General features: G+C 36.1%; 2 protein-coding genes and 1 long non-coding RNA gene across 10 annotated transcripts in view; 1 reads left to right on the top strand and 2 right to left on the bottom strand.

Moving 5' to 3' along the window:
* The window catches only part of LOC108190486 (uncharacterized), a 5,633-nt gene extending 1,953 nt beyond the window's left edge, over positions 1–3,680 (bottom strand). Inside the window, exons 1-6 of one of the 2 annotated variants that reach the window (XR_001799728.4) lie at positions 3,571–3,680; positions 2,606–2,639; positions 2,372–2,507; positions 2,066–2,180; positions 1,837–1,973; positions 1–1,385 (exon numbers count right to left, since the gene is read on the bottom strand). The exon at positions 1–1,385 is cut by the window's left edge and continues 871 nt beyond it. This is a non-coding gene — a long non-coding RNA (uncharacterized lncRNA). The remainder of the gene's footprint in view (positions 1,386–1,836; positions 1,974–2,065; positions 2,181–2,371; positions 2,508–2,605; positions 2,640–3,570) is intronic. The other variant, XR_002457083.3, reaches the window with a different exon arrangement.
* A 16,259-nt stretch (positions 3,681–19,939) lies between these two features.
* rab11fip4b (RAB11 family interacting protein 4 (class II) b) lies at positions 19,940–40,613 on the bottom strand. Of its 6 annotated transcripts, XM_073952449.1 has the most exons (14): positions 40,344–40,613; positions 35,670–35,862; positions 35,313–35,501; positions 28,101–28,229; positions 27,164–27,257; positions 26,219–26,254; positions 24,101–24,200; positions 23,389–23,492; positions 23,103–23,243; positions 22,731–22,812; positions 22,256–22,393; positions 21,657–21,815; positions 20,801–20,944; positions 19,995–20,256 (listed from the first exon to the last, which is right to left on the bottom strand). In XM_073952449.1, exons 5-14 carry the CDS (start codon positions 27,253–27,255, stop codon positions 20,140–20,142), a joined length of 1,113 nt encoding a protein of 370 aa, XP_073808550.1. In that variant the 5' UTR covers positions 27,256–27,257; positions 28,101–28,229; positions 35,313–35,501; positions 35,670–35,862; positions 40,344–40,613; the 3' UTR covers positions 19,995–20,139.
* Positions 40,614–58,729: 18,116 nt separating this feature from the next.
* trim25 (tripartite motif containing 25) lies at positions 58,730–71,217 on the top strand. 2 transcript variants are annotated; one of them, NM_200175.1, is given in 11 exon segments: positions 58,737–59,381; positions 65,045–65,140; positions 65,288–65,521; positions 65,814–65,982; positions 66,083–66,109; positions 66,249–66,311; positions 66,399–66,461; positions 66,559–66,588; positions 66,835–66,933; positions 69,278–69,334; positions 69,416–71,009. In NM_200175.1, coding segments are annotated over 11 exon segments (1,965 nt in total). In that variant the 5' UTR covers positions 58,737–58,787; the 3' UTR covers positions 69,949–71,009.
* Positions 71,218–72,089: the final 872 nt, after the last annotated feature.

Here is a 72,089-nt window from a genome sequence, read left to right as displayed (position 1 = left end):
AAAGTAGTCTGGTGCGCTTTTTTATTTGGGGTGGTCTTTGACAATAGGATATGAGGTCAATGTGATGTCAAAGATTGAATGATTGACAGGTGAATGAACCAATGAACAGAACCTAAGGACGTGAAAGACAAGTAGGAGAACAGTATGAGGGGGAAAAACACAAAACAACACACTGTAAAAAACGCAGGGTTCACTCTTAAAAGAAACGGTTCTATATAGAACCAAAAATGGTTCTATCAAGCGCTTCATATATGGAACCCCAAAAAGGTTATGAATAGAACCATTTAAGGGTTCATTAAATAGAACCCCAAATGGTTCTTTGAATTTAAGTTACATGGTTCTATATAGAACCCATTTTAGGGGTTCTCTATTTATTATTGAATTAATGTTATTTATTATTGAATAAAAAATAAAACCAATGCAGAAAATTCAAATTGTTTAAATTTATTCAATTTACTTCACAAAATAAGTTTTAGATAATATTTAAAATTGCACCTCTGCGTACTTTGTATAAGATCTACCTCTAAACATTTTACATTTTTACTATTTAGTTAGTAAACATAATTATCAGCTTAATGGCATTCAACAATCTAGTTCTAATGATTTCACTTAATAATAAACATTTGTAAGCTTGCTTACTGATTGAACAAACGCAAAACTAAACTTTCAAACATCTCTAAAATGATGAAAAATGTATTACAATGCAGATAGAAACAATACACAAACATCCATTAAATAACACTACAATTTCAACAAGTTGACGGTACATGTATGTATTGGTCAGGGCAACATCCATTTTTATACATAATTTTCAAAACAGTTATTGAACAAAGACCTTAATCGCACGCAAAACTTTGCAAAATTATTAGACAAAACACTGAGAACAGCCATTCCACAACCTGTAGCATGTCCATGTTTGCCGGCCTCTCATAACGTAAATAGTTTTGTCCATGGGTGGCACAGTGGCTCACTGGTTAAAACTGTCTCATCACAGCAAGAAGGTCACTGGTTCGAGTCCTGACTGGGTCAGTTGGTGTTTCTGTGTGAAGTTTGAAAGTTCTCCCAGTGTTTGTTTGAGTTTCCTCTGGGTGCTCCAGTTGCCCCCACAGTCCAAAGGCATGCGTACGGTATTGGTGAATTGGCCACAGTGAGTGAAGAGTAATTGTTAATTCATTCTACTGTGGTGCCTCTGATAAATGAGGGAGCAGAAGGATAGTGAGCGAGGATAGTGAAGCCTTGACGCAATCAGGAGAGCTGTTAGGACCTTTGGATTTCTGTAAAACAATATTTCAATGCTGAGTACTTCCTTCTTTCCTTCCCTTCTATTGGGCCATTTCTTTTAAAGATGTTTCTGTGTTCTTCACTAAGTCCTGATATGCAGTATCCTAAATTAAAACATTTTGTTTACTTTGTGTAAGTTTCCAAGTGACACATTTTCAGCAATACAAGTACTTTAAAGTCATCAAAAATACAGAAATACAGTGTAGACAGCTGTAATATATTTTCTATTTAATCTGCATCTCATTTGTTACAGAATTTAATGAAATTGACATTTCTGAGTGACCTCAATTCAGTATGAACATTAAATAAAACAATAAAATTAGAATAAGAACAAAACAAAATAATTGTTTATCAAATAACATACATCATATTTGGCAACTACTTTTATCCAAAGGGACTTAGATTGTGTTTAATCTATACATTTATTAATATGTGAGACCTGGAACACATTTGGCATTGCTAATGCATTGCTTTACCAAATGAGCTTTAAAATGTCATATACACAGATTTTTCATATCTATTTGGCACACAATGTAACAGTGTTTGGTTACTTACAAGCTGTGGCACTCCAAGAAGAAGAAACTGCTCCATTAGTTTCGCAGACCCCTCCATAATCTGTACTCTGGAAAATAGTGTTTCATTTGGTTCTTGACTTATTCGTAAACGGTGTCGCATTCTAGGTCCATCACAATCTGAGGTAGAAAGACAGCATTTGTAGAGTGTGTAAATATAAATTTAAATCACAGAATTAATCTTGACATAAAATGTATTGAAATGAACTTACCTTGTGTTAGGTCCCTCAGAGTCCAGTTCACTTCCTTTTGATCCCATCATTATGAGTTTACCACTGAAATCCTTTCATTTTTACATTTGTTTTGAAGACATTGCAACAAGAAATCCTGTAGGCAAATTTACACCTTTCAATACATATTTCTTCTCTGCAGGACTTTTTATTAAGCAACGACCTTAATATTCTCACTGTATTAAAACAGCAGTAGTAATAGAATATTTTTTGTGATAAATATATTTTTTTCAGTACACAACAACCAACAAGTCTGAATTATGCATGTTATAAAATACAATACTTTACCAGGTGTGCTTGAAGATGATGTCAAACAATTATGGATGTGACGTGTTTTTCTTTAAGCTGGGATCCTTCTTCTTCAAAGCTACTTGTGTGCAGCAGATCAAATTTGGAAACTTAATATGGGTCCCATGACACTTTTCTGTAATGATAAATACAATCTTGAAGTCTTTTATAATATTTATTTCAATTTACTGACCACAATACATTTTGTTTGGATTTTAAAACAATAATACATACCAAGCAAGTTGTATGATGCAGTTCAGTTTCCAGGCTGTTTGAAGAAAAATAAAATATACATTAAAACATTTATTTTAAACTTATTTTGCACTATATGTATATATATATATATGTATATATATATATATATATATATATATATATATATATATRTRTATATATATATATATATATATATATATATATATATATATATATATATATATATATATATATATAATTTCACAATACATTTAGTCTCCATTTTTGTGTCTTTTATAAATAAGACCTGATCTTTCATCTATGGATTGTTAAAATATGTTTGGCTTTTTAAAGGTTTCAATAATATTCAGGGACGACCTGGCCATAGGGAGAACTTGCCACCGTGACAGGCCTCCCGCGCGTGCACAGACTCGGGCACGAATCTGCCTGTGTGGGCACGAGCGGTGCACTGCTATCTTGCGGTTTTATGCAGACTAGCGGGAACGTCTCAAAAGCGGGCAGTAATGTCCACTACTTTGCAGAGTTTAGCTCAATCACTGATAAAACACACACGAACCAAGCTAAAAGTGAGCGTTTGTTCAAGGTTGGAGCTAAAAACAACACGAAAAACACGATGAAATCGGCTCAAATCTAGTTAATTTTAAAATAACATGCACATGCTTCATTCACGCTCTCTCGAAGCTCGCCTTCAAATAACACAGCTGTGTACTGTTATCGGTAATTTAATTAGTAGTACTGACAAACAAGTATAGCGATATTGTAACTTATTTCAAATAAAAAGCAGAACAAATTCAACTTAACAGATTTCTGAACCGAAGGGTGACGACCGAGGTCATCACAAGCACAGTGTTTATCCATATTAACGCTAAAGTTAACCCCATTCAGTCTGTATCACCATTTAACACGAGGGATTTTCTATCAAATAGAAACCTTACTTCATAATACAAAATATTTCACTATATATATTAAATGTACTAAGAGACCTGAATGATGAAGCTGAAATAGTGGACTTCTCCTTTCGAAAAAATTAACCTTCACTCTCGAGGCTCTTCACCACTGGTCGATGACGATGTCCTTGTCAATGAATGACGTCACCAGAGGGCTTTTTTATGATTATTAGTTTCAAATAAATTATTAAACCATAACAACATGTTACTGCACAGTCTAAATAAATTGGTTATTTATTTCACAAAATAATTTGTCAAAAATGTTAAACACAAACTAGGCCTATAAGTTATATGCTATTGTACAAACCTGCATAAAACAATCCCATCATAATGTACACTGATTAAGTTTTTGACCACAGCATTCATTTTATTAGGTTTTGACTCAAAAAGCTTTGTCTCTCTGTGTTATAACTTATAATTATTTTAGAATCCTTACTACATAATTATGTTATGATTCAAAAATTATAGAACCATTTTAATCAAAAAGGTTCTTTGCAGTCCGAGGGTTCTAAATGGAACCATTTTTTGGGTAAAAGGTTCCACTGGCCAAGTATAGAACCCCAAGGTTCCATATAGAACCTCAAGGAACCTTTTTTTAAGAGTATTCCACACAATTGATTGTCTCAAAACACAAATCAATTAAGTTAACTTAACACTTTACAAATTTATGTGGATTGAACATTGAAAAAATAAGTGGTAATGAAATCTCAAAATTGTGTTGTTTCAGCTCATTTTTAAATAAGTAGTTTTATCAAGCAAAAAAGAAAAAGAAAAATAAATAATAATAAAAATAATATATATATATATATATATATATATATATATATATATATATATATATATATATATATATATATATATATATATATATATTAAGGATGGAGCCGAACCCGAATACGGTATTCGGAAAGGCACGAATAGCGTGTTTTTACGAATACTTAATTCGAACAAATACTTGAAAAATTATTTGTATTCGGGAGCAAGAAAAACACTACATCAAAAAGCAGCGTTTCCTCATGAGACCACAGTGCATGCCCGCGTGAGTGAGAGTGAGAGAGAGAGAGAGAGAGAGAGAGAGAGAGAAAGAGACGCTCAGGCCCCGTTTACACTAGTGCGTTTTAGTTTGAAAACGCATAAGTTTTGCTACGGTTACGCCATCCGTCCACACTACGCCGGAGTTCTCGAGCGCCGAAAACGGAGCTTTTTGAAAACGCTGGAAAGGCCGTTTTCATTCTAAAACGCTGCTGCTCCGTCTCAGTGTGGATGGGGAAAGACGGAGACATCTGAAAACGGAGGCGGGGCTGCAAACGTTCGCCTATCTGATTGGGGCTTTTCCTCAATATTAAGTAGCCCACACACAGTTCAGTCTCGCATCCTCTTCTTGTAAGTTAAGACTTCGCAAGATTGATCAAGGCTGCAGTCTCCCCCTTTTCAGTTTGATATGGAAAACATACGGGGACACGGGTAAATCTTCAAAGGGAACAGTGTACTTTATAACTTCATTCACATCACCTTGGCTATGTAGTTTCACTTTCTCAACAATAAAATGTAAACATGATTTAAGGAACTGCCTATTTTCTTTTTAATATTAGCAACTTAACAGACAGCAGAAATGTTGAGGCGTCGTGCTGCATATATGAGCGTCATCTTCACTGTGTGGATATTTATAACAAAACGGAGCCTATAACAACTGCCTCCTTTCAATTTCAGTGAAAATACGAAACACACCCTCTCTTTTGCTGAATATCAGTTTTAATAATCGATAATTATAAAAGTATAACATACAATAAGTTTATACATTGTAGGAAATAAAGGCAAGCGATCAGTCAATGTACCTGGATTAATCATTAACTTATCTTTGCGCTTAACCAAAACATGTTACCCGTGAACAAGTAACTTAATAGATTCCAATGACCAAAGTCAGGGAATTTGCCTATGTCGTTAGATAAAGACAACAACATGAATGAAATATCACGTTTAGCAAATATAGTGAGATTAGATCCAGCGGGAGATGTGTGATGAGCAGTCCGACAAGCAGAGCTCTCATCTGGGTAGAAATGCTGGAGCGCTTGCCCGAGTGTCTGTGTGGTCACGTGATGTGCGTTTTCAGCGTTTTGGTGTGGACGGAGAGCTGTTCAGAAACGCTGGGTAAAACGCGAGTGTGGACGCGGATCGTTTTCATTCTACAACGCCGTTTTAAAACTAAAACGCACTAGTGTAAACGGGGCCTCAGTCAGAAGTCGGAGGGCGCTTCTCCACAGCAACAGACAGAAGGCTCGGCTGAGCGAAAAAAATACTTCACTGCATCATTATTTTTGTTAAATAGATTTTTGTACCTTAATTGGGTTCCAAAGGCAGTTTATAAACTTGTAGCGGAGTTGAAGCGGAGTTTGATCGGACGTCTGCAACCGGGTGCTCTGTTTACGCAACGTTAGCTCTGTTAGCGCGGTAATTTAGACAATAGACTGTTGACAGAGTAACGTTAACGTTTGTTTATAAAGGTTAAAACGATGCTTTTGCAGTTGTGTCGAATAATATGCACCTATGGGAGTTATATGGTTCATCTACATTACTGTCTTTTGCAGACAGCAAGATATATGCTATAGGCTAGTTAACCTTAGCATAGCTTCCCGTCACTTTTTATTAACTTAAAACTCCTCAAATACATTTTGGCACTATGAAAAAATGAGACTGCTGCTGAGCCATTTCTTGGTCCTCCACCAGTCAAAAGAAAAAAAAAACCTTCAGGTTCTGTGTGGAAGCATTTTACAGTCAGTGGTGCTGCAGATAAAACAAAGTGATACTGTATAATGTGTGCAAAAGTGAAATCAGCAGAGGCAGAGATATTAAACATCTGTTAACATCTTCTATCCATAATCATTAATTAATTTCTTTTCGGCTAAATCCCTTTATCAATCTGGGGTTGCCACAGTGGAATGAACCACCAATTTTTTCAGCATATGTTTTACGCAGTGGCTGCCCTTCCAGCTGCTACCCAGCACTGGGAAACATCCATACACTCTCTTTCACACACATACAATAGGGACAATTTAGATTACCCAATTCACCTGTATTGCATGTGTTTGGACTGTGGTGGAAACCGGAGCACCCGGAGGAAACCCACGCCAACATGGGGAGAACCCAGTCGGGGCTCGAACCAGCAACCTTCTTGCTGTCAGGCGACAGTGCTACTCACTGTGCCACCGCGCAACCTTCTATGTAATGTATTATCACATGCACTAAAGCATCCTCTCCTGATACTGTCTGTGAACCCCCCACAAGCATCAATCCCCTCAATCAGCCCAGCTATGTTCTGCTAAATCCTCCACTAGCACCAAACCATCAACAAAGCCACATTCTGCCCCAGCAAGTCAGTTTCAAACATAAAAAAAAAAAACTTTGTGTCTGTTTTGTGGCAGGCAGATGACAATAGCAGGGCTGTATCTTTTAGTATTATATAGAATACTTTTGTTCTGCCAGATCTCCCAGGCAGGGTTTTATTTAGATTTATTTAGCTAATTTTAGTTTTTGGAATTCTGTGCATTGGAAAGAAGTTCTTTCAGAAGAAGAACAGTTTTTTGAAGTGATATTTGTTTTTATTCCGTCTATTCAGTGTCAAGAACGGTGGTGGTGGGGTTCATAATATTCACAATGGTATTTTATTAGTTGTTGGTTTAACCATGGATGAGATAATGGCTTCTATGTTATTTTCTTTTCAATGACATTTCTTATCACATGTTCAAAAACAACAACCAATATTGCATATCTATAATTTATATAATGGGTATAATTAAACAATACTTTCACTATAACGTAAATAAGAATTGTAATAGAAAAAATATATATTTTTGCGCCATTTTGAATTTTACTCGAATACAAATACAAATACAAATACAAATACTTTTCCCCCCTCAACAAATATAAATACAAATACAAATACCGGCTGCTCCGCACATCCGTAATATATATATATATATATATATATATATATATATATATATATATATATATATATATATATATATATATATATATATATATATATATATTAGTGCAGAAGGAGTGACCTTGAAATGTGTTGTCCTTGACTCTGGGTCAAATCCTGCTGCTATATCTGCTGTGGAAAGTAGGCCAAAAACATTTGCTTTTGATCTAACTGGACAGCACAAAAGAGATTACGTAAGAAGGCAGTGGAATAGAGCATGGTATCATACAATATAGAAAGTAACTGCCTGTCAGTGACGGGTGTAATTACCCCAATTCCAGAAAAGTTGGGATGATTTGTAAATTTTAATAAAAACAAGAACACACGTTTAAGGATCCAAAATATCAGACCCTGAGAACTGTTAAGGAATTTCATGAGACAAGATGCAATGCTTTAATGCACTTTCTAATCTGAGAAGTGATGAAGAAACCAGCTGTTCAACTGTTCTATTCAAATCACTGTTGAGTGTTGACAATGCAGACACAGGCTGGAGAAACAGAGCTACACTACAGCAGGGGGTAATGCGAGAAAGTCATCCTTCTCCTTCCACCACTAGCCCCCCTTCTTGACCCTTATGTCACCTTCTAATTAGAGCACATTTCACATAAAATGTTCAAGGTTTTAATATGGTGTATCTTGCAGCACTATATTCATGTTTTGTATCATTTTAAATGTCTCTGTGTGATTGGTAAAGTGGTCTTAATTTTACAGTAATATTTCACTGGTATATGTTGATTAGGTTTTTGACTTTTATAAGATCTTGATAAGATGCTCTCCCTCCTCAGAGATGGTTAAGTCCTCAAATTCACCAGGCCAGGGTTTCTGTGACACTTCTATTGTCTTAAATTCATGGCTGTTTGTTTTGACTTGAGTATATAAGGTAAGATGTGCTATGGGTCGGGGGGGAGATCTTGTAAAAAGACACGCCATTGCAGCATCTCTGAGACTTATGCTGCAATGTATTTCTCTGGTCAGGTATGCATCTCTAACTCTTTGATTTATCTTTGATTAATGGATGTTGTATTGTTACAGTCTCATCTCTGAATTGGCTTCCTGATGATTTATTATGTAATTGGCAGAATACAATTTTACCTGACAAATAAAATGTTAAGTTTTGATTAATTCTGGATTTTTGTAAATTCCTTGTATCCAGTAGATTATGAGGAGTCTTCATAACCTTTATAGTATGGCATAAATTGAATTGATTAATACGCACATTTGATTATACGTAGCCATAGAGAGCCTATAACATGTAGACCTTTTAATCATTTAATCACTGGAAGTAGCAAGTTGTATGGGCTTGGCTAAGGATCTGTTTTTTTTAAGACTAGGTAAGCATTAATGCGACCAGCTTATTCAAATATAGTTAATCCTGCATCCTCTGACTATTTTCAGAGTGTCGACATATTGTCCGTAAGAAGAAGCGCAAACCTGGGGCGTGAAACTGTGAGCGATGTTGGTCCCTAATGAACGTACAATTTAGAATATCGGACCTCAGAAAATATCAAAACTCTAAATTAAATCATAAATGATGAATGTGATCCGTTTTTACAATTAGAAATATAATCTAAATTTTAGGATCATTTAAATTGGAGTCAGATTGAATTCGGAGCTAAAAAACTAAAATAAATAAATTCTAATAAATAATAAAATTATTTTCAGGTAACGCTTTCTTTTACAACCCGCAAAGTACCGCGTAAGTACAGTGAAATAACAGTGTACTTTTCTGTACGTACTGTGTAAGTATAATGAACGTATGTGTAGGTATAAGGGAACAAACCGTAATGCTTGGGAAATAAGTGGGTAACAACCAGATGTTCATCATGAAAATTACCGTGTAAGTACAGTGAAATAACGGTGTACTTTTCTGTACGTATAGTGTAAGTATAATTAACGTTTACTTAAGTATAAGGGAACAAACTGTAAAGCTTGGGTAATAAGGGGGTAACAACCAGATACTCAGCATGAAAAGTACCGTGTAAGTACAGTGAAATAACGTTGTACTTTTCTTTAAATTGCAAAAGAACAAACCATAATATATGCGCAATAGGGGAGTAACAATAAGATATTCATCACGCAAAGAACCGCGTAAGTATATTACGTTAACGATGTACTTTTATTCAAGTATTGTATACATATATAAAGAATTATGCAAGGATGGTGACAACCTATTGCTATCTGCAAATGTACTTTACATGTACCTGCGTGAGTACATTAGTGCTTGGGTTTTATATGGGGTGTTTAATGAATAAAAGGTTTACAACCTGTGAAATTATGAACCCTTATTGTATACTGTATGCAGGGCCGGAGTGGGACTCTTTTTCAGCCCTGGAGTTTCAAGCCTCAGACCGGCCCACCTCAGTTCACGACTGACTATATTAAAATAAGGTCATTTCCAATTCAGTTTCTAATTACACTATCCCGTCTTTTTTTGAGAAAACCGGTGCTTTAGAACTTTAAATGTTCAACAACCCTAAAAGTATTATATGTCTTAACAATAAAAATGAAAAAAAAAAAAAATTTAACATACACAGTCGAGGATCAAACCCAGGTCGGCGGCGTCGTTATCTAACATGCTAACCACTGGACCACACCAGCTGTATAGACCATCTATCATCATTAACCTGCAGGCTGGTTATATATAAAAAGAGCAGAGCTGCGGTAAAATAATGAATAAGATGACTGTGGTCAAGTAAATAAATAAATTATTTTAAAAAGTGTGACTGCTGAGAGCAACAGATTCTGGAGCTAGGGACACCGGCCCTCGCGGCCAAAAACGGACCGGCCCACCGGGAATTCTCCCGGTCCTCCCGATTAGCCAATCCGAGCCTGACTGTATGTATTTTAAATCTGCAATTCAATAGAAAATATATTTCCATACACTACTTACCTTATGTTTACTCGTCGATCTCACCAAAGCCATCAATGTCTCCATAACTCACTCACTATCAACAAATAACTTTGCATGATATAGGCCTACCGTCAGGGTTCAATGAAGATTAAAACAGGCTCGCATCTTTACTGCTGTTTGCACAGGGGGGCTAACTGTTGCATTTCAGTAAATGTATAGCTGATGCTTTATAGAAAAATGTAGTAATTTGGTCTTCAATCAATAAAAACTGCTGCTGTAGTTTACTCTGTTCTTAGTGTTCAAGTATACACTAGTGTGTTAAAGTTCAGCTTCTTCCCTCTTTGTTCCCTGTAGTTAAAGGGTGAATACAGTATTTGTTCCCTCCTTGTTCCCTGTACTTAAAGGGTAAATACCACATTTGAGGGTTGTAAATTAAAGTGAAGCATTGTTCCTCCCTTGTTACCCCCTTGTTCCCTGTACTTACAGGGTAAATACCACATTTGAGGGTTGTAAATTAAAGTGCAGCATTGTTCCTCCCTTGTTACCCCCTTGTTCCCTGTACTTAAAGGGTAAATACCACATTTGAGGGTTGTAAATTAAAGTGAAGCATTGTTCCTCCCTTGTTACCCCCTTGTTCCCTGTACTTAAAGGGTAAATACCACATTTGAGGGTTGTACATTAAAGTGAAGCATTGTTCCTCCCTTGTTACCCCCTTGTTCCCTGTACTTACAGGGTAAATACCACATTTGAGGGTTGTACATTAAAGTGAAGCATTGTTCCTCCCTTGTTACCCCCTTGTTCCCTGTACTTACAGGGTAAATACCACATTTGAAGGTTGTAAATTAAATTGAAGCATTGTTCCTCCCTTGTTACCTGTAGTGAAGGGGTAAATACAACATTTGTTCCCCCTTGTTCCCTTTAGTTTACAATGTAAAATCTTGAAGGCAGTAAAATAAATATACAAACACACAATATATTTCTTCTTTACTTTTTAACCTTTATTTTAATAATTAAGCATTTTAAAACACTTCATCTTAATCAAACATTGTCTTGTCTATCATTACCTATACTAATTCATTTTCTCTTCGGCTTTGTCCTTTTGTTAATCTGGGGTCGCCACAGTGGAATGAACCACCAACTTATCCAGCATATGTTTTACGCAGTGGATGCCCTTCCAGCAGCAACCCATCTCTGGGAAACATCCATACACACCCATTCACACTCATACACTACGGACAATTTAGTCTACCCAATTCACCTGTACCGTATGTCTTTGGACTGTGAGGGAAACCGGAGCACCCGGAGGAAATCCATGCGAACGCAGGGAAAACTCTACGCAGAAACGCCAACTGACCCAGCTGAGGCTCGAACCAGCAACCTTCTTGCTGTAAGGAAACAGCACTACCTACTGTGCCACTGTGTTGCCACCCAGCTGCAACCCATCACTGGAAAACATCCATACACACTCATTTACACACATACACTACGGGCAATTTTAGCTTACCCAATGTCACCACATATTTTTGGACTTGTGGGAGCACCCGAAGGAAACCCACGCTAACATGGGGAGAACATGCAAACTCCACACAGAAATGCCAACTAACCCAGCCGAGGCTCGAACCAGCGACCTTCTTGCTGTGAGGCGATTGTGCTACCCACTGCGCCTGCCTATACTCAAACAGCAAAATAACACATATTTTCCTTCCCCCTTTTTTTCTGGCATCTCTTGCTTGGCTTCCTCTTCTGCTCTTCTCAGCTTCCACTGAGGACTCTGATGGTGAGTGGCTGATGAAATCCCATGGGTCTTGCTGCTCTGCATTTATATAAAATATATGAACAGACATAAAGGCTTTTAGTAAGCTATAGACATGTTTATTTTGCTGTTTAATGTGTGTGTGGTGGTTGTCCAACAATTCCACACACTAAACATTTACAGATACCATACATTACTATCAAACAAAAGTACTTTCATCAGATCATATGGGAGACAAAATCAAGGCTACCCCTTCCGTAGTAAATCTAAAAGCTAAATTGAGTAACTGGTTCAGGTGTATTAAATAGGGGTTGAAACTAAAATATGCAGAACACCGGCCCTCCAGGACTGAGTTTGGACACCCCGTCTCTAAATCGAGCTCTGGTACATTCTGTTTCCACTGACCATTCTTGAGCTGTTTCAGCAGCGTAATTGGAGTTCACCTGTGGTAAATTCAGTTGATTGGACATGATTTGAAAAGGCATACACCTGTCTATATAAGGTCCCAGCGTTGACAGTGCATGTCAAAACCCAAACCGAGTATTATCTTGAGGCACAAGGCTGGGGAAGGTTACAGAAAAATTTCTGCTGCCCTGAAAGTGAGAGGGTGCTCGCTGCAGAGCCATTTGAGGAGAGGTGAGCATTCAGAGAGGGGGAGCATGAGCTGTCGCTCCTCCTCCTGTAAGCTGTTTTAATGCGTACACCAACCCCACCCCTAACCCTACCCCCAGTGACATCACTCGTAGAAGAAGTGCAAAAAAGGTGGAGCTCAAGCTTAAGCTCCCCCTCTCTGGAGCTCACCTCTCCTCAAATGGCTCTGCAGCGAGCACCACTTGCTGAAAGTTCCAATGAGCACAGTGGCCTCCATCATCCGTAAGTGGAAGATGTTTGGAACCACCAGGACTCTTTCTAGAGTTGGCCGGCCATCTAAGCTAAGTGGTCGGGGGAGAAGAGCCTTGTCAGGGAGTTGATCAATAACCTGATGGTCATTATTTTGTGAATAAAGGAGAACCTTACAGAAAGACAACCATCTGTGCAGCAATCCACCAATCAGGCCTGTATGGTAGAGTGGCCAGACAGAAGTCATTATCCACCCGGAATTTGCCAAAAACAAAAAGACTCTCAGACCATAAGAAACAAAATTCTATGGTCTGATGAGACTAAAATTTAACACTTTAGAGTGAATGCCAGGCGTTACGTTTAGAAAAAACAGGCACCCCTCATAACCAGGCTATTACCATCCCTACAGTGAAGCATGGCTGTGGCAGCATCATGCTGTGGGGATGTTTTTGGCAGCTGGAACTGTAAGACTAGTCAGGATAAAAGGAAAGATGACTGCTGCTATGAACAAAGACATCCTGAATGAAAACCTGCTTCAGAGTGCTCTTGACCTCAGACTGGGGTCACGGTTCATCTTCCAGCAGGACAATGACCCAAAGCACACCACCAAAATATCAATGGAGTGGCTTCAAAACAACTCTGTGAATGTCCTTGAGTGACCCAGCCAGAGCCCAGATCTAAATACTATTGAACATCTATGGAAAAAGCTAAAAAAAAAAATCGCTTCCCCTCCAACCTGATAAAGCTTGAGAGGTACTGCAAAAAGGAATGGCCAAAAATTTTAAAAGACAGGTGTGCCAAGCTTGTGGCATCTTATTCAAAAAGACTTGAGGCTGTAATTGCTGCTAAAGGTGCATCAACAAAGTATTAAGCAAAGGCTGTGAATACTTATGTACATGTACATTTTCAGGTTTTTAAAAATATTTTTTGGAAAAAGAGAGGCGCTATGAATACTTTCCAGGTACAGTGTACATGCACAACTTACTGTATATGAAGTATGCTGATATGATAAATGAAAAAAAACATATGTTGTCAAACATATTGGGTGCATTTGTTTTTAAATCTGACTTCAGTGCCTCACCAGCCTCAAACCTCACTGCCTGCACTGGTCAGAAGGCTCACCTAGGCTAAAGACTGGACTGCTGCTGAGTGCTCCAAAGTTATGTTCTCTAATCAAAAAACATTTTGCATTTCCTTTGGAAATCAGGGTCTCAGAGTCTGGAGGAAGGTGGGCCGCACAATCCAAATTGGTGGAGATTCAGTGTAAAGTTTTTACAGTCAGTGATATACAGTATAGCACAGGGATGGGCAAACTTGATCCCTGAGGGCCAGTGTCCCTGCAGAGTTTTGTTCCAACACTAGTCAAACACACCTGAACGAACTAATCAGTGTTTTCAAGATCACTTAAACTCTATAATGAGGTCTGTTTGAATAGGGTTGGAGCTAAACTATGCAGGACACTGGCCCTCCAGGATCAAGTTTGCCCACACCTGGTATAGCAGGGTGTTTTAGAGCACTTCAGAATTTTTGTTGCTGACCAATTATTTGGAGATGCAGATTTAATTTTCCAACAGGACTTGGCATCTCCACAGTTTCAAAGCTACCAGTTTCTGGTTTAAGTACCATTGTGTCCCTGTTCTTAATTGGCCAGCAAACTTCTCACCCTAATCCCATAAAAAAAATCTATGGGGTATTATGAGTAGGAAGATACAGACCCAACAATGCAGAAGAGAAGGTTACTATCAGAGCAACCTGGGCTCTCACCTGAGCAGTGCTACAGACTGACTCCATGCCAAACCTCATTGCTGCAGTAATTCAGGCAAAAGGAACCCCAACTAAGTACTGAGTATTGTATGCATGCTCATACTTTTCATGTTCATACTTTTCAGTTGTGTGTGTGCATGTTTGTGTGTGTGTGTGTAAAGACATTCATATGTGAAAACATTAATAGTGTTTTTTTATGTATGTACAATAATGCCCATAATGCCAAGACAATTTTATCTATACATTATTTTGGATTTCTATTATTCAAATATACCAAAACATGTATGTTTGTCCCTAAATAGACACTTCAATGAAAAAGACATAAAAGTAGTACAGAGTCAGATCTTGATTTCTGAATTGTATTCCCTATTAACCCTCTTCTGTGACTTTTCACTCTATATCCAGTCAATAGGGAGATGAGTAGTCAATGGGCTGAGCCAGACATCTATCTGGTGCTGTAATAGACACTGATGGAGACAACTTGCCTGTAGATTTCAAACACGACTAAAGGGTTCAATTTTCTTGATCAGGTGTGTTGAATTAAAGTTGTAACTAAACTGTTCAGAGCTGCAGCCCTCCAGAAAAGTTTGACACCCCTTAGCCATACCAATATAGGATTCTTATTTCTCCTGACAAAAATGATCCATTTATAATATTTCAAACAACATTTAATCATCTGAAACGTGTACCATCATGACTGCAAAACGCTGTTAAAAGCCCTCTGTTAAAAGCTTCACAAACGAACAACATTGCACCACTGCATAGTCCATTTGAGTTAGGAAATAACACTACTGTACCAATAAGCATGCTTTTACCCTTGCCAGACATTTCAAAATATCACAGCCCTGCCATAATGTTTCAAATATTAAAGTCTCTGTAAACTTTTGCCTACAAAGCCAGCTGCACTAAAAGTGTCATTTGTCAAAAACTCTGTAGAACACCTTTCTGAATATTGTAGAAATTCAAACTAACTTGTTACTCACTATCTGATCTTAAAAGTCTTAGTGGATTGAATTTGAGGTAATAAAGTTGTTCCAACTGGCAGTTAAATCTCAGAACGATTGTTTGCACCGCCAACTTATCCAGCATATGTTTTATACAGCGGATGCCCTTCCAGTCACAACCCAACAATGGGAAACACCCACACACTCTTGCATTCACACACATACACTACAGGCAATTTTGCAGATTTTTTAATCATTTTAAATAATGAATGGATTAATGAATATTTAGTAATTTAATGAAAAGAAAGAAACTTATCAAAGAGAGCAGTGAACTGAAATGTTGTAATCCCAGATAATGTGACATTTAAGTTCTTTAAGTGACTTCAAAAACCACATTTGTTCAAAAACACATTTTAAACAAATTATTAACATTTAGACATCTGAGAGCAGCCTGAAAAAAGGCAGAGAACAAAAAGTCAATGTGATGATGTATAACACAGCGTTTCCCAACCCTGTTCCTAGAGGCACACCAACAGAACATATTTTGGATGTCTCCCTTATCTGACCCATTAAGAGTTTCTTCTTTTGTTTCGATGAGCTGATTCAGGTGTGTTTGATTAGGAAGAGGTTGAAAATGTGTACTGTTGGTGTGATTTTAGGAACAGGGTTGGGAAACACTGGTTTAACAAACACCACTTTAATTTACACAGAACAATGATAAAGCGCATCACATTACCTCGATGCAATGACTTAGAACATTTTCAAAGTTGAGACAGACAACTTTGAAAATATCATATGTATGATTTTTTTTTTATTAATCTTATTAAAGACAAATCTATCAAGAGTAATATCTGGCAGGATCAAGCTTTTTTGAAAATTGAGCAAACAGAGCCACCTAGTGGAAACTCGTGTAAAACGACTGCACAAATCAATGCAATTTTTTAAATTATCAATTAATGTGTTATAATTGTACAAAAGAACACAACTCCTTTTGACGTCCTGTTATAGCAGCTTAACATTATAATGCATTACGTTATAGGTATACAATCAAATTCAAAACCTCACTTTAACAGAGATTAAAAATATACTTGGATTTGCAAAATGAACTATAGCTGCAATTATGAAAGCGCTGCATTTACATATCAACATATCAATAATTAATTAACATAAATGCAGACAGCTCACTAAAAACAACAAAACTAGTTAAAACAACATTAGCCTGAACTCAGCAGATTTTAAAGGAAATCAATTCAAATTTATTCTCTAAATGCATTAATCTTCAGCATCTGCAAACTGCTCATCAACTATTGCATAAACACAGCGGACCCATTTTACAGGCTGAATGTGGTGGACTGCTGGGCTGTAGTGTCCCTGGACAGAGCTTGGGTCATTCTGGATGTTACAGTGGCAAATCTCCTTTATGTCCGTCATCAAAACATCTCTAGAATCTGTTGAAGAAAACAACTATGAAAATCACAGTTTAAATAGTTTCTTGCAAACCATTTTTTAAATAAAAAATCATTCACTTCAGTAAATGAAATTACCATAAGGAGGCTGTTTCTGCATTTCTATGGATTGTGAAATCTCTTCTAACTCCTTTTCCCAGTCCTCCTCCTGAACAGGACGCTGTGGTTGTACCGTGTGGTTCACTGTCCGACGAAAGGTTTTCTTTCCCTTTTTTTGCCTCCACTTGTTTGGGTGCATTTCTTCTTTTTTATTCACTTTAAAGTTGAGGCAAAAAGTCACAGTTATGTTCTTCTCCAAAGTGCTGTAGTATTTAAATGTATGAGTCAGCAACACGTAACATTCCATTCTCCATTCAGTGTTGGATATATAACTCAGCTTCATGATTGCATTTGTGAACATAGAGCCAAGTGCCAAAATTTTTAAACACAGCAATTTAGCTTTTAAGATTGTTTTCATTCGTTTCATTAACATTTTTGTTTTTCCCATATTAATATGTATTAGTTGTCCTCAACTTGCCAAGATATTTTTAAAATCACATATTTGTGACAGAAATTAATCTTGTCCCAAACAACCAAATGCAGCGCCGTGATAAACTAGTTCTGTATATCATGCTAACATTATGTCTAATTTGCATTTATCAACACGCGCGTTTATGAATGAACTACACACTACTGAGAGAGACTTACGGGTTTGACTTTTGTTCCAGTCAAACTACAGATGTTAATTGACTCCAAGACGATGGCTCTGTTGCGAGCAGCTACCCTGCTACCTGTTTTCACTCTGGTAAAATTACACTACAATGTAACTGAGGATGAGGATTCAGCGAACTGAACATAAAACTAATAAGGTGACTAGCGCCCTCTGGTGGCAAAGCCAAACATGATGGGCTGGAAGAAAACACGAGGTCACGAGGATTATTACAAAGACGCTAAATTAAGGTGGCTTGCTAAACACTCATTGTAACGTTACCATCCTAATTATCACTTGCAAATTAAGCTGATTGCAATATTACATGTAGTCAACTCAAGAAATCACACTCACGCTTCCATTTTCTCAGTGTCAGGTCAGGTGTTGCCCTGTGCTGTCTACGTTGAACTTTAATCAATTATACAGTCGATACTAAATTAAGAGAAACTGCAAGAACAATGAAAGGAATTTCGGCCGAACGTTACATTTTGAAATGCTCGACCCATTGTGAGTGTCAAAAGGCTTGGTTGTTGTTAGTTTGTTTTAATGTGTATTATCATGTTTCCTCTTGCCATACCCCACCGAGAGGTTCTGGTAAAATTCACATTTTGTATTTGGTTGTTTTGCTAACAGCAAGTAACTGTGTAATTACAACTTTTAAAATATTAATGTGCTTTTGGAAACTGTACTAAAATGCTTTTTAGCATGGATGTTTGATTAGCTACAAAGTACTCTGACAAGTATATTTAGTCGATTATTGTTTTCCCTATTCATTTTAGAAGAATCATTTCATCATGGTGTGTAGGAATAATGTTTTAGCATTATAAGGGGGAAAAATACACAATGTTTAGGTCCTGGTTTGTCGTACATACAAACAGTAATGTGTTAAATTAACATGGCCATATTAATACTTCAAATACCTTGCAGCCGGCCGGCGTCTCTGTTCTTCATTGTTGAAAAAGTGGTGGCGCGCAAACAAGTAGGCAGTGTAACTGTTAGCGCTCTCTGCTGGTGAACAATACTCCACTCACTACCCGATTTTGTTCTTGTTGCATCCCTTAAGTTACCTCTTTCTTACCATTATGTGAATTTAAATTTAAAAACGTGTGTGTGTGTGTGTGTGTGTGTGTGTATATATATATATATATATATATATATATATATATATATATAAAACGAATAAGCTAATTAAAATCTTAAATAAGTGTATTAAAATATATTTTGAAGTCAAAGAATTCAGACTCAAGTATTCAGAAAAAAGCCTTTATTATTATTATTATTATTATGAAATTGATGGAAGAATTGATCCCTTATTCAACAAGGACCTAGTGAAAATTAAAGATCAATGTGCTGTCTTTTTTTTTTGTTTGTTTTTTTTCCCCAAATTTCATAGTTTGTTGTAGACTGGCATTATCTGATGTGCATGTTTATTTATTTTTCCTAAATTACTCAAGATCTGCATAATAAACAAAATCATGTGTATGTTGCATCTACAATAATTAACTGTACTTCAGTTAGGAAGAACAAGTCCCTTTAAGGCCATTATGAAAACAATTCAGCGGATAAACAGACAAGTGCATTATTAGTATTATTATTAAGCCTGTAAATAACCTGAAATACTACTTATTTGGTACATTCACAATGACAGTTCACATTCAGTCTTCCGCTTTTTAAAGGCCAGATAATATCAGAATAAACATCTCAACATTGCATTGCAAACATAACAATGGGCACTCATTGCATTGCTCTAAAACAGATTCTTTTACCACAGGCAGTGTTATCAAGTACCAGTTTCGATCACCTATCAGATCGTATTTTTCTCTAATTTCCTTTACTTCACATATCATAAAATAGGAAGATGGTCAAAAATACTTCTCTCACCAAAATAACTGCATGTTCACTTATAAAAACCTCTTTCATTTCTTCATACACAGCAACTCTGAAAGTCATATGGTTCTTTCTTTGTTATGTAGTCTCATTACATCCCAGTGCAAACATAGCTAACAATGATTCATACAACACAAACATACTCGATGAGCACCCAGTGCTAAAACAGTCACATGTAAGTTGGTGCAATTGATTAACCATAATGTTATTTGAGTGAAATCCCTCTTGAGCAGCAAAAATGCCCCTTAAAAGTGCTTGAAATATTTCATCACTGTATATACATTTTCTTTCATTTGTGTAATGTGGAAAAGGTGCACAAACACCATCACGTTGTAGTTACTGTGCAATCAGAGGCATTGGAGATCATTTCCTTCCTTGGGAGGAGCTCTAAGTCCATGGCTGCTTTTAAACAGTTCATAACACACGTTTAGTTTTTAATTTCCAGAATAGATGGATTGTGGTCCAAAATTGACAAAATGATCTTGTCCATGTATTGCCTGAGACGGAGGTTTATCTCCTCTTGTTGCTTGAGGGCTTCCAATAACTGCGAGAAAGGAAAAAGTTTTAGAATTATATTGGAGTTGTTTAGACAGACTCAGAACATGTCAATGCATTTTGAGCTTCCAATTAAACCTCAACACAAATTGGAAAAAAAAAAAGTTAGGAGTATTGAGAATTGTTGATGAGGCAAAGATTGTGTGTACTAATTTCGGTCCTATCCATATGCAAATCTGGCTTAAGAAAAAGTCATGGAAACACTGGCCATCCTGCTTTCTTTCTCCATTGGCATTTCTTTATAGAAATAAATTCATTAAAGCTGGGAAGACACAGCAAGTAAAATGACATTTTATTTATTTTTTGACTATTCCTTTGAGTTACTCACAAAGGTCTCTCATTTTTTAGGGCAATATGATCTTTTTCAGAGACTATTCCAGAAAACAACAGACAGATATAGTCTTTTATTTACAGGTGCGCATTCAAGTATCGTAACTATTAACCAATATCTTTTAGCATGATCCAATTTCATCAGTAGATCAAAGTCATGTTCTCTATCCCCTTTACAGAACAAAGTCCTTTACTTCCCTTACCTGGTCACGGGATGCATGATCAATCTCCATAGCCAGAGACTGTGCTTTTGTTTGTGTGGCAAACAGGTTCTTGGCCTCATGGAGACTCAGACTGAGAAGTTGACCATTTAGATCTTCATTCTGTTCCCTCAGTTTCTGGTTGTCCTGTCAAAAGAAAGCATGAGAAGAGATTTACCCTAAAAAGATGGGCTATAACAGTTAACCTGCTTTCTTTTATGTTGCGACCTACTTGTAACTGAAAGAAGAAAATTTGGTTAGATAGAAAGCATATGATGGACAGATGAATGCATTTGGGCTTGAGATTATTTGCTTGATGTAAATTGCTGCTAAACCATTATTTATTTATTTATTTTCCCAATAATGCAACAGCTCCATTTAGAACCTCTGATTTACTTGTGTAATCTTCTACTTTTCAGAGGAAGATGGAACTACAAAATCTGTAACCTACAAAAAGTGTGGCTATGTTGGATGGGAAGACAAATCTAAAAACATACTTCTCACATATAAACAAATTAGTAGTTCAAATGAGGGTATTAAATCTGCACATGAGTTACAGTCACGAGTCCTGTCTTAGCAGACAAAAGCTGCTGGAGGTCAAAGGACATGTTCCAGGAAATGCGTCTCTGTATGTACGCAAAGAAATATGAATAAGAACGGTTTTTATCACTTTTTAGTTAGATTACATCCAGATTTAAGGGGTTAAAAAGTAACCATTGATTATACACAAATAGAAATAAAACAAAGTTAAAAAAAAGTGTTAGTTGCATAATTGCAAAAGAACATATGAAATTGAACACATGACTATGCAAGTTAAATAAAAAAATGTCTAGAAACTCTGCTTGTCCATCTCTCTCACCTGTTTGAGTCTCCTGACCTCCTGTTCCAACTCACTCTCACGTGTTCGGCTGCTGTATTCAGATAGACTAATGGAAGATCTGCGACCACGTCCAGCTCGTTCTGCCTCCAGCTTGTATAACTGAAGGTGCTCCAGCTCTCGCCGAAGATCCTCGATGAGCTGAACAAAGCAAAAGGATCCAAAAATACACTTTTGAAACCACTAAATACCAGAATAATGTTTTTAGGGACAGGTAGAAAAACACATTCAAGTAATTGATATCTAAATTAATAATATTGTGTTTGTGTAACTTCTTTTGTGTAATATTATGTTTGTGCAACTGTGCTTTTACTTTTATGTTAGTACATTTAAACGATCCAGAATTCAGTTTTTTTTTTAAATATGCACTCAAGCCTGAAGACAACTAAAGCCTGGCGCTCTTATTCTAAACTTGAATACTTTTAGATATCTTGCTAAATATTGTGATTGTGCTCACCAAATCTGGGGCTTTACAATCAATTAACTAAAGAACTATAATAAACACACTTGTCATTACTAGGTTTGCATGATTATTTCATATATAGAGATTTTTTATGTCACATTTTAGCACATGGGCTTACTTCCTGCATGGTATCTCTTTCCCTTTGAAATTCCTGTCTATTCTGCCGTAGCTTGTCCATCATCTTCTTGTACAGGTCCATCTCATCCTTCAACCGCAGGCTTGTGTCCTCCAGCTTATCAGTCATCCGCTGCTTCTCCTTCATATTTCCAAACATATTTCATACAATTTAAATGACTGTTTTTGCTATTTTTACCCTACTTATTACTGCGAAGTGCAAGCAGTTTGGATAATAGTCTATAAAGCACAATTTAAAATCAATATTTGGGAAACAGAAAATTAAGTCAAATATTCTTCAGATTCTAACCAACATGTAAATATTTTTGTATTCTCTTTTGTAACACCCCCATTGCGTTACAAGAATTATAAGAATTCATACAGCCTCATTTTTAACTAATTAAACCAACATCAAAATGGTCAATTTCCTCCACCTCAAAGAATGAAAAAAAAAAAAAAAAAAAAAAAAAAACTCCAACCTCATCCAGTTTCTCGGTCTGAGATTTTAGTCTGTTCATATTCATTGCCATCTTTCCATTTTCGTCCTCTAGTTGATGTAATCTACCAATGGGGAAAAAAAAAAGGGGGGGGGGGGACTACTGTTATCACACAAGTGCAAACTACTAATGGTCTCATCAATAATGTACTGCTATTACTGTGTATCTAACACCCTTGAGAAAGACCCCTCTGTGTATGTTTCATAATAAAAGTACCCCAACACTGAAAGTAGTACTGTATTCACAGCATGACACAAGTAACATAATTAACATTGTTCATTTAGAAGTAGTGTTGGTCACAGCATCAGCAATACAAACATCAGTTTGTGCTGGAGTGTTGTTAATGTGATGTACCGGTTTCTGAGCAGCTCTATCTGAGTGTTTTTGTCTTTCTCCAGTCGAATGTAGGCATCTCTGTGTCTCCTAAGCTCATCTTCCATGATTTTCTCTGCTCTGGTCTCCTGGTCTTTAAGCTGCTCCTCCAGCTCATGGATCCTGATGAAAAACAGTCCTGATTGTTCATTAGTAGTTCAGTTGTTCAGTAGTTTTGGGGCAACTCTAATAAAAGGTTTTGAGTCACTTCAAATGTTGAGTACCGTGTATATGTTTTAAAATGTGTGCAGAGAGGGTACGCGATTACCTGTGGACCAACTGGATATTTTCCTGTTTCAGCTTGGTTTTTACATCCCCGCTCATCAGAATCTCATTTTCCAGCTCTGTCACTTTCTTGTCCAAGTAACTTACCTGTTTGGTAACAGTTATAAATTATACAAAATGATAAGCAACCACTTTCTCATCAGCACTGAATTAGTAGCTTTTCCTGAAACAACAAGTGTTACAAGTGTTTATGTGCAAAACTTTAGTGATCCTGATCCTTAGCAGAAGCACTTTTCACACAGCCCATGGTTTAACAATGTGCAGCAGCAATGAAACATCAACAATATTTCATGACAGTCTAGAATTATCTATTGTATTAAATATGTTTTGTATTGAATTATGAGGTTGCTACAACATTGTAAATGTAAATGTAATGAAACCCTATGCATACATCTATGCACGGAGATTGTATTTTTAATTCTTTTAAAATTATTTAAAAAAATTCAAAAACAGTTATGAGTACAAGAAATCCACATCTCCACGTATTTAGCTGTAACTTGTGCTTATGTATTTATTGTTATAGTGGTATCATTTTAGACATCAAATGTAGAGTTTCTATTAAATTTTCTATGAATACATTTAATACACAACAAATTTTTAAATGCTCTGAAATATTTTAACATACTTGTAAAATATATATTTCAGCAAATTATACATATTTCAGCATGTCTCTGCATGTTATGAATGGACCTTACCTTCTCTGTAATGTCTAGATCACTGGAGTCAGTGCTATCATGAAACAAATCTTCTGTGCTGCCATTACTACTGCTGATGTTACTATTGTGAAGCAGCTTCCTGTTGGACCCACATTAACGCATGAACACAAAACAAGACAGGAATAACTTAATCATTAATATCATGCTTCCCAATAAGACATTGCAAGGTGGTTACATTTCATTTTATTCTACACCGCACCAGTTCATTTTGTGCACCCTCAGTATTTACATCCCATCCTGCCAGCTATATTTTGCAAGAGGAACTTCCCACTTACCTCTCTGCTCCCTCCTATGGCTGGATTAAACTACACTGCAGCATTAATTCCAGCCAACTATGCTACCCATGCTGCACCCCTGTAGCAGACCACCTTTTTGTTCTTTCCAACACATATGCTTTAGGAGCACTGCAGTGATGAGGGAGAGAAAGAACTTGCCAGTAGAGGCATCGTGGTGCAGTGTCTGAAACAGTCCACCCACCCACACAGAGCCAAACAGTAAGACACATGCGCAGACACAGACACTATGCTCTTGTCCCACTTGAATTAATTTCTGAGAACCACAGAGGGAGACGGGGATGGTTTTTATTTATTGTTTTTACTTTGTTCATGCTAGTTCATTCTAAACAGATATACTGTGAAAAATAAATACTTTGGAATTCAGCGGTTACAGCTTTACAGCATTCTAAAAATGTGTTTTGTGTTTAACAGAACAAAAAACAAAAAAAAAAAACCTCAAACTGGTTTGAAACAAGTCAAGAGTGAATTAATGCCAGGATTTTCATCTATAGGTGAAAATTGTCTTTAAAAGGAAAATGGCCTCACTTTTTACAGTACTCTCTCATGCCAAACATTTAAGTTGTTTTTTTCTGTTAAACACAAAATAATATATATTTTGAAGAAAGTTAAAAATCTGTAAAAATTGACTTCCATAGTAGGAAAAACAAATACTACAGAAGTCAGTGGTTACAGACATCCAGCTTTCTTTAAAATATTTTCTTCTGTCTTCAATAGGTGAATTCCTTACCCATCATCCCTGTACATTAAATTAGCTCTATAACTGTCTTTTCACTCCACCTTCTCCTGGTGTGTGGTGAGCGCACTGTGGCTGCCATGGCAGCATTAAAGTGAATGCTGCACACCTATGCCAGTGTGGAGAGACCCTTTTACACGATTGTAAAGTACTTTGGGTGTATGGCCATACAAAATAAATGCATATTACAGGGTCAACTATCGCATTAATTATAAAGGTACAAGTATGTGCTGTGTCTGCCACATGACTCTACCTGTTCACATGATTGGAGCATGTGTTATATATTATAACACCCACCCCCTTTCTGCCCTAATCTTAAAGGCATGCAGATATAAATTCATGTGACATGTCTGCCTTATTTACACTTTATTTCTCCAAATCTTGTTAAAGCAGTGAATTGAATGAACGAAAGCATTATGAATGAATGAAAATACATTAAACAAATTACACACATCCAGCTCTGTCAGTGGCTCTGCTTTCTTTATCTCTATTCACAGTTCAGCATCTTTTCACTGTGATTTATAGCTGGATATAATAAATGATTTCCAAATGGACATGAATGTTTTTTAGTGCTTAGCTTATCATAGCTCATGATTCATCTTCTGTGCATTTAATTATTTTTAATCAATCATGGGATCTTGACCTCTGATAATCCTTTAACCTTGGAAATTAAACTCTGAAGTTTACAGTGAGTTTTATTGACCATTTTTGTTGTTTAAATGTATATTGTCTAAGTAGGTTATGCAAACTACTGTACAGATCATAATAATGCACTGCCAGTACTGATCTAGAGTACTTACATAAATGCAATTATTTGTAGCTATGTGTTTCTATTCCATTGTAAGATTTTGTTCATCTAGAACTGTTGTCTAAACTAAAATGAGAAAAATGACCATCGAGAAATTACAGATTCATAAAACAAATTACAAAAGCACAGAAGATGATCAGTTGAAGCAGTAAAAGGCATTTGAAAGCTGGCACAATTTGACAAACTAGCATAGTAATGATTAACACAGTAACATAGACTACACAAACAAACACTGAGCAGAGAAATATGGAGTGACCTACCTTCCAAATGCAGTACTGGAGATCTTTCTGTTTGGACTGGAAAACAAACAAGAGAAAGCCAAATAAATGGTCACGCTGATTAAACCCAAGTCTGTCTGATTCACAAATAAGAATTAACAGAGTTAATAATAACTTTAATAACACCATTGAATTGCATCTGTTAATGCAGGCAAAAAATGTACATGCATCAAGAAACTAATATAAACTTTAGGGCTGCACAATATATCGTATGAGCAGCGATATCACAATGTGTGTATTTGCAATAGTCACATCACAGGACTAGATTATTTATTAAAGGTTAAAAGGTATTATTAAATATTACTATTAGAATGATTTAAACAGTAATGACCATGCCATTTTACATTTGATTGTTCAATTTCTGATGACTGTCCAGAAAACCATAAAGCAATGTTTATTTATTTATCTTTTATTTTTGCCCTGTTGTGTTTATATGCTTGTAGCTTATTGTATTTTCTGCAGCCGCACTGCATAGAAAAAGACTTGATCATCCCTGTCAATCTAAATGAACAATTTATTTCCAAATAGAGCTAATCAAATTATCTGATGAAATGATATTCATATTGCAATATATGTCACAATGTCAGATTTTTCCAATATCATGCAGCCCTAATATACATTAGTGTAATGTACTGTCCAATCAAACTCTTTTTATCAAAAAAATTGTAGACGCACAACTTTCGCTGCTAACGTACACAAACGCACACAGAGTAATTGCTGACACCACCTTTTCCAGCAAGTAACAGAACAAGGCATTTCTTTAAGCAGTCTGCTGACAGTGCATTTAGCTTTCATTCCTCCATTCTATTCCACAGATCATCCTTTCATTTTTCTCCTTCCTCCTCTTCTACCTCCTGTCTGACTTTCCTGAGGCTAAGATTTGTCAGGTTAATTAAATATGTGAACATAAAGTAAAAGTAAACTCACTGAATCTTGGAAACCAGCAGGGGTGAAGAAAAGAAAGAAGAAGATCTGGTTGAATCTCCTGATTCTCTACAAATAATCAGTATCCAAAGCATGCCTGTTTGTTCATGTGCGGATGTAGATGCAGACAGATGCGGAGAAAGAGAAATGACGTAGAAAGATGCAGAAACAGAGACATGACAAATTAAAGACTGCATAGAGACAGATTAGCATAGGGATGTGTGTGTAGCTCACTTCCAGATCTCTAATAAGGCTAATAAAAAATAAATAATGAAGTAAGTAAATAAATAAATAATAGGTTCTAAAGTCGTGGGCTGAATTATCTAGGGAAAAGGGAGCAAATTGTTAGAGGTACAGAGAGACTGCAGCAAGATCTCAGAGTCCCTCTACTTTAGAGGTGTTAACAGTGTCTCATCCTCACATTAACTCTTTGAGGAACACCTTAAAGAACAAATAATTTAAATGAATCCAAGTGTGCCTCTGATGTGGATTCCAGCAGAATAAGGTGTATTTCCCAGCTCTATGAGGTCACTCATTTTACATGACTGAAGAGAAACTAGAAAAGTCTTTTTGAATATGAACTTAAAGCAGCAACAACAGCATTCAACTAAAAAGCACATTTTAACACAATATAAACTGGCCCAATGTGCTGTATTTGTCCACTTAAAAATGTCCAGTAATAGAGCAGATCTCGGAAGATATGGGGAGACTTTTCCAAGGCTTGTGGCCAACCACAGAAACAGCCACATCACCTTTTGATTTCAAATGACACCAACATGGAACAAAACCAGGTGACCCTAGATCAGTACAGAAAGTGCCCTAGCTCAGAGATTTAACTTGGTGCACAACCAATGCCTTATACACAACATTTGACAAACCACTCTAGATGCAAAATAATTTTACAACTCTATATTTCATAAGAGATTAACTGTATCAGTACCTGCTGGTTTTGAGATTTTTCAGCCTGTTCTCCAGGTCACTGAGCAGACTGACCCTTTTACAACACTGAGAGCAAAACACCTCCATTTGGTCATCCACATTGTGGATCTTTCGAGGAGTTTGACCAGCACTGGTTGATGGAAGGAAGGAAAGAAAGAAAAAAGTAAGAGATAAAAAAAGGTCAAACATATGGCATATCAAATGTGCATTTTTTAAAAACATTTAGTAAAAATATAAGCAATTGTAAGAAACACACCAAGAAATAGTTTCTACAAACTAAAACTAGAAGCAAGAACCCCTTTACAGTGAATTTTGAACAAATCTACTCATCACAGAAGCGTCAGGCAGATTCTCAGCAGTTAGTTTTGCCTATTATTTTAGCACATTTTAACTAGAGCTTCTAAATGAAATTTAGATATGTTCACAATCAATTTAAGCACTTACAATAGATGCAGCCACTATTATGCATGACCAATATCCTTGTGAGTTAGTTGTATTAAGTAGTAGTAACTTGTAAAGCTCCACAAACATCCACATTTAAGCAAAGAAAAAATAAAAAAATAAAAACATTTCTCTTCTGGGATATAATTTGAATACAGAATAGATTAGTGTTCCATTAATTTAAACTTTGCACAAGCATCTATTTTATTTATACAGTGCATCCGGAAAGTATTCATGGCGCTTCACTTTTTTTTTACAGCTCTATTACAAAATGGATTAAATTCATTTATTTCCTACAATTTTACACACAATACCCCAGAATGACAATGTGAAAAAAAAGTTTTTTTGAAATAGTTGCAAATTTATGAAAAATAAAAAACCTGAAAAATCACATGTACAGAAGCATTCACAGCCTTTGCCGTAAAGCTGTAAATTGAGATCAGGTACATTCTGTTTCCACTGATCACTCCTGAAATGTTCACCTGTGGTAAATTCAGTTGATTAGACATAATTTGAAAAGGCATACACCTGTCTATATAAGGTCCCAGGGTTGACAAGATTGCCTCGAGGTACAAGGGTGGAGAATATTACAGAAAAATTTCTGCTGCTCTAAAAGTTCCAATGAGCATAGTGGCCTCCATCATCCATAAGTGCAAGATGTTTGGAACCACCAGGACTCTTCCTACAGCTGGCCTGCCATCTAAGCTGAGTGGGAGAAGGACCTTAGTCAGGGAGGTAATCAATAACCTGATGGTCACACTGTCTGAGCTCCAGCGTTTTTTTGTGTAGAGAGGAGAACCTGTAGAGAAGGACAACCATCTGTGCAGCAATCCACCAATCAGGCCTGTAGGGTAGAGTGGCCAGACGGAAGCCACTCCCCGCCCAGAATTTTAGATAATAAGAAACAAAAATCTCTGTTTTTTTTTTTTTTTTTAAATTGAACTCTTTGGGGTGAATGCCAGGCATTACATTTGGAGAAAACCAGTCACCGCTCATCACCAGGCTAATACCATCCCTACAGTAGAGCATGGGGGGGGGGCAGCATCATGCTGTGGGGATGTTTTTCAGTAAGACTAGTCAGGATAGAGGGAAAGTTGAATGCAGCAACGTACAGAGACACCCTAAATGAAAACCTGCTTCAGAGTGCTCTTAAACTCAGACTGGGGCGATGGTTCATTTAGCCAGAGCCCAGACATAAATCCTATTGAACATCTCTGAAGAGATCTGAAAACGGCTGTACATCGTCACTTCCTATCCAACCTGAAAGAGCTTGAGAGGTACTGCAATGAGGAATGGGCAAAATCTCCCAAAGACAAGTGTGCCAAGCCTGCGGCATCATAATGAAAAAGACTTGAGGCTGTAATTGCTGCCAAAGGTGCATCAACAAAGTATTGAGGCTGTGAATACTTATTGTCACCTTAGAACAAAGATATTGAGCTTCAAAGTTCTTGCATTCCATAAAGCAAGCAATATGTGTTTAACATTTCTGTTTTATACATAAACATGACAGAGACCCTAAATATACTCTACATGTAAATTATCAAAGATCTCTTACATTTGCAAAATGGAGTAAAAAAAAAACATGGTAAATGCAGATGGACCCTTCTAATTCTGAAATGTTGTTTTCCACTTGAAATAATCTGGCAGATCATTTATTGAAGCATTATTTTTAAAGAAATACAATCCAAAAAATTATAAGTGTTGTAACAATATGTTAATGCTCGAGAAAGTTACACTTTTGCTTTCTATAACATTTATTTAATGTTTTAGGATGAATATTTTTCTTGTTCAAATTAAGCATACAAGGCTGTGCTAAATACTTTGTCCAGTGCAGATGTTAATTTTATGTGATTAATATGGTAATATTTATTGAATTTTATGGTTTATGTGAATGATTGAATTATATTTATTGATGTGCCATGAATTATTATAAGTATTTGCCCTTAAATGTTTAATATCACATTTAAAGACATAAAAAAAGACAATGAGCAAATGAGTTTAATGAACACTGAAAATTTTTTCACTGACTATATTTACAAAAATAAAATTTAATAAAAAAATATTAAATACATTTAATAAAAAAAAAACGTATTATTCGTTTTTTTTATCAACAATGTAAAATTTAACATTTCATCTCAATGTCATAAAATGCTTCTAAATCATCAGATTTACACACATCCCAATTTTGTGTGGTGCAGCATTATTTAGTTGACTGTGATTTTGTCTTTCTGGTCTTTCCCCAGTCAATGGAGCAATCCGGCAAAATGACAAAGAAGCTAATCCTGACTGATCTTTGTACGCGCATTAAAATGCTAATTGGTTCGCAGAAAGCACTTCATAGAGCCAATCTACAGTTTGACTTTGTAAATAAATTGTTTTTTTAAATAAAAAGTCTTAAAATGTAAACACCTTTATAAAAAACATCAGATAATGTAAATAATTTGTCATTTAATAAGAATATGTGAATAACTCAATTGACAAAAATGTCAAATAGAACCTTATAATTCTAACGTGACGTTATGTAGATTTGATTTTTCAGGTTTTTATTTTTAATAAATTGGCAACAATTTAAAAAAAATATTTTTTACATCGTCATTATGGGGTATTGTGTGTAGAATTGAGGAAATCAATTAATTTAATCCATTTTGGAATAAGGCTGTAACATAAACAAATGTGGAAAAAGTGAGGTACTATGAATTCTTTCCGGGTGCACTGTATGTTAAATAAAAATAAGACAAATTAACTGACCAGACAGCAAAAGCAAAATGTTTTCATTTAAAAAAAATTAATTAATACGACAAGATGGTGGTGTTGGGAAAAGGTTAACATTTGAAAAACGTAAACTGCATTTTTACAAAATAAATGAAAAATGTGTACTCTGTGCTATGTAAAAGGTGCAGCAGGTGATTGTCTTCAAAAGCATTTTTTGTTGTGCTGGTTGAAAGTCTCTTCATAGTCCAATAGTAATGATTACAGTAAATGATCTAAACGTGTGTATATGTATTTTTATATTCGGGGTAAGGCATAAAACTAAAAAATGTTCATCTAATAAAATATTGTCGGACCGACATCACTCATAATTCCAATTAGCAGCTCAAACTGTTTGTCAGCAAATGTAGAGTCGGACTTCTGCGCATCTGTTCATTCGCGCGTGCCTGTCTGCATAAGTGCCGCGCGGTCACGAGACATACACAGACCGGGAGATATCAAATGCTGAATTGAAACTTTTAAAAACCTGACTCAATATTGGAGTTACTTTAGCACGATGGAGGAAGGACAACACCATGGCTAAAGTATTACTGTTAATGTCAAAATACAGGTAATATTCTGTTTTAAACTATTTTAGTCTGGCTAAGCTTATGTTAGGTTGTTTTCTATTATGAATGACTTAAGGTGCTTTCACACCTGCCATATTTAGTTCGATTGAATCGCACTAGAGTTCGTTTCCCCTTTTGGTACGGTTCGTTTGGGTAGGTGAGAATGCAGCAATCATACTCGAGTGCGCACCAAAAGCGGACCAAATAAGTGACCGAGACTTGCTTGAAGAGGTGGTCTCGGTACGCTTTCAAACGAACCCTGGAGCGGTTTGTTTGTGGTGAGAATATGATCCGTACTAAAACAGGTCCAACCGCAAAAAGTACTGCGCGTTTTGGACTAATTTAGCTGCCGTAAACCGATGCGCTGTGCATTATGGGATATGGAGGAAAAATATTTGTTGACACCGCATTACCAACAAAGAGAGAGAGAGAGAGAGAGAGAGAGGGGAAAACATTACCTGATGGATCGTTGGTAATATTTCCGCAAGATGACCTTGTCGCAGTTTAGCTAAATTAATTCACGTCCTATCCTGAAGTGACAAGCAATACATTAAACACTGTTTTCCAGCCACGGCCGCGCTTCATTTTCAAAATGTATAGTTTGTCTAAAGCAGGGCCACAATCAGCCAGCGCAGTCATCCCTCCAGAGTAAAAGGTTTTGTTTACCTGCGGGAGTTCACTGGCATTTTCCCGCACGTGTATTCTGACCAATCAATAAGCAGTTTAGGTAATATGTTCAACAACATCTGGCCAATGAGAGATGTGGATTTTGTCAGATGACTGCATTTTGGTTCGTTTCAACTGGTTCGGACCAAAGCCAGCAGTGTGGTGTGAAAACGACCCAAAGACGGCAGAAGATGCAACAATGTAACTAGGGATGCTCATTTCGGTTAATTTTGCTAACCGACAACCGCCGCTCATTAATCGGTTATTAACGGTTAACTGGTCAGATTACTATTAATTTTATATTAAAAAAATTGACCTGACTATTTTGTGTCCGACAAATTAAATATTGCATTTTAAAATACTGATTTATTTTTGTATGCTAGCATATTAATATTAATAACATAACAACAGAGCATTTTCACGCACCTGTAGTGTTAAGCACAGAAGAACAGAATAAACTAAATAAAATTAATAAATTAAATAGGACTGCCCTTAATTATTTTCCACTTAAATAATTAATTTATATTACAAATCGAAAACACTGACTGATTATTTTTAATAACCGGCATAGGCTGCTTTTTTCCAATAATATTTTTGTCTTCCGTCAAATAAAATAGCAGACTTCCTCAAATCGCTCGCTCCACGGAAAATATGCATTTATTTAATGCCCCGCTGTTATTATTATAATCACAAAACCTTTACATTTTTAATAGAAATCATTATTTTAAAGAATATGTCCTGATATATGGTTTCCTTTCTCTGCCTCGCGGTTAAAGTGCGCGCGCTGCGTGATGAAAAGACAACAACAACGCGCGCATATGTTGACTTTTTGTAAACAGTTGTGTTGTTTAAATATGATATTGCATTAATGTGCATACATGCTTTATAAGCTGTAAAATAAACGGTAAAGCCTATATGTTGCATTTATGATGCAGATCCAGGTCAACATCAACACTTTTTTGGCATCAACACGTCTGTTTCAAACAGCAATATTCTTCTTCCATATTTGCTTCTTTGGCAAATGTGTCTGTAGCCATGGGTTATACGTTATCGTCCCGCAAAGTTAAGTATGTCTTGCAGTAAAACAAGTGGCCGACCACAGCTAATGTGCTTTTTTTCATTCCAAAAATGTGAGGCGCACCTCACTGCCTTTATGTTGACAAGGAAAAAAGAAGAGAAGAAGCGCGGTCCTCTTATGAAACGACTGAATCAGCTGGGTATCGATTGTGCATAAGTGTTGCTGTCTGTGCTGTTACAATTGTAATATTTAATACTATTGTGATATTCTCGATTTGTACATTCATACAGCTCTGGATAACTTAAAACATTGATTAGACCTTCAGAGCGGCATTAATGCGTCCTGAAGTAAAGCGAAACGGCTATAAACTCCAGCAAGATAGTGTGATTATATACAGAATCATACTTTATCTATAAATAAAGTATAACTATAGAAACTGTGTTCATCTTAACTGAAAGCTTCTGCGTGTTTGCTGGTCTCATGCATCGCGCACCTGTCAGTCAGTCAGCACTTAACCCCAAAGGATTAAACAGACAGCGCACAGCACTATACGGTTACAGAAAAGTTTGCGCTGTTATAATCCACTTACCTTTTAATAAGTTTTGATGCGTTTGTAATCCGCTATTAAAAACAACAACTGAATGTTTTGAATGGGTAATGTAGCCGTGGCGGGATGCATTTTGGTCCCCGTCATGGAAGAATGAATGTAGCGGAAACCATCCTCTTTAAAAGTTCTCTCTAGTTGTCTTGACAACACAAACTGCTGCTCTGGGATAAGCTGCGTGCAAAAGATGCCCCTCTTAACGCAAAGGCGCATTCAATTGGCCCCTTATGCAGTCAAACTAAAAATATATAACATAATAATTTTAATAGTTTAAGTGATAGCATTAATCGGTCACAAACGCACCCTTTCGGTTAACAGTTAATCGATTATTTTGAGCATCCCTAAATGTAACATTTATTACCCTTGGTCCGGACCAAATGAAACGAATTTACAGATGTGAAAGCACCCTTATATGCACAGACGTGTTGTTCAGCCACTGATATCTCCTGGTGAAAAATTGATGTGATTATTTTCAGTTTCATAAGGTCCTTTTACAGCATCGATAATGTAGATTTATATTTAGTTTAACAACAAATCATCAGTAAATAGCACTATTCCGCCTAACCTGCTTTAGTGAGCTGAAGTTGCTTTAATATTCACATTGGGTCACTTTTGAACAATGAGCCTTCCTATACTGTTTACCATGCTACACTGGATATTTGCTAAATAGCAGGTAAGTGTGGCTAAATAATAAATTTAATTAGTGCACGCCGCTGGCTGGCGAAGGACATGAACTAGTGGGTTGTCTGTCTGCTGTTGTGACGCAGTGCGCGTGCTCGCGATTTCAAGGGGTGTGGCTTTGAATTACAGTCCCTCCTCGCCGTCCAAAGATAATATGCTAAGCGGTTATCATTTTGGCAGATCACCTACTGCACCTTTAATGAAAAAGGTACTGTTCTTTACTACACCCACATGTTTGAACAGATCTTGCCTTTGGGTATTTGTCATCATAATGCTGTGTCTTTCTGAATGAAAAGGTTTCCCACAGTCAGAGTTTTATTAACTAATATGCATCCTGCATAATGAAGATTGATGTGTGGATTTATAAATGGATCATTCTTTCATTTTAAAGTAAATCCGTCTGAAAGCAGGCTTAGGGGCACTCAGACAGTCAGAGACAAAAAAAAAAAAAAAAAAGAATTTGAGAAAGCACACAAAAACATTTACCTGGATGAAACTGAAGACCCCAGATCTGAGCATCCATTAATGCGGATCTCATCATCTGGACAGGGGCTACTTGTAGTACAGTCTCCATCCTCACCTTCTCCATAGTCCTCAAACTGCTCTTCATTTAATGAGGCAGATGAAAGTGCAGACTGATCAGAAATCTCAAAATGATTATGCATCAGATCACCCCTGCAGATGAGAAATACAATTGGCATGTTATTTTGTGCAGATTTAGATTGTCACTTTACATCATCCATAAAAGCAATAATCGTTCAGTCCAACCTTACGTACAGTACTAAAACAAACCAAAAATAAAAAAAAAAAAAAAAAAAAAAAAAAAAAAAAACACACACACACTTTTCTCTTGGGAGGCAAATCCCAATCCCTTCCTCTTTTTCTCCAGTTCTCCCTCCATCTGATATCTCTGAAGCACTGTCTACTGCACTGTCTCTGTCCGAATCTCTCTCCACCCCTCTGCCTTCCTCACCCTCCAGCATTGGGCTCTCTGGACACTCTTGAATAGACATGATGATGGGTAGCCTGACCTGTCCTGATTGCATACAGTAAAAAACACAAATCATGTTAGTAAGAACAGAAATAATTATGATGCACAGATGTCTTTACAGATTAAGGTATTTAGCAGTGAGAGCTGCACTTGTCTACGATGATCACAAATTTAGCCATTTGGCATTTTACATTAGATTACATTAATTAGTATTACATTTACATTAATAACAGTGACTAGTGACATATTTACAAGAAAAATCTCTTCTTTTTTTAATCTAGTGTTCAATGTGTTGAGCTTTTCATTTTAGGATTAATTTATTCATGAGCCATAAACTATTAATTGTCATTTTAATTGTATTAATTATCAATACTGTTTTCACATAACATGATATTGTACAGTTTTTTGCAGCATTTTAGTTGTTGAACATGCCTAATTTACTATAAAAAATGTATATTATGCCAAATTTGGTAAGGTTTCACAATCAAATTGTATTCATTTAATAAATCTGCTTTATGACTGTTTATTCCATTTGAATAGAACAAAAAGACAGTACAGTCTGGCAAATAGACAAAAACAAATAAAAGGAAACTTTACAGATCAACAGAAAGAACAACAAGCAGCACACTGTATGTCATATATAAAACAATGCACAGAAGTGCAAAAGTGTTACCTCTTCCCAATATTTCATTAATTAGGAACTGATTCTGTGGTTTTCAAAACTGGCTCTACAACTAACAGTCACTCTTGTAAGCCGAGCACACAGGAGGGGGGTGTGCATGTGTCATGTGTGAGAAAGGAAAAAAAAAAGATCTCTTTTAATATTCTATTGTGCTGAACATGAGGGGGCAGGGATACAAAATGTCAGTCAGACACAAAAACTGTGCACACTCGCTCGCATGCGCACACACACACACACATGCACACAAACACACACACAAACACACACACGCACGTGCGCGCGCACGCACGCACGCACGCACACACGACACCATTTGTTCTTCACATCCTCTTTCTCTCTCATAAGCAATACAAACTTTTACATATTTTGTGGTGTGTATATAATAGCACAAAAACAACAACTCATGAAACATCAGTATATGAATCCTTAGAATGGATGAACAGAGATCTTATTGCTTGCAAAATAACTAGACTGTCTTGTAACAGCAGGGCATGAGTGTGTACCTGTGTTTGAGCACCTGATTATAAACGCACACAGCCCACTGCAGCTTGAAACATGATATTAAAAGCTTTGCAGGAAGGAAACGTACACTGTGAGTCAAACATTTACTTGCTCACAATGCTCTAAATGAATGTGTGGAAACTGCACATATGTTCAAGGCCTGACTAGAAATAGCAGCAATGTCCCTTCACATTTACATTAAATGAGAGGCACAAACTTCTCCACATCTCCACCTGCCTCAATCTTGGAAAAACAGGCTACATTTCAGCAGAGTGAACCATCAAAAACATCCAACCCTAATCAAACACACCTTAACCAGCTAATCAAGCTCTTGCTAGATGTACTAGAAACTTCCTGCCAGGTGTGTCGAAGAAAGTTGGAGCTAAACTCAGCAGGACACCGGCCCCCCAGGACCGAGCTTGGACATACCTGGTCAAAATAACAAACTGGTTTAGGCAGGCCATCAAATGATCTAAAACAGGGGAGCCCAAACTTGGTCCTGCATAGCTTAGCTCCAAACCCAGACACACCAGAACCAGGCAATCAAGCTCTACTAGGTTAAGAGAGGTCTGGATGCAGGCCTGGTGCAGTGCAATCTGAGCTGCATTCAATGCTTTTTAATGCGCTCCCCTAACCCTACTCGTCACAGTGACGTCACTCACTCCATTCAGTGCATTGTGTCTGACATTGCATAACTGAGTGATGCAATCTCAGCTTGCATCATAAAGGCTGCATCCAAATACTATTGACTAGGTTACTCGGCAGATGTGGAGTTAAACTCTTCAGGATCCATGACCCAGTTGGGGCAGCCCAAATTTAAAACAAAAGAAACTTGGAAGGTAAAATCATTATGAGATTATATATATATATATTTTTCTTCCACAGTCAGAATGTGTGCAACTGAAGCAGATTTGGATATTCGGAATTCCTATACCAGGGACAGGCAAACTCAGACCTGGAGGTCTGCTGTTCTGCATATTTGCTATAACACTAATCAATCACACCTGACCATCAGTGTCTTTATAATCTACAGTAAGGCAGGTGTGTATTTAAATATGGTTGTAGCTAAACTCTGCAGGACACCGGCCCCCCAGGAGCGAGTTTGCCCATTCTGACCTTAAATATAAATATCCCTCCCTGGTATAATTTCCAAGTTATTAACAGCTTAGCTTATAATTAATAATCAATCATAATACCCTCCATTTAATTTTTCTATGCATATATAGCAAATTCATAGCAAATAGACATCAATGTTTTGAGTCAAAGCTCAGCTACAGAAACTGTACTGTTAAAAATGCATTAGCAATTAGTTTCAAATTTAGCATTAGAAAAAATTCTTACATTGAAATATTGAAGATTATTTGATTTAATATTTTGTAAATAGCTTCACGTTTCAAGTTGGCTAAACTTTCAAATTGAAGCACAAACACTTTAAATTAAAGAAAAAAAAACAGGTGTTAAGAGTTTCATCAAACAAAAATTGCAATGTTACAATAGCATCACATTTTAAGTTGTCCTTTATGCATTTTAAATGTCTGAACAAAAAAGCTAAGACAATTTGATAATTAATTTATCATAAGCTTCTTGACAGTTAATTTCGTTGTGTACATAAATTTTGTTTCTACATAAAAATAAGCCATCTTATAGTACGTTTCCTTATTCTAAATCTAAAATCAGCAAAGTTTAAAACAGCATAGTGCATTTCCCTCTTTTTTTTAGCATTATTACAAAAAATGTTTCATGCTAATTCACGTTTCTCACTCTGCTGAGAAATGTTTCACTCCCACACACACCCAGGGAAAAAAAATGTTTTAAAAAAAATCTGTCAAGGCCAAGCTGATACACAGGAACCAATGAGTCACCACCCTGAGATGCTCTGCTCTTTTTGCAATCCAAAGAAATACATGACATGCCCAAACTATGTTTTACCACAGCAAAAAAAATCCCTACCAAGACCAGGTTTACTTTCCAAATAATCACAATGTATGTATCAGCAAAATATAATGACAACATGAAAAATATAGACATATAGTTTGCACAAAGTGCTATGTGTATTTGAGTACATGTTCTAGGCTGCTGTACAGATATTTTTCCCCATTTCCACTTAAACATTCTATCAGCCTTTGTATAGAGAGATTGCATTAACGGACCACATTGCACTTTACAAGCAGAGCACTGAAACCTGCACTGTGCTAAAGCAGTAACTCAAGCTAAGTTGTAGTGTGGGAGAGATAATTTTAAGAGATATAGTAAAGACTTGAAATGCTTTCAAGAGTATGTTTGAAAACAGATATCAAAGCAAGAAAAGTCATAATTTCTTAACTATTTTTGGAAAGATCAGAATGTCACATAAATGTTGTTTTGAATGTCAAATTCTTAGTTGTTTCTTAAAAAGTTTAAAATTAATTATCAGAAAGTTAGGTGTAGTATTTAAAAATACATTAAGTAAGTAAAACCTAAATGAACAATTAATTTTAACCACGAATTCAACTTTGAACAGTCTTGTTGTGTCTATATTTAGCAGACTTGAATCTAAAAGCAGAGAGAAAGAGGAGAGAGAATGTTCAGAGGGGTGAATGACAGGTGATAGCAAATGTCAGCAAATTGATAAATGTGAACAGCAGTGTAGCCACACCAGCTGGCTGAAACACGTTTAGATTAGCAATTTATTTTTAACATACTTTTGTTTACAGTTATGCATTTATTGTTTAAATCATCATTAGAGACAAAATAGACAGCTGACACTCTAAATACAACTCAGAGGAAAACACTGAAATCCATCACATAAACCCACAACACGTTTTAATGGTATCATGGCTCAAGCTGATCTAGTTACGTGTGATGCATTCTGACCTAGATGTTTCAGGGACACGATCATTGTCAGGTATAAGCAGACTATAACCATAGGCAGAATTGGCAAAATATCATGAATATATTCAACTAAATGTAGTTATAGTGGTGTAGAAACTCCCAGGTTAGCATTCACGAGCATAAGGATGTCAAGAAAAAAGAAAGAAGAAACCGACGATTTGATTACGTCTTGCTACTTTAAATGATTCGTTTTAAAACATAGAAAGCTGCAGCTGCCCTCAATTTACAATTAATCTTGTTATCATCGGAGTAAGGGCAATCACACAGTAAGAATTAGATGGTACAGGTTACAAGAGAGTATGCATACGGGCACGAGATAGAATTGGGGGATGAAGCAGTTTGAAAAGTGGCAAGCGTGAGATCAACAAAACTATAAAATCCTCCACATTTCTTCTTTGCACATTTCTTCTTTTTCTTCATGTCCAATGTATATTCCTTTCCTGTCGAACGAAATAAAAAGAGCTCATCTTACCCTGTCTCTCACAGACGAGGGACCATGATTTTGTTCACTCCTCACACTCCACTTCTGATGTTACTGTCTACCAAGTCAAATCCAACAGGGGAGGCCTCCTTCACAGCGTCTGTATCAATATTTTTACCCACATCCAAGAAATTGAGAGAGGATGCTTATGCTTCCTCTTCGTCTGCTTATCGACTGAATGAATATATTCGTTTCCAAAACGTTTGCAAACACAGCACAACTCTTGCTCACTTGACCGAACAGCCTCCTCCTCACACACTCACACACAGAAGCTCTGACAGCAGTTGTGAGTTCCCCAGCCACTCCTACTCTCGACTTCTCAATCTCTGTGGCTGTTGCCAAGCAACCGACCTCAGGGGAGGTCCTGTGAGCGGAGCTGAAATGCTGTAGATTGGTTCCTGCCTAGGTTATTTGCATAAACAGGTACACCTAATCACTGTGGCAACGGCAAGTGCGTTCGTTTGGAAAGTTGATGGAAAAATAAGAAGAAAACAACGAAATATAAAGGGAAACCAAACGTAATACATTTTTGATCTCAATGAAATTACTCTAGACGTCGTTAGGGGAAGTCGGAGGTGACATTGCACCACACTACACGCAAAATAAACAAACCTCACAATTTCACTTCCTCTCTTTGCAACAACACCAGTTTGTATCGTGCGTGTATTGCATGATTCATTGTGAAACTGCACTTTTGCAACCATGAAAGCCTTTATATCGAAATGCTGTATTTGTGACAGTTTCTCAGAATGAAACCGACTTCTAAAGATTAGAAAAAAGACGGCCTTAGGGAATGGAAGGCAAGTTAGTTATCTGGAAAGTAATGTTCTCCCTTTGACTTCTCAAAAAGATTTTGGCCATTGGTCTCCCAATTACTGCAGGATATTTGTTTAAATGCAGTTTCTTTTATAAAGGTGTGTGTCGGTCCAGTATAGCATATGGTATGGACAGAATACACATTTTCAATCAAACAAGAATTACAGTATTCAGGCCCGTAGCCACTAGCCAGCCTTGTGAAAGAGGTGGTTCTTTATTTCAAAAACTGCACCTTTTCCAGTTATTCACCTAATTTTCTATTTAATAAGATTTAAAAACTGCATTTTAGTCACAGCATATTTTTTTTTTCTGGATTAGCTTGTCCGGTGGTAATCATAACCACACCTTTTGATGTACTAAAACATTTCCCAAAGATTTAGAATAAAGAAATATGAAACAAAAGTATTTATACATACTATTTTTAAAATACAAATTTATTACATCATATATCATTAGGAAAAAGGGAATCTGTTAAAGTTTTGAATAAAAAAAACTGCCTATTAAAGCTAAGTAGTCTATTGTCATTTATTAGGCAAACTAGCCAGTCCATCCAACTTTATTTGTCCACTTGTACAATAAAAATTAAACGTAGAAAATAATAGTAAAATTATTAATAATAATAGTTTAAAGCTTCCTTAAATTTTAAGCCACTCTTGTAAAAAAGTACATGAAATAGATGGATAGCAACAATAGCCTAATTAGTATTAAAATGTATTGGTCTTTTTCTTTTCTTTCAAGAATAAGGTCCACTATTCAGTATAAAAGTTACTTGTACGATATTTAACAAAAATACAGTAGGTCAGTAAAAGATGACATCAGATTCTTCTTGGTCTTAAAGCCTTCTTTGAAGAGTTATTTTTACAATTTATGATGTAATACCTGTTAAATAAAAACAGATTAAAGAGTTAAAGAGCTCATGTTTGGGACAAACTCTGGACCTTTGTCAGTGAGGCGTAGGTCTTCCCATTGCAAAATGAATTTGATACACTTAGCAATGTATAAGGTGCTAGAAATATACAGTTGAAGTCAGAATTATTATTATTTGTAAATTATTAAATTATTAGTTTTATTTTGGCTAGAATAAAAGCAGTTTTTAATAAATAAAAAAAAACGTTTTAGGGACAAAATTATTAGCCCCTTTAAGCTAATAATTTTTTTCGATTGTCTACAGAACAAACCATCATTATACAATAACTTGCCTAATTACCCTTACCTGCCTAATTACCCTAATTAACCTAATTACGCCTTTTAATGTTACTTTAAGCTGTGTAAGTGTCTTGACAAAGATCTAGTAAAATATTATTTACTGTCATCATTGCAAAGATAAAAGAAATTTTAAAAATTTAAAGAAGTTTTACTATTATGTTCAGAAATGTGTTGAAAAAAAATCTCTCCATTTAACAGAAATTGGGGAAAAAAATTAAACAGGGTGGTAAATAATTCAGGGGGGCTAATAATTCTGACTTCAACTGTAAATTGACTTGATGTCCTGACTTGTATGTTTGTATGTTCCCAATATGCTTAACATGTACAAGATAATATTAAATTGAATTATTTAATGAAATATGCTGTGTAATTATAGTTAAATACAAAAGTTTACTTAAACTGAAGCTGTAAAAAAATAATAATTATGATCTGTTTTTAAGTCACAGTAATGACATCTCTTCAATGTATTATTTTCTAATATAGGCCCCCAGGATATTTTGCTTTGAAATTACTGTAAAGCCAACATGTTTACTTGTAATGCCTAATTTTTTGATTACTTTTTTTTTTTTTTTTTTTGTAAAAGTTCTGGAGAAAGTCATTTGCAATCTGTAACAGACTAACTAAGTAGTCATCCTGTTCCTACTTTTAAAAAAGCACTATCTCTCTCTGGATTTGTAAATGCCTCAAATTTATATTTAGCTGATCCTCAGTCATAATAATGAAAGATCTGTTTATTAAGAGCTAAATTAGAATATCAAATTAGAAATGCTTAATATGAGTAATATGTCAATAAAAGTTGAAAAATGCAGAACGAAAGCAAACTTAAAACCTGTATACAGAACCAAACAAGCATATTATTTAAAGTAACACCTCTTATAGGTGCAGAATGTGATAGCATCACTACAAATTTGGATATATTAGTAATTTTAACATAAGCACAAAAACATAGTGTATATGTTAGATTTTTCATGTTTTATGGGTACTTCTCTTAGACATAATACTTGTCATACTTTACTCCTAAACCCAAAAAACAACATTTTGCAGTTTTACATTTTCAAAATAGTTCATTATGTTTGATTTATGAGCCATTTTTCTCATGTGAATCAAAACATTTCTCTAGAACTTCACAAATTACAGTTTTTTATACATTTGGTACCCAAAACATGAATACCAGGACATGCACACACACACACACACACACACACACACACACACACACACACACACACACACACACACACACACACACACACACACACACACACACACACAAACAAACAAACAAACAAACACACTCATGCATGCACATACACAAGGGCAGAGAGGCCAGCTATTCCAATGCAACCAATTACTGGGCTGACTTTAATGGAAAAGATTATGTATGTGTGTACATACAGCAACTTGCATGTTACAGTAGACCTGCATTCATAACTGCAAGCATAGAGCACTGGTGTCAAACTCAGTTCCTGGTGGGTCACAGCTTTGTACAGTTTTGACCCTAATTAAACAAAACTCATCAAAATAATTGAGTCCTTCAGACGTGTTTGAAACATGGAGGTAAGTGCGATTTTAGCAGCGTTAGAAACTGCAGGGCTGCAGCCCTCCAGGAATTGAGTTTGACACCCCTTCTTATAGACAAATTACTATGTTTGTAAACATTTAGGATGCACGCAGGGAGGTGGCAGAAAAAAAACGAGAGCACTAGCATTTACAGTGAGGGAATGGCATCCGATGCGGTACAGAGTTTGTTGTCTTAGAAATAAGATACATTGATTACATATATATATATATATATATATATATATATATATATATATATATATATATATATATATATATATATATATATATATATATATATATATATATATATATATATATATATATATTATTTACATAATGCTTTCAGCAGATTATAACAGCTAAGATATTATAACAGATAAGCACAGTGATTCTGCAAAATTAATGTTAAAATGAGAGGCGTTCATCTGACAGGTCCATTTGTGATAGCACCCTCCCAATGAATATTGGATATGACGAACTGACCAAGCATCCAGCCCCAAATATACAATCTCATTGAAGCTCCAAGTGATTTTACAAAAGAGAAGTTAAAGGTCTACAAGTCTTTGGATGAAAGCAATGTTGTTCTTTGTGGTCACATGCAAGAAATAATGTTCCATGATTACCAGATTTAAAACTATGTAGTGCTAAAACTGAGGTTCTGCATAGCCAAAGACAAGGAAAGCTGACAGAGCTGTACAAGGCCTGGCTAAACATCAAAAAGCAAAACAACTGCATTCTGACAGCGAACTGCACCTGCACGACAGAGTATGTAAACTTACACATAGAGGTAATGTTGGTTTTATATTCGCACATTCAGACTTTCTCCTTAATAATATAATAATATAAGTATTTTTTGCAAACTAAATAGCAAAATCATATTAGCAGCCAATGACTGTCAAAATACAGCATTGTTCACAGTCAAATGAAACAGTGTTAATGTTGTTTTCAAGTCACACTTGCAGGTTATTTCAGACCGAATATTCAAAGTGTCGTGGTAAACAATATAGGGAGTGTATCACAAGTTGTCACTGAATGAATGTGTGAATATAAAACCAAGTTACCTTAATAGCTTACACTTTCACGTTTCATTCTTAGCATTCAGTGTCTGCAGTTTAATTAACCATATAACTGTTTTTGCTGAAATCATTACTGCAATCAAAAATTAGTTATGTGTATGATTTAGCATAGTATGAACTTGCTTGATATAACATGAAAATAGCAGAGTCCAACATTTCTGATTAGGTCACAACTTTATTCAGCTCCCTTTTAGCCAAAAACATCTGCAGTTGGCATTAAAAAAGTGTGGTGTATGGTAAAAGTAAAGTTTTCTATTTTTGGACTTCCTACCGCACAAAATGACATGTTTGCTATTGCAGTCATTCTTTTTTTTTCAATCGTGGACCCGTGTGACGTAGGTTGGTAATTCGTCCATAGACTGTCTGTTTGCAGGGAGGGAAATAATTAATACCAAAACTAAGATCAGCGCAGTCAATCATTAATACCAAAACTTTCAAATACACACAACACTAACACACACTGGGCTGACATCTGCCCAAGTCGACATGACGATATATATAGCGATGTCTGAGAGAATTAGGTACATGGAGTATCTATAAATGCTAATAAATAGTTCAATCATTCATTTTCTTCCACTTTTCCGGAGCAATGTCGCTACGTCAGCAGTCTCAGAAGAGAACCCTAGACTTCCCTCCCCCAGACACTTCCTCCAGCTCTTCTGGTAGGATCCTAAGGCATTGGCCAGCCGAGAGACATAGTCCCTTCAGTGTGTCCTGGGTGTCCTCGAGGCCTTCTCCTGGTGGGACATGCCTGGAACACCTCCCTAGGTAGACTTCCATTAAGCATCTGAAACAGATGCCCTAGCCACCTCAGTTGACTTCTTTCGATGTGGAGGAGAAGTGGCTCTACTTCAAGCTCCTCACCCTATCTATAAGGGTGTGCCCTGTCACCCTGCAAAAGAAACTTATTTTGGCCACTTGTATTCGAGATCCTGTCCTTTCGGTCATGATCCAAAGCTCATGACTATAAGTCAGAGTAGAAAGATTGACCAGTAAATCGAGAGCTTTGCCATTGAGCTAAGCTCCTTCTTTACCACAACGGACCGGTACATCAACCGCATTACTGCTGCCGCTGCGCTGGTCCGCCTGCCGATCTCATGTTCCATGCTTCTCTCACTCTGAACAATGGCAAAAAACATTTTTCCTGTGGAGCACCACGGCCTCAGACTTGGAGGTGCTGAGGCAAACTGCACCAGCGCATGCTGAAGATTCATGTCCAATAAAGTCTACAGAGATGAAGACATGTGGTCCCCCTTCGCCCCAAGGCTGCACAGAAACTCTGTCCATAGTATTATGATCAGAATTGGTGACAAAGGGCAGCCCTGCCGGAGTGCAGCATGCACTGGAAACAAGTCTCTAAGTTATTCAAATGCAAACCAAACTCCTTCATTGTTCATACAGGGGCCAGACAGTTCTTTACAGAGTGCCTCTGATCCCATACTCCCAGAACACCTCCCACAGAATGCCAGGAGGGACACAATCAAATGCTATCTCCAAGTCTATGAAATACATTTAGCCTGGTTGAGCATACAAGTCAAGTCAAGTCAAGTTGAGCTTTATTGTTATTCCGCTACATTTGTGTGGACATACAGAGGAAGGAAGTATAGTGACGCATAAATTAATCATAATTACAAGCACAACACTAGACAATGACCCTGTCTACCCAAAACCTGTAGGCGTTGTTGTGCCTTCTTGAAGAGGGATGTGGTGTTGGTAGTCCATGTGAGACCCTCTGTGATGTGCACCCCTAGGAATTTAGTGCTGCTGACTCGACAGTTGAGCTGATGATAGTCAGTGGGGTGTGGTCAACAGAGTTTCTCCTGAGGTCCTACACAACCTCCATTGTCTTCTCTACATTGAGGGAGGGGTTGTTAGTGGCACACTATTTAGCCAGCTGTCCCACTTCCCCTCTGTAGTGTGTTTCATTCTTGTTGCTGATGACACCTAGCACGGGATGAATACACTGAAACTGTCAATGCCTATATCAAAAAGGTATGATGTACAGTCACCAAAACCAGAACCATACTCCCATGAACCCTCAAGCACCCTGGTGAGAGTATAGAGCTGGTCCAGTGTACCACAGCCTGGATTAAAACCGCATTGTTCCTCCTGGATCTTAGGTTTAACCATTGCTTTGTCAGCAATAAAATAATTGTCTTTACAATCATGTGATGCAATTTACGTGGCAATAATATGCTTAATGATGAAGAAATAATCAATATTTGATTAAGCTATTTAATACCTAAAATGTTTTCTTTCCTGGAAGCAGGAATCGATTTTCCTAAAAGGAATGGATAAATAAAAAAGATGTTTACCAATGGCACTGTAAGGTGTTAATAGGGTCTTGTGTCGGTGTGTCAATGTGAGTACTTGTGCAACCAAAAGTCTGCAGTCTGCAGGAGGTGGAGGTTTTCCCTACCGTGAACATCTGGGCAATCAACCCAAAAGTCTGCATTCACAACAACAAGTGTCTCTCACAAAAGACAGGGGTCACACTCATGCTAATGCAAGCTTCATTTTTGTATTCAAGCATGATTTCAAAACTTCCTCTCTGCCTTAAGTTCCTATAATGCAGTTCCTTTATTAGCAGAAAAAATATTATGATTGGTTTAAAGTTGGTTGGTTGCTTTTTTGAAAGACGAAAAACTGAAAGACGAAAAAAAAGCAACAGCAGTAAGTTCAGATAAATGTGATGTATATCAAATTTAATATCATTTACATACATTGTCACATGTACTGTGCTGTGCTGTAAACATGCAGACCTTTTCTGAGGTCCTATTAGTAACAATGTTTTTGACCTGTTTGTTTTGAATGACCACATTAGACTGGGTAAATTAATATTAACAAAGAAGTTGTTACAACTTTGCACTACTGGCATATAACAAGTGAAAAGGGATATGGTCTCTGTTGATTTCTGATTAAGCACCCTCCAACCAACAGGCGTCTATATTAATTTCATAGTTCCACCATTTTACAACTGTAAATACTCTTTCAGCTTCTGTAAACCATGAGAATCATGAAAAAGTACTTTGCAAATGCATTGTGTATGTTATTGAACTATTCAACTAAACAGAAGAACATACAAATTCAAATGATATTAAGTTTATTAACATGAATAGAAATTAAATTGATAGTTCGCCCAAAAAATGAAAATTGTCATGTTATTTATTTTACTCATCCTCCATGTTACAAGATAGCTGTACCCAAGGGTATTACGAGTACCCACCAGATTCACTAGAGGGCACTCCAGCTATTTGTTTGCTCAACCAGCCATTCACCCAGACTACATATCCCATCACGCATTGTGCCAGTCAACCGTTTACAATTGACTGTTATCAATCCAGACACTGATTACACTAACACAGCTGCAGAACATTACACACATTTTAAGGACCACACTCACACGTCTTCATGGTTGGATATTGTGTTTCATGTCTACAACCAGTTAGTTGACGACAACCAATGACATTTAAAGCGAGGGGGGAGAACATACTATTTTTGCAGCACTGAGACCTAATATTGCTCCCTAAAAAGAAAATGTCAATAGACTTTACAAGAATTCCAATTTGATTACTTTTTACATTTAATTTAAAGTTTAGCTCTATATTTTATTCATTTATTTTATTGTTCAGTTCAAATGGTCTTTATATTTACAATGCTTGCACACAGGCAACCAATTTGGGATCTCACATCTCTATCTGGAAGGACAGTAGTGCGTACAGCTTACATGAGTACACCTATCACAGACCTTTCTATAGGATGCTATGCATTATTGTGCATACACATTAGATTTGTCAGTACTAAAGCCAAATCTGGAGATAATTCAATCAATTTTAAAAATGTTGTAAGTTTTAAGAAATCTCACATACTTTTATGCATGCACATGAGGCCATTACAAACAAGGTATATAAACACAAAGAGTGGGAAAACTCATGGAAGCAGTAAGCTCATTCTCCCACCCTCCCTTATGCTTACCCACTCTCCCTTTTACCAACTCACTCAGAATGGTCATCTCAAAGTTTGAATGTTCTGTATCAGTGCAAGTGACTTTTTCCATCATATTTGATATCATTTGAATTGTCTCAGCGTGACAGGTACAATGGTCTCATTCTCACAGAAATGGGCATAATCTAAATAAAAACTTAAATCGTTAGGTATCTTTGATCCACTGCAGAAGGGGTGTCATTTGCCATGGCCATCTACCCAAATTACCTCTTGATTCCCACAGCAGGGGGGCTCCCATTGTATCCTTGTTTTAGCACTTCCTCCATCAGGTTAGTAAAGTCCAGTTTAAATAGAGCATTGGGCGATATGAACAAATGTAATAGGTACAAGTAAAGACCATAGGTTCAAACATTCATTTAAATGAAATATTGAAATAATTTCTTAATGTTTTATGATTGGAGCCAGATAAAGATAATTGTATTAATATTTTAAACCATCTTATATTAAAATTGAAGTCAGATGTGATTTACATTTAAACTAAAACAACATTTTGCACTTCAAAGACTGAATATGCAGTGAACATTGGGCCAAGTGGGTGGACCTTACAAAGCGTAGTCCCAAATAAAAATGTTTAAGAAAAATATTAAATATAATTTTAGTTCAAATGAAAAATCAAGAGAAACAACAAAGAACCTATAGTTGGTATGTAATATTTTGCTTGATTTTAAATACAGTTAGTTCACACACTCTTGCTTTAATAAATATAACTTAATTAATTAAAGTGTTTTGCTTAAATGCACCACATTATATTAAATATATTCACTAAGATATAGATACAAATATTCATTTTTAAAATGGGGTTAACTTATTTCGGGTATGCGCATAAAAAAAACGGTTGATGCAAACACCATGATGCGCATAGACTTTGAAAATGTAAAAATGTATGCGCATAGCTGAGAAGGAAAAACTTTTTATCCGATAAGAAAAGACGCGCATAAACGAAAAGTGTTACGATGGAAACACTTTTACTGCACAAATTCCAGTATGCCATTAAAAAGGCTGAGCACATTATAAACCATCTGAAAAGGTTTTTTTTTTTTTTTTTTTTGTCATTTTATAATGCCTTACTGATTAAGTAGTAGTGTTATTATATTATTGACCTTCAGAATCAAGAGCATCTGAGCTCCTCGTCTGACATCTTCAACACCACTGCGCATTCACTGCGTGTCAGGATTTCCTTCTGCGGCGCAAGTCTTTTATTAAAGGACACATAGGTTACCCTTTTTTCATATTTCTTTTGTGTCCCCAAAATGTGTCTGTAAAGTTTCAGCTCAAAACACCCATCAAAGTATTTATTATAGCTGTTTGAAATGTCTGTATTATAGCTGGGAAAAGGTTGTTGCTGTTTTTTTGCACTGGGCCTTTAAGGCGAGTCATCCCCACCCACTGTTCCCACGTGCCGGTCAGCAACATGCCTCAATCGCCGCCTTCGGATGCCTCAGCAAGCAGATCTCACATAACATTTGTGAGAAATACTACAGTAAGAACTTTACCAATCAGTATTTGATGCATTTTTTGTGGAGTTGCAACAATGAGTTCACACACACACAGCGCAGACACACAGACACACACACATACATAGCACAGACACATAGCGCAGACACACACGCACATACATAGCGTAGACACTCAGACACATATGGCACACACACACACATACACACACACACACACACACATAGCACAGACACGTAGCACAGACACACACACACACACATACATAGTGTAAACACGCAGACACACACACACACAGAGACAGTGAGAGAGACATGCGGATGTGCTGATGAAGTGAATCTAAAGTGAATCGCTGTACTTCATTACACACGTGAATATTGTTTAAAACATGTTAAACTTGTAAAACTCACTCTTGATCACGTCTGATAATGATTGATGTTCCTAGAAAACTGAACAGACCTTTTATTCCCGGTTGCTTTGCGCTCGTCCTGTCTTGACGATATGATTTATGCGTTACTACGGAGACATGTTAATGCGCGCAGCTGTCAATCAATATTGGTGGGCGGGGGGACCGCACTCCTACATAAAGTTGCGGTCGATCTGAAAACCGCTCCAATAGGTCCACCGTTTTTATGTTGTTAAATTGGAAAAAAAAGGACTGAGTGTGTTTATTTCACCCCAGTATGACAGTATAAACACTATACTTAGGGTGCTTTTACACCTGTGAATCGATTCAGTTGTTCCGAAACAGAGATTACAAATATTACATTGTTGCTCTTTGCTCTTGGAGCGGTTCGCTTTCACATTGCAAAAATTCTAATCGGACCAAAATAGCTAAAACAAGTCACGTGCGAGTAAACTCTCCTCTCATTGGTCACAGTGTCAGGGTTTATTTTGCAGCGTCCCGCTAAGCTGTCAGGAGAGGTGGTGGTTTGATGGTGATTGACAGGGTGCGTGCGCGCGATGTGTCTGAGGAGAGATGCGGTGGGGAGGGGTGAGAAGGGTACGCGACGTAGCCTATTTGAGGACCGGGAGGGAGACGTAAGATTACCGGGAGATCATCACTCGTTTGCGGACATCCGGAGACTCGCGAAACTTCCCACCATACTTCATTCTCTCTTCATATAGCCGTATGCCTATGACATATCCAAAAAACACTGTGATATAACCGCGCTCGGATCGGATCGCTTTCTCACTGTAATCGAAGCGCTCCAGGGTTTGTTTCAATCGAGCCGAGACCACCTCATTCAAGCGATCTCGGAGCGATTACTTTGGCGCGGAACAGAGCGCGATTACCCTGTTCACATATGCCAAACAAACCGCGCTAACTGGGCAAACGAGACACGTTCCGAAACAAAAGTGTAGGTGTAAAAGCACCCTTATACACATGTATGTCCAAAAAGTTTGAAAAGTAAATTTTTCACCTTAGGTGCCCTTTAAATGAAGAAAAGATTGACGCAGCTTTTCCTACTGCAACAAATTCAGATTTTACTGTTGATATTTGGTGCCAGTTATTAGGAAGTGAAGATTTTGTTGCTTTGACTCGTTGGATGGAAGCGCTACTTTAGTTTAGATTTGTGCATGAAGTTCCTTTACATTTTTGAATGGAAACATAGCTATTGAAGCACTACAGCTGTGTGCATCAGAGTTCTGGAAACAGGTGTGTGTGTGTGTGTGTGTGTGTGTGTGTGTGTGTGTGTGTGTGTGTGTGTGTGTGTGTGTGTGTGTGTGTGTGTGTGTGTGTGTGTGTGTGTGTGTGTGTGTTTGTGTGTGTGGTGCATGACAGGATTTGTAGTTCCTTAACATATCTGTAGATCACCAGTGATCTGTCAGGAATGCATTACAGGAGATCATGACATTTTGATAATCACAGGAAGCCTTGATGTTTTGTTTTTTTTTTGTAAAAGATGCACATTTTAGCTGTGCTGTTTTAACTTTTAAAATTATTTTTAATTGAATAGTCTGGTGATAACCTAATTCGTTTGTATTTGGCTTTGTTGCTTTAAGGACTGAGTTTGGTTCTAGTGCAGTAAATGAGATCCTGCATCACTCCAGCCACCCCTGTGTCCTCATCGGTCACAATTTATTTTGATGGCCTGTTTGTTAAATTTAAGTTGCATTGCATTTACAGTACATGTCAATTAATTCTCATTAGATTATACGTAGACTATTAGGTTGGGGTTAGGGTTGGGGTTGGGGTTGGGTTAGTCTAAGTTGACATATACTTGCAAAGTTTGTATAGTCCATTAAATGTCTGTTGAAGGAGAATATCAACAGATATTAAACAGACAGTCTACTAATACTCAAATGGACCATCAAAATAAAGAGTTACCTCCTCATCTTACAGATCTTCATCATCTTTATCTCACGCATGGACAGCCTTGTATTCTGGGATGATGGCAAAGACATACAAAGACCCTCTCTAATCATCTGCAGAACTGGCCCAGCTGTGTGGAGATTCAGCACAACATGTGTCTTGTGTGTGAATACATCTCTGTTAGAATAAAACTTTGTTTCATGTCTTGTTGACTTGTATTATTTTCTCATGATTAATTCTGTTCATTCTTTTAACAATATATGTTCTTTTAAAAATATATGTGTTTTCATTTGTTTTCAATAAATAATAATAATAGTTTTAATAATGTATGCATTATTTTATTGTTTAACTGAAAATAAAGATGTTCTCACCTCGGCTACGTTTGTTTAGTAACTATTTTTCATAGCTGTAGCATATTAAAAAAACTTAATGTGAATTTTCCTTGATTCATTTATGTAATTGTCAGCATTTATTATTTTTACTATTGAAAATGTTAGTGTGGGTTAGCAATACATTCTAAGCTAACATTTTAAGTATTACTTACATTTTTTAAGTGTAAAATTAATTTTTCCGAAAGCAAGATTCTTCAAGCAGCCGTCTGATGCCTCCTTTGTGCAGACAAACATTGCAAGCTGAGAAAACTAGAAGGTTCTTTTGATCAAAGCAGATGGTTTATCTCATTTGGTATACTCTTTACTTTCTCTCTCTGTTAATATTCCTACTGCTAAAAAAGTTTGGAAAACTAGACTTAATAAAACAGTTTTAGCAAATAGTCGAAAAGAGGGTGGACTTGAAGTGTTAGATTTTCAGGACATAGTAAACACTTTTAGAATAAATCGGGTTAAAGGATGCTTAAAAGACCGTAACTCTAGATGGTTTTAAAATCCAAATTCTATTTTCACAAAAATTGGAGGTCTTCCTTTTATTTTAAAATGTAATTATCTACCTAATAAGTTGCCAATTGCACAGTCAAAATTTCACCAGAAGGTTCTTCTTTCCTGGAAATTGTGTTATTCCCACAATTTCACACCACATAAATGCATTTTATGGAACAACTCTGATATTAGAATTAGAAATAAATCTATTTTTCTATCCACATGGTTAAACAGAAATATAATTGGGATTCTCTCATTTTTTGATAAGTCTGGCAACTTTTGGTCTTATGAAAAATTCATGTCTAATAATAATTTTCCATTACCTTTTAAAGAATTTTTGCTGTGCAAAAAGCAATTCCTTCAATTCAACTTATAAAATCTTATTTAATTTTTATTAAAAATGTTCTTAAAGAACATGAGCTGATCCTAAATGGAATTAGTCTGTTTGACAAAAAAATGTAATAATAAATATATTCAACAAATTTTTCAAAATAAAAAAGATAATGCTCCTAAGGGCAAACTTTACTGGACATCCCTCATTGACCTAATAGACTGAAAAAAAGCCTCGTTATTACCTCATAAGTGCAGCATTTCCAATAAAACAAAAGAGGTTCATTTTGAAATTCTTCATAAAATATATCCAGTGAATAGTACTTTGGCAAAGTATTTGGAGGTTGATAGTTCATGCACATTTTGTAAAACTGAAGCAATGCTGATTCACACATTTTTTCAAAGTAAAAACACAAAAAGCTTTTGGAATAGCTTATATCTCCATATAGGTAATTACACTGCTTCTTCCAGACCCTTTCAACTACAAGATATTATTTGTTACCATAAAGGTAAAACTGATATATCAGAGAACTACATTATTTACTTTTTTATTTTGTATGAAAAATATTTTATTCACAATCAAAAATTTTCCAATTCGCAGCCTTCTTTTTCACATTTTCAAATTGAAATTGATGTTTTTATTAAATCTCTTAGACTGATTAATAACAAGAAAAGTGATAGATTCTTGGATTATTATGATAATTATTTTGGAAATATCACGGATGCATAAGTCCTTCTTTCCTCTTGCTGTATTTATGTTCTGTATGTTTCTGAATAATTTTTTTCTTTTACTTTTTCTCTCTTTTGTTTCTCTTTTTTTATTTTATTTATTTTATGTGTTTATATTATTTAACCTGATCTGTTATTATCATTGTTACTATCAATGTGTATTTTTTTATGTGTGTGTGTGTGTGTGTGTGTGTGTGTGTGTGTGTGTGTGTGTGTGTGTGTGTGTGTGTGTGTGTGTGTGTGTGTGTAAAATAGGATTTTGTATGTTTGTTAATGAAGTCAATAAAAAAAAAAAAAAAAAAAAAAAAAACTGAGAAAAACTATTAGGTAAGGTTGCCAAACTACTGAAGCTATGTTAGTGCTTCTGTCCTGTTTTTCGTCTATTTATTTTTATAATTATTATCACTATTTTATTATTATTATTATTATTATGGGATTAATAATTATTATGCAGAACATAAAATTAGGCTTTGGGAAACATGGTTGTATCTTCGAAAGTGCACAAATCAAAAGGGTAAAAACAACATATGTAATGGGGTTTTTATATTATAGTATGAGATTGCATGCATAAAAAGATAATGATAAGGTTAGATGTCATTGAAGAGATAAACAAGACAAAGGGGGTTTAAGTAAATTTTATTTAAACATTGTTTACACACCGTTTTACCCCTTAATTCAGTAGGTTAATTTATAATAAACATTAAAGTTATGATGCGCTTTTCAGCTGTGCTGTTTTATTTGTTAGAATTATTTGATTTCCACAATTCATAATTGAACAGTCTGATAACACAATTCGTTTGTATTCGGCTTTGCTGCTTTAAGGGCAAGCAACGTAGGCGAGAAGCCCCTGTCTGCAGCTCGCAGATCTGGGCGGGGATGAATGTGGGGCGGGGCTGCACATTCAGCCACGCCCATCTGTAATTTCATTAGTTAGTGGAAACGTAATAGCGTGAATGCCCACTACGTGGTGTCAGTAAACAGGAAATGCATGTACAATTTCTTAAATATTGTTTTTATTGTTAATAAACACAGAAATGCACAAAAGTGGACATTCTTGCTGAGCGTTTTATATGTTAATTATGTTAACAGTTATGTGAATTTCATAATGGTATTTTTCCTGCTAAAAAATATTACAAAAGACTCAAAAGACTCTTTTCACAATGGTGTCACTTCAGAAACGCAGTGATTTTAGTTCTGATATTTTAATGGTTTATCATTTTGCTTCAAAATGCAAATGCATATTGCATATTTACAACAAATAAAGATGGAGAGAGAAAAAATAAATAAATAAATAAAAATGCAGTGTTTTTAGTTCAGTTTATTTTTTTCCCTTTGAATGGAAGAGTTCTCTGGAAAATTTACAATTGAAAATATTAAAATTATACTTTGATTTAAGTCTATTAAAAATATTGGGCATGTGTCCAATTGTTTTTCTTTCAATACTGCACTGCTTTGAGTTTTATTAAGAGCAGGAATAAGCTATTATTTATTAAGGGAAGTATACGTTTGTAACCTTTTTACTTATTAAATCAGATTATTTCATCATATAATGGATTTATTTTTACTTTGATGCTGCTATGAATATACATGTATATGATCTGTTATATGTAAATGTTCCAGCATGAGTAAAATTTTATATTATTTTTTTTCATATTACATGGTGTGTCATCTATGAATGCAATCAATTTCATTATTTATTATTTACTAATCCATTAAAGTTTTGTTCAGTTACTCCATTTGAATGAAGACAGTGCTCTGCTGCCACCTACTGGGTGGTTTTGATATCTGTTCTACAATTTAATTAATAAGTTACAAATAATTTCATAATCTAATATTACTGAATTAAAATGCAGTCTTCTTGGTTTTATTTTTGTATTATTTGTAAATGCAGGGTAAATACTTTAATACCACTTTCTAATAACCCTTCTGTGTCCATTTCTGCACTGTAGATCTTTAAAAATATTTTTTATAATGATTTTGTTTGGTTATTAAGAGTCACATACAACATTGTTATTCTATTTCATTTCATTAGAATATTAAATACACTTAATATTATATTAATAGTGTGGCACAAACGGCCAGTTTTATTTATTACTTATCTATCAGGACACAAATTAATGAAAATAAATTTGACATTAATAAGTGCAGCACTCGTGTAAACTTCTGATTTTTTTTATTTGACAAATCCTGAGAAATAAATACCAACTTCATCTTCAGTAAAACACCAACACAAAGCAATACAGTCAGTTGAAAGTCCCTCTTTCTCGGTTCGAGTAAAAATCTGGCAGATCTGTGTTTTTTAGATGTCAGATGTCTCACCTACAGAACATCTGTGTTTGCACATGCACACGTACAAAAGGAAGACTGACAATTTATAGAAAAAAATAATAATAATTTAAGATACAGCAGTTTGTGATTAATATCTTTAATAAACATAAAAACAATTATATATTTTTTACAGGGAAATTCCACTACAGCATTAGTAACAATCTGCAGTAAAAAGTGCTTGGCATATTCTGTACTCTTTATCATGTGTACACACACACACACACACACACAGCCTGCTTCTTGAATTTTGGATTACTGACAATGGCTCGGCGAGGCAGTGGCGCAGTAGGTAGTGCTGCCACCTCACAGCAAGAAAGTTGCTGGGTCGCTGATTCGGACCTCGGCTCAGTTGGCGTTTCTGTGTGGAGTTTGCATGTTCTCCCTGCCTTCGCGTGGGTTTCCTCCGGGTGCTCCGGTTTCCCCCACAGTCCAAAGACATGCGGTAAAGGTGAATTGGGTAGGCTAAATTGTCTGTAGTGTATGAGTGTGTGTGTGTGTGGATGTTCCCCAGAGATGGGTTGCGGCTGGAAGGGCATCCGCTGCGTAAAAACCTGCTGGATAAGTTGGCAGTCCATTCCGCTGTTGTGACTCTGGATTAATAAAGGGACAAAACCGACAAGAAAATGAATGAATGAATGAATGAATGACAATTGCTCAGAAGGTCCTGGATGTCAGTGAGAGTTGCAGAAATGTCCCATCACCATCCTGTGTGACAACTCTCAGTAGGATACACTACAGGATCTCAGGCGGCATCTGTACAAAATAACCAACAATCATCAACATGTCGCTTAACATACAGTATATTAAAGTTAAACTCAAAGAATTAAATTTGTTTATACTAGGCATGCCCCTCCTCACATTCCCCTTTGCATAAGTTTCATGCATGGGTTATAAAGTAAAAAAAAAAAAAGAGAGAACATGAAGTGTAAATAAATATATTAAAAATTATTAAATGCACAAATCTATTAAAACAAAAGAGAGAACGAACTGAGGTAAAATAAAATAAAACAGAGAATATGCTCCACAGGAATCATAGTGATGACTATATATATCAATGCCAATGATCTGCAAACAGAATGTAGTATAGATCAGTAAGTTAAGAATCAAGTTTTATCTTGTACATATTTAGCATTAACATTACCAGAGTATATCAATTACAGAACATGCCACAAAGAAAAATATATTTTGTTATCTTTGATATTAATAAACTTCATGTGGTGGACTGTTTTGCTCAAAACTCTTTAAAGTTTACATTATTCTTCTAAGTGAATAAAACCACCAACTGTACGATCAACCTGGAAAACGCCAACCCTAACACAGAAAACATTTTTTTTTAGGCTTTAAAACTTCATATCTCCTTAAAGGCCTTTAATTAAATAAATGACACATAATACGTGAGGTGTACTGCACTATAATTTGACCATTTACATGACAGAAGATGTGTACTTACCATGCAGAGATGAAAACCGGAATCGAAAGCATACATTACATCAACGTCTGTTTCCATGAACCAATGAAAGACTTGTGGGCGTAGTGACATGTTCAGTCTCGCCCATTTATGGGCGGGGCTGCACATTCAGCTCCGCCCCATATTCAGCCCCGCCCAGATCTGCGGGCTGCAGACGGGTGTACTTGACGTAGGCACGTTGCACATAAGTTTCGTTTCTCCGCCTTTCTAGTTTCATTTCGGCAACAGACAGAGTTGTGCGTAGTCATAGCTTCTCCTTCACGAACGATGGCGGAACAAATGTCTCTGTTGGGTCTCGAAGACGAGTTAACATGCAGCATCTGTTTATGTCTATTCGATAACCCGGTAAGTTTAATATGTGGGCACAGCTTCTGCGCCAATTGTCTCGAAGAGACGTGGAAAGACAAGATTTCGTCTCTGTTCTGCCCTCATTGCCGAATGGCGTTCAGCAGTAAACCCGAACTCAAGAAGAACACTGTCCTCGGCGCGGTGCTGGATGCCTATAGAGTAAAAGCGGGCATTTCGGAACCTGTCAAGAATCCAGTTGAAGAGAAAAAGAAGGATCCAGATGCGATTAAATGTGACAGCTGTATGGAAGCCAAAGCGGTCAAAACTTGTCTGACGTGTATGGCGTCCTATTGTGAAGATCATGTGAGGCCTCACCGAGAGAATGCCATTTTCCGGGCGCATCAACTTTGTGATCCGCTGCCAGATCTAATGGAGCGTCTCTGTTCCGATCATGGCAAACTGATGGAGTTCTACTGCATTCAGCACCAGAGCTGCATCTGCAGCACCTGTCTTCAGTACATTCACAAGGGCTGTGAGTTCATCACCGCAGATGAGCGGCGCTTCAAACAAAAGGTCAGGCCCTCTTAATAAACACGGAAATGTGAATTTAAACAGCTGTAAACAAAAATACGCTCTGAAAGAGTCCAAAACTTGTATTGCCAGTGTTAGATTCAAGCCATTTGTAAACATGTTAATTGTAAATATACTTTTTGTTTGTCGTTTTTAATGATTAATTATAAAAAAGTCCATATATTAATTATTAAAAATATAAATTATTATAGTAAATAATATACTAAATTTACACTATTTAGTAGACAAGTTGTGAAGGGAGAGACCACAACAAAGGGTAACTGTTGTGTTGGGGCCCAAAAATTTACATGAAGCCTGCTTGGTTTACAATTGTGCAATTGCACTTTAGACTGCCAGGAAAGGTAGTGCCGGTCGCGATCTATAGCCCAGCCCTTCATGATTCATTCAACATGTTATTGTAATTTATCCATTCATCACATAACTTCTTTACAGCAATGAGTTATACCTCAAAGTAAAACTCTTACAGCTCTTTCTTGTTAAAAAGGCACAGCAGTGGACTTCTCCACTTCTGCGGCCATCTGACAAATTTGCTCCATTTAAGCAAATATCCCCCAAAAAATTTACAAATGTCTCACTGGATGTGAGTCTCCTGTCTCGGCCAGTCTCACACAGAGAAGGCGCTCGTTGATACTTCTTTGGAGGAGTTTGCAGATGACTCTATGTCGTTGGTTACATCCAACACGGAACAGTGGGACATGTTTGAAGTGAATTTCAAAGTCATTTCTCCTTCACAAGCAGTGTGTCCTGTAGTAGACAGTAAATTCCTTGCCAAAGGTCTGCCCGTTCTTGCCCTCAACCCACAATGAGTTTATCAAGATGTAAGCACACATCCAGTTCAGTCAGAAAAATACCTTCTTTACAGCTGCTCTCACCTGTGTTGATGACACAGTGCAAAGAGGCCATTCAAAGCTTTGCCCACAAAAAGAAACTGTCACTTCACTTCACATTATTGTCTACCTTCCGCGATGTAGGCAGGTGTTTTCAATAAGTTGTAGCCATTTGAATATAAACAAAACATTTGAATTGGTAAAACAAAACATTTGTAGTTTGTAAAATACACACTGATGTCTACAGAAGGCGTATACAATCTAATTGTATAATTCAAAACAGATTAGGGCTACACGATATTGAGAAAATATGCAATATTGTTGCTGAATATTGCATTAATGGTATTTGTTGTAATAACAGTTTTATTGAGAAATTCTATTTATTGTTAGATAAAAAAAACTGTGTGTAACGATCATACTAAAATATTTTGTGCATATAAAATATTACACATGATACCATTTTCTTAAATCTAATTTAAGCAGCAACAAAGAAAGGAAGGTGCAAAAAAGTAACTAAATAAAACACTATGAATAACTAAAAACTTTGGCAGATATGCAGATTACTTGTTTGTAATGTAATGTAATGTAATGTGTATTTATATAGCGCATTTATTGTGTATGGCCATACACCCAAAGCGCTTCACAATCATGAGGGGGGATCTCTCCACACCACCACGAGTGTGCAGCATCCACTTGGATGATGCGACGGCAGCCACAGGACAACGGCGCCAGTGCGCTCACCACACACCAGCTATTGGTGGAGTGGAGAGACAGTGATAGAGCCAATTCGGTGGAAGGGGATGATTGGGAGGCCATGATCATAAGGGCCAAGGGACTTTGGCCAGGACACCGGGGTTACACCCCTGCTCTTTCACGAGAAGTGCCATGGGATTTTTAATGACCACAGAGAGTCAGGACCTCGGTTTAACATCTCATCCGAAAGACGGCGCCCACTGACAGTGTAGTGTCCCCTTCACTTTTACTGGGGCATTAGGACTCACATAGACCACAGGTTGAGCGCCCCCTGCTGGCCTTACTATCACCACTTCCAACAGCAACCTAGTGTTCCCTAGTGGTCTCCCATCCAGGTACTAACCAGGCTCAGCCCTGCTTAGCTTCAGTGAGTAACCGGTCTTGGGCTGCATATCACAGGTTTGGTTTTACATAGATTTGTAAACAAAAATGCATAATTCTAAAACATTGTTGTTTTTTTTTATTAATTCAGCAACTTTAAACAAGAGGATATTTAAAGAAAACATTGCCTTACCTGTGATTTGTCATGTTTAAATAAAAACACATACTAATAATTCAAATAAATATAATAAACTTAAAGTAAGTTGGTAGGTAGTCTAAAAAACATCAACATTTATTCATTCATTTTCTTTTCTGCTTAGTCCCTTTATTAATCTGGGGTTGCCACAGCGAAATGAACCACCAACTTATCCGGCATATGTTTTGCACAGCGGATGCCCTTCCAATTGCAACCCATCACCTGGAAACATCCATACACACTCATTCACACACATACACTATGGACAATTTAGCTTACCCAATTTACATGTACCACTTGACTTTGACTTGTGGGGGAAACCGGAGCACCCGGAATATGTAAACTCCATGCAGAAACAGCAACTGACCCAGCCGAGGCTCGAACCAGTGACCTTCTTGCTGTGAGGCGAACATACTACCCACTGTGCCATCGTGCAGTTAACATTAACATTAAGTTATATTTTAACCAGTTTGCCATACGCAATGTCGTATGTGCATACTCAACTGTAACAACTATTTTATTCCAAGTTTTGGCAAGAAAAACAATATATTGCTTTGGTAGGCTTTAAGCATGTGCGTTGGCAGGTTATGGCAACATTTCCTGATTCACTGAAAAGTCTTTCTGAAGGTGAACTACTCGTAGGTATACAGAGATACTTCTAAGCTAGTTTACTGAGGTGTGGGAAGTCAACCTGATGGACTGTCCACCAAGTGAGAGGGTCCATCTCATTATCTATGGTCGGACACATTATGTACAGGGTGTCGGTGGGGTCTTAAAATGTGTAAAATTTCTAAAACTAAATTTTAGGCCTTTAAAAGTCTTAATTTACAAAGAATATTGTGTTTTATATCTTAAACATTTCTAAACAGGTTTTACTGTAATTTTCCTATCTCTATGAAAAGTGACTCATTCAGACTAAAATCATCCAATCAGCAGCAACCCATCTCAATAGAACAATAGAACTAAATAGATTTATTTTTAACTCTATTTACCAATATAGTTTAATAATCTCTTTTACAATAACATTTGTTTAAAAATAATGTATTTAAGGTGAGGACACTGAGCTGGAGAGACAGTTATTACATAAATTTAGCTTCTTTAAAAAAAGAAAGAAATGTTATGTTGAAAAAAGTGCATCTGTTATGAAACCAGAGTTGGCATATTTTGATAAATTATTTAAGATATGTGGCTAAGAAATAAGTAAATTAGAATTTTCTTTGATGAAGGTAGTAAAAATCGTTTCCTTTTCCATTAGAAAAAAAAATCCTATTAGTGTTTATCCCCGAATAAGTCTTAAATTTCATTGAGTCTTAAACAGTCTTAAATTTGACTTTATAAAACCTGTTGAAATCTTGTATTTAATTGTTCAATTCAGTGGATGTCTGAGTTGCAGACATGAAGAATATGTTATCTTTATCGCAATATTTAACAGCAATATCACATTTCTACCCAATATTGTGCTGTCCTACTCTCCAGAATGTGTCTGTGAAGTTTCAGGTAAAAAAAAATAATCAGATGAATTGTTATACCGTGTTATAAGGTCAGAGGGAATTGTAGCTTTTTTGCACCTGTTCCTTAAAATGAAAAGGAGCTGGTTCTCCATGTCCAATAAAAGTAGTACTCCTCACACACTCTTAGGACATTTTATTTCAGAGAAGGATAATCGGGGTCAGATGTAAGAATAAACACAGCAAAAAAAATAAATTAACAAACACTATGAAACAGACACCCACAGTCACAAATACCACAGTAAGATAAACATACTGTACAAAATAAACCTGTAAGCATCTAATATCCACTAACCAGGACTCTTTTTGTGTGATTGAAGCGTGCTCGTTTATAGTTTATATATGCAGCTTTGGTTATTACAATGTGTAATGAGTTATGTAGCTCGAAAAGTTGAGTATAATTACAAAATGTACCACTTAATGCTTCTTGACATGCAGTTGGATCACAGATAGCTGGAACAGATCTTTTAACCCCAGTTATGTGGAACTGTTTATATTCGTTATAATAATGGGACCAGATAATACGTGCCTGTTAATTAATCTTAGTTTGCAGGGAAAACAGCACTGCTACGTCTTGCTGCAGTGGGCCTCAAAATCGCTTGAATTTGGATTCTATTTTAACGTCAGAAAATTAAAAAAAGAGACTTGTTTATATCACAATAATATCAGTGTGGACACCCTATATCTACACACATTTCTGTCCATCTTCCAAATTTTTTTTTCCAAAAATGTGCTCTCAACACCTTTAAGAGAATAACTTTAATAATTGTTTATTAATTAAATTCAATTCATCTTTATTTCTATAGCGCTTTTATAATGTAGATTGTGTCAAAGCAGCTTAACATACAGTAGAAGTTCTAGTAAATTGAAACAATGTCAGTCCAGTTTTTAGAGTTGAATTTCAGTTTCATTCAGTTCAGTGTGGTTTCATTTTCACTGCTGAAAGTCTAAACACTGAATAGCAAATTCATCGATGCGCAGCTTCTCTGTCTAGTTAAGGCACTGAGAATGTATTTAAAGTGCTCTAGTCGTTTAGACAGACAGACAGACAGACAGACAAACAGAACATCTTTATGACATTTAGGAAGTACATTTGCACATCATTATAAAATACATTTTGGCTAGTAAAACTGTAATTATTTTGATATGTGAAACTGAATTAGTTACAGATTAAGTTTAATAGTTAAATATTGCAAAAGCCAAAGTATAGATAGTATTTATGTTTGAAAATATATTACAAGGGAGCTTGTTTAAATGACTTTGTTTTGGCCTATAAAATGAATAATAGTCTATCAATTACAGATGCTATGCTTAAGCTTGTCAGTAGAGGATATGCTGGATCATTAGTCAGTACAAGCACAGCAGACTCAGTTAATCCAAATCCAGCCTGCTTATGTTCTATAGAACAATCCTAATATTCACTTTTTATTATACAACTTAAGTTTTTAAATATTCTTTTCAATAAATACTTGTTTCTACATTTCATTGTTTATTGTTCGATTTTTCTTTAACTGCAGGATATAAAGTAGCAAATTGTTTTGTTTAAAGTGGAGAATGGTTTACATGGCTCATGGCTTGGATAGCAGAACTTTTCTTAGGGTCCCAGTCCTTAGAGGTAGGGCTGGGTGAAAAGATTTTCGAATACCTAATTACTGTAATACATAATTCACCCACTGGGTGTCAATCTTACATAATGCAACTTAAAGGACTTAGACAGGATTGTTTGCTGAAAAGTTTTCCTCATATTTGTGAAAACTCAGGGAACTGAAGTTGCATCTGTAACAGGAGTGCTGTTGACTGTTTAACTATGAGTAGTAATTGTGACTTGAATTGACCCAAAACAAAAAAACATAGCATCTAATTTTCATCTGATCTAATTTTGTAATCATTTATATGGGTGTTTGTTTTGAGGGTTTGGTGTTTTGAAAATGTAAACATTTAGTTGGATTGTAAAAAGTAACACCTGCTTTGACTCCCTAAAATATTTTAAAATAAAATGGTGCGAAATAAAATATTAACTCTGTTATAAAACACTTTCAGACTGATCTGACTGACAAGCTAAACATGATTGAAGGCAAAATGGACAAGAATGAACAGGTTATCACACAGATGAAGGAGCAGCAAAATAAATTAAAGGTTGGCAAATGTTTATTTTTCTTTTGTTATGTCTATTTCTGATAAAGACCGATGACAACACATCTATTTATTTACCATCACAGAAGCACCATAAGACTGAAAACTTCCCTTAAATTTCCCTTTTTATTTATTTAATTTTTTCACCAGGATCTAGCTGCCACCCGAAAGCGCATTCTTGAGGCAGAATATAGCCAGATCAGAGAAATGATCGACAGAGATGAAAAAGAGGCCATGCTGGCAATTGATAAGGAACAAGAGAGAGGTCAGAGCAAACTTGTCTCCTTGATGAAGAAGTTTAATGAGAATATTGAGAAGATGGAAAGGACCAAGTGTGAGATCAACAGTCTGCTGGACCAGTCGCAATCACTCTCATTTTTAAAGGTGATCAAAATAATTTTTTTGTGGGACCAAACCCATTACCCTGTGTAGGACACGTATCCTAGATAGAAGCCAATTGAAGACAAGCAGCTCTAATGAATGTTGTTTGTTTATTTGTATTCATGCTGTGTAGATAGAACAGTAGAAAATTGACAGGAAAGCTGGGGTAGAGAGAAGCAAATGCGAAACTCGGGCCACCATGAGAGCAATTGTACTGTAGGTCTGTGTGTTGAACGACAAGGCTAGATGACCTGACAGGGTGTTTGTATTCTTGACCTTTCATTCTCTGTTACAGGCCTCCATAGATTTGCCCTCAGTGATAAATTTTGAGCCCTATAACCCACGCATGAATTTGGACAGTAAAGAGGTGATCGCTTACCACTCCTCTGCTGTTGCACTTAAAGAGTGGATCACCAAGTTAATGGAACAGTCAACAGAGAACAGAATCTCTGTACTTAAACCAGGTGTGTTTGTGTGGGAGGATTTGGGACAGCTTTTTTTTTTGTTAATGGTTGAGCATACAGCAACACCACACATTGTCATGATGTCCATATGTTTTTACAGAGTTTGAGAAATCTGTTCTTGGCACAGGTTAGATTGTCTTTTGAACTGAATGGTGTGGAAATCTGGGATATATTATTCATATAAAAACATGATTTAGGAACATTTTATGTTGTCTAATTATACTGTTGAGATAATCCTTAATGAAACAGGTCATCTAATCCTCCAGGATACCAGTCACCTGGAATTCTTGGTGGGACTCCTGCATTCCTGCCAAATCCAAGAGATATGTGTAAGTAACTATTATGAAATTGAATTGGCTGTTGTTCATGATTCGTTATAATCTAAATCTTTCTATTATTTTTTCTCAACACATCAGCATATATGCGACCACCCTGCTCTTCCAAACCCAAGGTCCTACCTTCTAAAAAGAAAAATCCTGGTAGGTCAAATGCATACCTGGAAAAATGTTTTAGAGCTACCAATAATATACATGTAAATAAAGAACAAAACATTTGTCTCATTGTTCTTCTTGATAGACAGGAGGGATACTAAAGAGAAGCCAAACAGTAAGCTCTGACCACCCTCTAATTTATGATTTTATTGTATACTGTTACTGACATTTAAAGTTTGTCTTATTAGTGTTATGTGTAAAACATTTGATACCCCCCTGTGATTGGTTTATAGAAAGGTGTGTTCTGTGTTAATTTCTTAATTTCTTATATACATCTCGTTCTGGTTCTGTGTGTGTGTGTGTGCATGTGTTTGTATTATTTGTATGATTTTAACCTTATATGAAATACCTCCTTTGCCAGGATCCAAGAATCCCACTCAAGGGATAAATCCAGTTTTCTCCAAAAGCATGGACAACTTGAATGAACTCAGACCTAAAACTGTAGACATAATTGACATAAGTATGTGGAAAAAGTTCTTGTTCGGTGATGCTCTCTTTCTTAAACTTTGTGATTCATCATAATTCAAGAATAGACTGCAGAATCTACTGTAGAACCAAAATATGGGAACACATCAGACCATTCTCAATTGAGTCTCATCAAGGGGTGCATTTCCCATACAACCAGCATCAAACTACAATGCATTCTTTGTGAAATACATTGTCATAAACACTATAGGAATATTGTCAGTATCAGATCATTTAAGCTTATTCACATGAAAAAGTATGAATTTCTGTAATCTCCTTTTTATTCAATACATAATTGGGGTACACTATGTTTATGGGGTGGTTCATTCAGTTTCACATTGAAAATGTACACAAGACCACTTGGTTATTTTGTTTGCTGCGGCAAGATTTAAGGATTTAAACCCCAAATCAAATGCACACACCTGGCAACCTAGGCTGGCCTCGTGGAGTATTTCTATTTTAGTCGCAATATGGAAATGCATTATAGACATGTTAACACCGCAAATTTAACTGTTACCGTCAGGTAGGAGGTAGGATTTTGTGACAGGATAAGCCATACACGCAGGGCTGTTTGACACTATTCTTTGTACTTACAGAGTCAATAAAGGACCACAGGTCACATTCACACACACATCTCCGAGTGCACGCGCACACACACAGTGAACTTCTGGAGACTCACACTCCACCGTCATGACATACATTCGGTGTGCGCTATCAAATGACATTAAAACAACTCACTCTGTCCTATCAGTCGAGTCCTTACTTCCTACTCAGATCCAGCAGCTCAAAGTTTATCACGGTGGCATGAATGAAATGTTGCTGAACGAAAGTGAAACTGCTGAAAATTGTACAATTAAATACCAAAAAATAAATTACAATTTTTAAGTTCAATTTGTGGAAAGGTGTTCGATTTCTTGTGTAAAATTAAACAGGGGAGAAGCCAGTTTATAGCTTACAGTCTAGTTTATAGCTGAATATTTAGCAGTGTTTTCATGTCCTTTACGACAGTGTTTCCCACCTAGTGGGTCGCAGGAACTTTTTCAGTGGGTGGTAAAAAAAACAACAAAAGTTTAATTTTTAACTTTTTTGACTTTATTTTTGAAATGCATGCGACAACCCTACCGTTTGACATGTGAAATTTCATTTAATTATAGCAACAAATATGTTGAAGCTCAAGTACGACCCTGAATATGTAAAGTATGGATTTATATATTGACAACAAAAAAAAGAGTTAAAACCTCAGTGTGTGTCATAAATAGCGAGGTGCTCTCACAAGAGAGCACGAAACCTTCTATATTAAAACGACATTTAGAAACCAGACAACATGTTTATTAACAGTTCAGTTTAGTTCATGGTAACTGAACCTTTTCTTAACCTAACCACCGTTTACAGTTTTTGTCATTTTACTTTGTAATATTTCTATAATTTGATACATTTTGTTAAATGATAGCAATAAAATATAGTTTATTTGTAAGTCTTGGTGATTTTGTTATGATTTATCTGTCACTACTTGTGTATGTTAACAGATAAATACAAATTAATTATAATTCCTAAAATTGTATTATAGTTCCTAAAAATTTGGGTCGCGGCTTGATGACCGTGTAAAAATGTGGGTCCCATGGCCAAACCAGTTGAGAACCCCTGCTTTACAACATAGAATTCATTAAAATAGGAATAAAAGAATATTCAGTTGATTTTAAAAAGGATCTAAATTGTTTTGCATTTTGTGATTTTTTTTTTCAGTTGAATTAAAAATGTTTTTATTAGAAATATTTAGAATAAATATATTTAGCTAATATTTAAAATTATATGAAAACTATTTTCAATTCATATATTAGTAAATATTTTGCAGTGTTTGCATGTCTTTACTACATAGAATTCTTCAAAATAGAAGTAAAATATAATTTACCTGAAGTTAATTTTAAAACAATTCAGCCAAATTGTTCACTTTTTATCAGATAAACAAAAGACTATTTTCCATTCATGTATTTCATTAAGGATTTCCTAAAAATAGTTTAAAATCTCGTCTCGTCACACCCCTACTTTATACGCATGTGCACTCTTTAAATTGTTGACACTAAAATATATCTATGAAATCTGTTTTTACAATGCAATACACTTTTAAACCACAGGTTTAACCACAGGTTTAAAAGTATGCAAATGTCTGGTAAAACAGCAAAAATATTCAAATATGCCAAAAACAAGCATAGATGTGTGAAAATGTATTGGGAAATGCATCTCTAATTTGTTATCCTGGCACAATAATATAATGAAACGTTTCCTGTTTGGAGGCAGTATATTAGGCCTTGCTAAAAGCTTTGTATTTCTTCACAACACAGATCAACCTGCAAGTTCATCAGCTGTGCAAAACGTTAAAAGGAGTGATCTACTTAAATGTGAGTGAACAATAATTATACCATAGTTGGTCTTTATCTTTATCATATACATTGATGGGCTTGTGTGTTTCTCCTGTCTAGACGGCACTATTCTCCATTTTGATGTCAGAACGGCTCACAAGCGGATCTCACTCTCCGAAAACAACACCAAAGCAACAGTCTCAGACGACCCTGCGAACTATCCAGAAATTCCACATCGTTTTTCTGTTTGTTCCCAGGTGCTCTGCACAAAGGGTTTCTCTCAGGGCCGTCATTACTGGGAGATCAAAATGAGCAGTAACAACTTCTGCGGATTAGGACTTGCATATGGAAAAATAGACCGCAAGGGTCCCTCTAGCCGTCTGGGCCGTAATGCAGAATCCTGGTGTGTAGAATGGTTTAACGTCAAGCTTTCTGCATGGCACAACAGCTTTGAGACGGTGTTGGAGAATCCAAATCCAAGCCGTGTTGGCATCTTGCTGGACTGCGATCAGGGAAGTGCAACATTCTATAATGTGCAGGATCGTGCGTACCCCTTTCACACGTTTGTGTTCCCTTTTACTGAGGCTGTGTATCCAGCTTTCTGGATTTTTTCAAATGGTTCCTCTGTCTCTCTGTGCAAGCTCAATAACTGAATCAATGAAAGCCAAGGTGGTCAGTTAATTGATGTTTACTTCATCCTTGGCTGTCTGAAAGTCAAGCTAAAATATCAAGCTTCAAAAGACATCCTAAAATATACCCACGGAGGACTGTTTATGTATTAAGCACATTTTCGATTTCGCAAGGTTTGTTCTTGTGCATCCAGCAAGCACTGTTTAGCTGCTGTTGATTGCTATTAATGTCCTCTATGTGTACTGGTTGTTTAAAAAAAACACAACTCCTTCCAATTAATATCAATTTGTTTTGAGCTTTCAATAAATGGATAAAAAACTATGTATATAGAGGATGTTTATGGATGTTTCCCAGTTATAGGTTGCAGCTGGAAGGGATTCTGCTGCGTAAAATATATGCTGGATAAGTTGGCGGTTCAATCCACTGTGGCAACCCCAGATTCATAAAGGGAGTAAGCCAAAAAGAAAATGAATGAATGAATGATGTAAATAGTTGATTTGTCATGTCAATGGACATGAAACAAGATTGATATGTTGATATTTAATCAATTGTGTCAATGAAAGATAACCTTCATAGGAGTGACAGGGTGTTTGCTGCAATAAAGACTTGCTCTGTTTGTTAAATGACCAACCAAATAAAGTTAAACAAAATATGTATTTAGGTTGAAATTAGGTAAACGGAACAAGGCTGTATCAGCGTAATTCTGACCTAATTATATGTCAACAGTTTGTGAGAATATTTAACAGGCACCACACAAACACATTTGTCCAAGACTTACATGATTATTATGAATATAAACATGAATATTATGCAGAGACGATAAATAAATGCTTAAGTTGTTGATCATTGCATACATTTTGTTTGCAAATGGGACTATATTTAATCTTAGTTTGCTATCACATGGTCAAAGTCTATCTCTAGTGTACTAAATATACTGTTGTCTTGTTTCCTGAGCAAAGTTAGCTCCAGTTAGATCTTTTTTAGGCATGTGAAAATCAGTCACAATGTTAAGGTGAAGAAATCATTTTGGAATATCAGTAGCCATTTGTACCTGTAAACCAAATAAATCAATTGTAAAAAAAAATGTTGAAATGTTGTGTAGTCACATAGTCTTAAGAGACCAATCCAAATTTTGCTGAAAACTCAGTTTTTCTCTCGTTCTCTGTTGTATTTATAAAAAAAACTTGTAGTTTCAATTAGGAGGGAATGACTTGATCTTTTGAAATGTTGGTTGTTAATGTATGCAGTTTTATGTGGTTTGTGCTGAACAATAAAAGGTGAAAAATAACAACGAACCAAATCTTTGAACAAGGAAGTCTTTATAATCAAAATTCAATCAGAATAATCTCCAATTTGCACTTTGATTCAGAACTGATTTTAAATGTATACAAGTACATTTTTGTGCACATATACAAAGAAGGCAGTTACGAATGAAATACATCTCCTGGAGCAGCATGGGATGTTTGCACTATTCAAAACATTTTTGAGAACAAGCAGCCATGGGTGTTGACCGTACAACAATTAAAGAAATATTATAATCTACCCTTAACAATCTTTGTAACACTCCCAAACAGTGGTGCAGAAAGTTACTTTTAAAAGTAATGCATTACATTATTAAGTAATTAGTTAAAAAAAAAAAAAAGAAAAAAACTAGTTGCATTACTTTGTTACTTTATTGTGTAAAGTAATGCATCATGTTACTTTTGAGTTGGCTTTTCTTAGCTGGCTGAGGCTTTTTCAATTTTTCTTTTGCTCACAAAAAAAAAATTGGGTGGGATTTTCGTTTTTTAGTTGAGGGTAAGAAAACGAATAAACGACTTTAAAATTCATTATACACGTGTGGGTGGTGCTGAAACACCCTTTCCCTCTGATTGGCCAACCAAATCTGAGCTTGTGACACCCTCAAAATAACATACATACATACATACATTACATTACACACACGCACACACACATACAATATTAAGAGGAAATAAAATAATACCCTTTGTTATAGCCCCAGAGCCCAATGTGTTTTTATTCTGGTCCTGCAAACAACTGTTAAAAAAAAACTAAAGTAAACAACAAATTATTGTTATCCTATTATTATTATTTAGGCCTACAGTAGCTCTGAAACAATCATGCAAACCAGGTGCTGCTCGGAAATGTTTATTTTTAATATTGC

This window comes from Danio rerio, chromosome 6, assembly GCF_049306965.1.
Source record: "Danio rerio strain Tuebingen ecotype United States chromosome 6, GRCz12tu, whole genome shotgun sequence".
Lineage (NCBI taxonomy): Eukaryota > Metazoa > Chordata > Actinopteri > Cypriniformes > Danionidae > Danio > Danio rerio.
Note: the sequence above shows the minus strand (reverse complement) of the source record. Positions and strands in the feature narration are given on the sequence as shown.

Bases quoted from the DNA above. Each gene is read 5' to 3' on its own strand.
- rab11fip4b (XM_068221604.2), bottom strand. From the start codon at position 35,839: ATGTCTATTCAAGAGTGTCCAGAGAGCCCAATGCTGGAGGGTGAGGAA. The intron at 28,230-35,312 runs GTAAATGTTTTT...TCCATCAACCAG, and splicing joins GGGTCTTCAGTTTCATCCAG to TGCTGGTCAAACTCCTCGAA. The intron at 21,816-22,255 runs GTAAGCCCATGT...TGCTTTGTTCAG, and splicing joins AAAGAGATACCATGCAGGAA to CTCATCGAGGATCTTCGGCG.
- trim25 (XM_073952706.1), top strand. From the start codon at position 58,788: ATGGCGGAACAAATGTCTCTGTTGGGTCTCGAAGACGAGTTAACATGC. The intron at 65,141-65,287 runs GTTGGCAAATGT...TTTTTTCACCAG, and splicing joins AGCAGCAAAATAAATTAAAG to GATCTAGCTGCCACCCGAAA. The intron at 66,934-69,277 runs GTATGTGGAAAA...TTCACAACACAG, and splicing joins TGTAGACATAATTGACATAA to ATCAACCTGCAAGTTCATCA.